The sequence below is a fragment of the Lithobates pipiens genome, unplaced genomic scaffold (assembly GCF_037356315.1).
Source record: "Lithobates pipiens isolate NorthernLeopardFrog02 unplaced genomic scaffold, aLitPip1_a1.2 Scaffold_13, whole genome shotgun sequence".
Taxonomy (NCBI): domain Eukaryota; kingdom Metazoa; phylum Chordata; class Amphibia; order Anura; family Ranidae; genus Lithobates; species Lithobates pipiens.
In genome coordinates, this window is record NW_027507718.1 from 284,795,311 (window position 1) to 284,867,399 (window position 72,089).

Genomic DNA, 72,089 nt, shown 5'->3' on the forward strand with positions numbered 1-72,089 from the left:
CTTTGGGCTATTTTTGGCAGCTCCATTGTGGTTCGTACTGCGCCTGTGCAGTGCAGGGGGGGGTCTTTATCCCCCAAGGGGACCTTTCTCGGCAGAACACTGGCACTGCACCCACCCCAACTACTCTCATCACCATAGAATGACAATCCACGAACCCCTATCCACCCAAACCACCAACTACCAGCTGCCATGATGGTAGACACGGTTATACAGTATGGGAAGTGCGGGCTGCTAGAGGAGGGACTCGGAATACACGTCCCTGACCCTTCCCCTCCCATTTAGATGAAGCTCCGTCGGTTATATAGTGACGATGTAGATCACGTGTGCGCCGTACTCCTGTGTGTGTGTGAAAGCCTACTCGGCGGTTGTGGGTTTTTTTTTTTTTATCCTTGCTCGTTCGGCTCCTCCTCCACCCTACATCACAATCTTTTTGATTGGAAGTGCCTGTATCCGGACATGCGCATTATGCACAGGGGAGGAGAATGTACTAGTGCACCGGTCAGTGGATGTGGTTGGCGCGGTGTTCGGTTGTGGTGTGAGGTGAGGTAGTGCTGGGCTCAGTCGTGATGTGTGCGGCGGTTCTCTGTAGTCTCCATACTATGTCTTCCAGCCAGAGCTCTCCATGTCCGGGTTGTGTGTGAGGAGGGCCCGCTCTGCTCAGTCCTCTCCCCTCCGGTCCCTGTATCAGTCCGGCTCTGCTTTGTGTACATTTATAAACGCCTAACGAATTGCTGCTGTCTGAGGTAATGCTGACATTTTCTTATACGTCATATAAGAAGTATAATTAATATTCTGAAAGCAGAGGCCTGGGAAGTGGTGTTTGGCTTTATGTTGCACAGCTGTTTAATAAAACCAAACTATCATACTTAAAGAGGAAGTAAACCCTCCTACACATGTTTAGCTTGTTAGATAATACTTTTCTCAGGCAGCTGATCGCTGCCTGAGAAAGTGAACTTACTTGTCACATTTTCGTAAAAACCGCCGTTTACATTTCCGTGACGTCAGCCGCGCTTGCGCTGTGTGGTCGTGCGAATGCGGTGTATACTGTATTGCCGACTTTCATCTTCCTGCCTCTCTGCCTTTTTTTAATACGAGGCATTCTCCTCATTGCGGCAGAGGAGAAGTCTCGCGTTGTAATCCTATCCCTGCTCTTCCTGACACTCCCCCTTGTGACTGAAGACGTCACGCAGGGGAATGAATGCTTTGTTGCCTTAGTAACGGCAACCGAGATCGAGGCTTGGTTAGGATTTCTATTGACGCTACAGCGCATGCGCGAGATTTCCGGAGTGAAATCTAACTAAGGGCGGAAATGACGTCCGGAAAGGACGTCAAAGCCCCAATTTGAAATGGCGCGGGCGATACCCGGAAGGAAGATAATTTGGAAAAGAGAAAAAAAGGTATTTACAGCGCTCGTTTTGAGATATAACATATACAGAATGAAGGCTGATGTACAGTATTAGAGTAACATTAGTAAAATGGAATTTTTTTTGGGCGGGTTTACTTCCTCTTTAACTGCTTGCTGACCAGGCATCGTCTGGAAGTATTTTTTTGCTAGAAATTAAATTGGAACATTTTTTTTTTTTTTTTTTTTTAAAGTTCTCTATCATCTCTATCATCTCTATCATCTCTATCTCTATCATCTCTATCTCTAATTTTTTGCAGAGATCCTACAAAATAAAATGGCAACTTTTTTGGGGGAAAAACTACACTTTAATAAACAAAACACAACATTACCCCAATTTAATTGTATAATGGGAAAGATTATGTTATGCAGAGTAAATAGCTACCTAACGCGTCACTCTTTAAAATTGCGCACGCTCATGGAATGGCGACAAAATATGTGATACTTAAATCTCCATCGCTGAGGCTTTTAACTAGTTCCTGACCGGCGCACAACGATGTACGTTGGCAGAATGGCACGGGCAGGCAAACTGGCGTACAGGTACGTCCGGTTGAAATTGCCACCCTGCCATCGCATGCGCACCGCCGGCCGGGACCCCGTGGGTCCTGCAGACTCGATCGCCGCAGGGATGCCCACGATCGTCCCACGGGAAGGCTGAACGGGGAAATGCCGATGTAAACAGCATCTCCCCGTTCTGCCTAGCAACAAGTGACACTGATCTCTGCTCCCTGTGATTGGCGCAGAGATCAGTGTTCACTAACACGCAGCCCAGCCCCCCACAGTTAGTAACATGCCCCTAGGACACACTTAACCCCAACACTGCCACCCCCTGGTTAACCTCTTCACTGCCAGTGTCATTTACACAGGAAGTGGTAAATTAGTATAGCACTGATTGTATAAATGGCAATGGTCCCAAAAATGTCCGATGTGTCCGCCATAATGTCAGTCACAATAAAAATTGCTGATCGCCGCCTAGTAGTTACTAGTAAAAAAAAAAATTATTAATAAAAATGCCATAAAACTATCCCCTATTTTGTAAACGCTATAAATTTTGTGCAAACCAATCAATAATCGCTTATTGCGATATTAAAAAAAAAAAAAAGTAGAATACGTATATTTTTGGGGGATATTTATTATAGTAAAAAATGCGTATTTTATTTATTTTTTCTCAAAATTGTCGCTTTTTTGGTTATAACGCAAAAAATAAAAACTGCAGGGGTGATCAAATACCACCAAAAGAAAGCTCTATTTGTGGGGAAAAAAGGACGTCAAGTTTGTTTGGGAGCCACGTCGCATGACCGCGCAATTGTCAGTTAAAGCGACGCAGTGCTGAATCGCCAAAAATGGTCCGATCTGAAAGTGATTAAAAACGTTTATAGGCTACCAGTAAGGATGAGCTTCACAAACCGCACGTGTAGAGCCCGCCAGGAAGTTGGCACTGGGGAGTGCTAATCACAAGCGGTGAGACATTTCCCAATCTCTGCAGGATAATGTCTCGCTGCTTGTGATTAGCGATCCGCAGTGCCAACTTCCTGGCGGGCTCTGCACGTGCTGTTTGCTCATCCTTAGTTACCAGTTTAGCGTTTTAGAGCAATCATTTTACTGCAAGACTTCCTCTAACGATCATGGCAATACCTCACGTGTGGTTTGAACCTCCTTTACATATGTTTGTGCGACTAAAACCCCTTCCACACTGACTTGCAGCCGTAATACAGCTAAAGCCTCGTTTGTTTTAACAGGACTTTAGCGCTTTTTGCCCACTAGTGGGGTGCTTTTAACCCCAAAGAAGGGGTTTAAAAACACCCGTGTTGCGGCGCTTTGGAAGAGCTGCTTATTCATTTCAATGGGCAGGGCATTTTGGAAGTGCTGTATACATCACTTTTTTTTTTTATCACTTTTATTCCTATTACAAGGGATGTAAGCATCCCTTGTAATAGAAATAAGGATGACAGGTCCCCTTTATTGAGAGATCTGGGATAAAAGACCCCAGATATTTTGCCTTTTTAAAAGCTAACAGAATAAAAAAAAAATTTAACTTTAAAAAACAAAAATAATCATTTTGTTATGGCTCGGGAACCTGAAGGGATGTTGGGTATGTCTGTTGTCCTGCAAGAGCATAGAGACGAGTGCTGGCTTGGTCTTAGCCCTTGTACACACGGTCAGAGATTCCGACGGAATGTTTCCTATCGGACCGTTTTGTCGGATATTCTGACTGTGTGTGGTCTGCATCGGACTGTTTCTGTTGGAATATACGACGGACCAACTTTTCGGTAAAATTTTCCGTCAAAATGCTCCGATCGGACATACTCTGATCATGTGTAGCCTACTCCGACGGACAAAGGGCCACGCATGCTCAGATCAAATTCCTAGACCAAAGCTATTGGCTACTAGCCTGAACGTAGTCCCGTCGTAACGAAATAACGTCATCACGTTATGTACAATCGGATTTTCCGACAACTGAGTCAGACCGTGTGTATGCAACATCACTTCCGGACCTCTTCCGGAATTAATCCGACGGATTTGGTTGCCGGAATCTCCGACCGTGTGTACGGGGCTTGCTCATCTTCCTGCTCTGCAAACGACTGCATCGAACTGCTCCCAGGCTTTACCAATAAGTCAGCTGTGGGAGGAGCATCCTTCCCACAGCTTCTAAAAGTGATTCCATTGCAATTTTGTCAGTGGGATCATTTTTTTTTATTTATTTTTTTACGTGAAAGAGATTCATAGTAAAAAATGACACCGGGGTTAGGGCAGCTAGCTGCTAACAAAACGCTAGAATTTAACTTCCAAGTAATGTATTTTTACTAGGGGCCGGTCATCTAGTGGTTAAATGCATTTTAGTGCACACATATAATGCCCAATTTGTTTGGTAAAATGGTTTGTTGTGAACTGTTTTTTCTCATATCGTCTTCCAGGACAGCCTCTGAGATATAGGGCTCCTCCCTCCGGGACAGGAAACACGTCAACCCAATCAAATAAAAGGTGTGGTCCTCCAGGCCCTCCTCAGTTTTTGTGTTTCCTGCCGGACGGGAAGGAGCACGTCGGAACTAGTAAGGGCAGCTCCTTCTTCTCAGGGGTTTGTCCTGGGGGGAGCACCTGGTGGACCTGACCCTTAGCACCCCTCGGTCCGTTCGGAGGGAGGAGAGGGTAGCTATCAGTCATCGCTGCCATTTAAACGTTAGGAGAGAACGGGACCCCGATGAGCGGCAATCTTCCCCCCTCTGTGGCGCTAACCGCTCGTACCTGGTCGGTCGGAGGCGGGCGAGAGACGTTCGTTTCACCTGCTGGCGTTCGGGTACTGTGAGTGGTGCGTTCGTGAGGAACGCACGGCGGGGGGCGGTGTCTTTGCGTTCCGGCATCCGGAAATGGGAGAGACGCACTTCCGCCTGATTCGCGTCATCTGGGGGCGCCGCAGGACCTGTTCCAGTCCTTTGGGTGCGGCGGTGTGACTACATGGTTGCCTGGAGCGGTGTGAAGGCTCAGAGAGACTGAGTGAGACACAAGAACCATGGAGGGTGCAGTTGTGCAGGTGGACTCCGGTTCAACAGGCTCCAGTACCTCTCAGGTAAGCTTGGTGAGGGCAGACCAGGACTTACACTGGGGGGTGGAGGGGTCACTCTGACCTTAGTACCTTCCCGGGGTGGAGAACCTGCTGGTGAAGGGGGACACTTCCTAGGCAGACCCTAGAAGCACAGTGGTGTGGTCAGGGGTGGTATTGTAATGGGACCCTGTTTTTTCGTTGTTTTTTAGGTTAAACAGGACAGAGCCCAGATACCTTTGCCCAGAAGGAAATGTGCCGTGTGCGGGGCTAAGTTAGGCACCGGTTTGGAGAAGCCGCTTTGCCCGGATTGTGTCAGTAGCCTGGTGAAGGAGGACTCGGTGGCAGCTTGTCACAAGGTTTTGACGTCCGTAAAGGATGAGATAGCATCCACCTTCCAGTCATTTAAAAGCATGATGGATAGGGTGCAGGGTCCTTCTGTCTCTTTACCCAGGGCCGTGAGTATGCCCTCCTTATCTGAACCACGTCAGGAGGAGGAGGTGGATAGGGAGAGGTTACCTAGGTCATTAGCCTCCTCTAGGACAGAATCTACTTCTGAGTCAGAGGGGGAGGAAGAATCCATTAGATCAGCCAGATACAAGTTGTCTTTGGACGATGTGGGTGACCTCCTCAAGGCTATATATGGAGATCAGGGAAGAACAGGTCCAGCTTTCAAAACACGACATGATGTATCAGGGGTCGAGTGTGCTGAAAGACAGGGTATTCCCCGTCCATAAATCGCTGGTTGAGGCGATTCTGCTGGAGTGGGAACAACCGGAAAAAAGGCAATTTTTTTCAGGTAGCCTTAAAAGGAGGTTCCCTTTTGAGACGGATGCGGTGCATCCCTGGAACAAGGTTCCCAAATTGGATGCTCCCTTGTCTAAAGTCTCTAAGAAGACAGATTTGGCCTTTGATGATATGGGTTCACTCAGGGATCCTATGGATAAGAGGGGAGATGTGCTGCTTAAGAGAGCCTGGGATGCCTCTTCCATTGGGCTTAAACCAGCCTTAGCAGCTACCTGTGTGGCCAGAAACTTAGAGTGTTGGCTTACACAGTTACAATCGCATATTTCAGCTGGCACTTCTAGGCAACAGCTGTTGAAGTCCTTTCCGCTACTGTTCAAGGCAGTGGGGTTTTTGGCCGATGCCTCTGCAGAATCAGTCAAATTGGCTGCTAGATCTGCAGCACTAGTGAACGCTGCCAGAAGGGCCGTTTGGCTTAAAACCTGGTCAGGTGACGCAGCTTCAAAATTGAAGCTATGTGGTTTACCCTTTTCAGGGGACCATTTGTTCGGGCCCGGCCTGCAAGAGGCGTTAGAGCGCACGCAGGATAGGAAGAAAGCTTTCCCAGAAAGGAAAAAGAGACCTGAAGGGAAGCGCCTTTTTCGAGGCCCTAGGCAGCAGAACCTGCAGGAAAGGGAGGTTCGCCCCAAAAAGCATTGGACGGGTCAAAAGGGAAGGGGCAGAGGAGGAATCTTACTCAATCCTCCTCAACCCTCCCCTAAAACCCAGTGACTCCTGCGTCCCGGTGGGAGGAAGACTGGGGAAGTTCCTCCCACAATGGGATGCTTCAACCGAAAGTCCGTTCATTCGAGATGTAATAAGGAACGGCTACAGGTTGGAGTTTGGTTCAGTTCCCCTCCCCAATTTTCAAGTAACCAGGTTACCAAGGGACCAAGAGAAGGCAAAGGCTCTGGGTCTTCTCCTGGGGGATCTGGTGGACCAAGAAGTACTGGTGCAGGTGCCTCAGGAGGAGCGAGGCTTGGGGGTTTACTCCCACGTATTCGTGGTAAAGAAACCTTCGGGAAAGTTCAGGCTAATACTGAATCTCCGCCGCCTGAACAGATTCATAAAATACAAGCGGTTCCGGATGGAGTCAATCTTCTCGGTAACCAAGTTTCTGTTTCAGGGCTGTCACATGGCCACCGTGGATCTCAGGGATGCATATTTGCATATCCCGATTCATCTGGAGTTTTAGAGATTTCTCAGGTTGGCGGTGAGGTTGAACACGGTGTGTTACACCTCCAGTTTTGAGCTCTCCCTTTCAGGCTTTCAGCCTCACCAAGGATCTTTACAAAGGTTCTGGCAGAGGCACTGGCCCCGTTAAGGCTCAAGGCTATAACAGTGATTCCATATCTGGACGATCTACTGTTCATAGCCCAGTCGGCCCAACAGCAGCAGAAGGATGTACAGGAGGCCTTGGGTTTCCTGCGCTCACTGGGGTGGCTAATAAACCAGGAAAAATCCCAGTTGACCCCCTCACAGGAGGTCCTGTATTTAGGATACAGGATTTCTTCGGTGGAGATGAGGGTATTTCTTCCTGCGGAGAAGATCAGCAAGCTAGAACAGGCGGTAGCCCAGCTTCAATCAGGTCGGGAAGCCCAGATCAGGGAGGTTATGAGAGTCCTGGGGTTGATGACATCATGCTTTCCAGCGGTGGCCTGGGCAAGGCATCATCAGCGCCCTTTACAGAGACTCATGCTCCGTTATTGGGATGGCAGGCAGCAGAGCCTGGATCAGGTTATGCCCCTATCCTCGGCAGTCAGGAGGTCTCTGTGGTGGTGGCGGGCCCAGGTCAACCTAGACAGGGGTCTTCCCTGGTCCCCACAAGCTACGGTGGTGGTCACGACCGATGCCAGTGCGCTGGGTTGGAGTGCCCACCTAGAGGGAATCTTAGCCCAAGGTACCTGGCCGAATCTAGAGACAGGTCGTTCCTCAAACCAGAAGGAGCTTCTGGCAGTTTGGAAGGCTATAGAAACCTTCCAGTCCCAGTTACAGGGCAGGGACCTGCAAGTTCGTTCAGACAATGTAGCAGCAGTAGCCTACCTGAACAAGCAAGGGGGAACCAGAAGCCCCGCGCTGCAGGTGATTGCAGACAGAATCTTCTGCAGGGCAGAGAAGAACTTGTCCTCAATATCAGCCATTCATCTGAAGGGAACTCAGAATTTGCTGGCCGACTTTCTCAGTCGCCAGAAGATAGGTCAGGATGAGTGGTCCCTCAACAAGGAAGTGTTCGCGGAGATTGTGTCATGCTGGGGAAGGCCAGAAATAGACCTATTTGCAAGAGAAGGCAACAGGAAGGTGACGCAATTTTTTTCGGTTCACCCACAGGATCGGGTCGGGGGATAGATGCCCTTGCCAATCCATGGCTGTTTGGCCTGTGTTATGCCTTTCCTCCTGTAAGGATGGTGGCGGAGGTTCTGCAGAAGTTCCGATCGGAAGCTACGGACCTCATTTTTGTGGCTCCTTTTTGGCCAAGGAGACCCTGGTTTGCCAGCATAAAGAGATTGGCTGTTCATCCTCCACTGTTTCTACCAGTCAGGGAGGATTTACTTTCCCAGGGGCCGATCCTGTATCCTCAGATAGGCTCAAGCTTGCGGCCTGGTATCTGAGGAACAGATCTTAAGATCACAGGGTTTTTCAGAAAGAGTGGTTAAGACCTTGTTAGAATGCCGTAAACCAGTTACTAGAGCAATTTACGCCAAGATAGGAAAGAGGTTTAATTCCTGGTTGCGAGAACAGGGGATTGCAAGTCCTGGGGTCCCGGCAGTCCTAGATTTTCTACAAGCAGGGGTAGAGCTGTGCATATCTATCAGCACTCTAAAGGTACAGGTGGCGGCCTTAAGTGTTTTCCTTCAGTCCTCCCTTCAGCAGAATCCTTTTGTCAGGAACTTCTTCAAGGCTTTAACTAGATCCAGGCCTGTGAGAATGAAGACCTGTCCTACTTGGGATTTGGCCTTGGTTCTTAGGGCTTTGACCCAAGATCCATTTGAACCATTAGAGGGAGCATCACTTAAGTGGATGGTACTAAAGACTGTGTTTTTGATAGCGATCACGTCAGCTAGAAGGGTCAGTGATCTGCAAGCGCTCTCGGTCAGAGAGCTATTTTTGTTAATTTTAGAGGACAGGGTAGTACTTAAGACTGACCCTAGTTTTCTTCCTAAGGTGGTGTCCACTTTTCATAGGACACAGGATATTATTTTACCAACATTTTTCTCAACCTCAGGAGAGGATGAGGCGAGATCTTTAAGTTTGTTAGACGTCAGGAGAAGTCTAATTTTTTTAGAAGCCACTAAGGTCTTCAGGAAGTCAGACTCACTTTTTGTTAATTTTTCGGGCGCCCGCAAGGGCTGCAAGGCGTCCAAATCGTCTATCGCCAGGTGGATACGAATGGCGATAGTTAAAGCCTATGAATTAGAGGGGAAGCAGGCACCCTTAGTTAAGGCACACTCTACAAGGGTGGTTTCTGCATCATGGGCAGAGAGGGCTGGAGCCTCTCCGGAGGAGATCTGCAAGGCAGCAATGTGGTCCAGCTACTCAACGTTTGCAAGACATTACCGTCTGGATTTATGGTCTGATAAAGAGCAGACTTTTGGACGTAAGGTCCTCCAGGCAGTGGTCCCGCCCTGACAAGGTGAGCTCCTTGCTTATCATCTCAGAGGCTGTCCTGGAAGACGATATGAGAAAACCGGAGTTAGACTTACCGGTAACTCTTTTTCTAGGAGTCTTCCAGGACAGCCTGGTTTCCCACCCAAAGTTGTTTAAGTTGGACTAAGTGGTGAGGATGTTTACTAACGTCGGTTCTTGGAGTAAAACTGAGGAGGGCCTGGAGGACCACACCTTTTATTTGATTGGGTTGACGTGTTTCCTGTCCCGGAGGGAGGAGCCCTATATCTCAGAGGCTGTCCTGGAAGACTCCTAGAAAAAGAGTTACCGGTAAGTCTAACTCCGTTTTTATTTATTTTTATTTTTTATTTTTCTGTCAGCTTTCTTGTAAAAGCAATCCTAATGGCCAATTAGCTGCTGGATTGCTTTTTACAAGCAGCAGTAGAGGAGGGACCCCAGCACCCCCCCCCCTTTCCATCACTCTCCCATCCCACTGGGAGACATGAATGTTCAACCATCACTTACCGCAAAGCTCATGGAGGACTGGCAGGTCTCTGTGCTCTATAGTATAGGAAACTGGAAGCAACAAGCATTTTCATCACTTCCAGTTTCCTGGATGTAAACACACCATTTTTAAAGGGTGGTGCACACATTGGTACTGCATGCATACGTAAATGGCTATCGCACCACATATGTGAGGTATCCCCTCGAACATCAGAGCAAGACTATTTATTTTAGCACTAGACCTCCTGAGTAACACTAAACGGGTAACCCATGAAGGCTTTTAAAGCATTGCTTGTGAAAGTTTGTTGCCATTCCACGAGTGTGCGCAATTTTAAAGCATGACATGAATGGGTATCTTTTTTTAATTTTTTATTTTTTTTCCTCTGCCTAACACCATCTTTTACATGTTACAAAAAAGGGTTATAGATTGTTTTGTGTGCATTAAAATGTATTTTAACAACACGTTTGCGTTCGAAACACCGCTGCGTAAATACAGTGTGAGAAAAATTTGGAAAACGCAACATTTTGTTCTGTAGGATCTCTATTTAAAAAAAATATATATATATATTTTTTATTAGTCATGCTCAAAATTTTGCATACCCTGGCAGAAATTTTGGCATTAACCACTTTAGCCCCGGAAGAATTTACCTCCTTCCTGACCAGGCCATTTTTTGCGATACGGCACTGCATCACTTTAATTGCTGTACATAAACAAAATTTGTCTTTATTTTTCTCACAAATAGAGGTTTCTTTTGGTGTTGTTTGATCACTTCTGCATAAAGAGCTGCACGATTCTGGCCAAAATGAGAATCACAATTTTTTTTTTGCTTAGAATAAAAAGATCACGCTTCTCGTGACATAAAATCTTTCACATTATACAGAAAAAAATGGAATAACTTTACCTTTTCTTTTCTTTAAAGTAATTAAAAAAAAAAAAATTGCATTTGAAAGATTGCTACGCAAATACACTGCGACATAAAATATTGCAACAACCACCATTTTTATATTCTCTAGGGTGTCTACTAAAAAAAAAAAAAAAAATGTATATGTTTCAGGGTTCTAAGTAACTTTCTAGCAGAAGAAGAAAATTACTGACTTGAAACCAACAAATGTCAGAAAAAAGTTTAGTGTTTAAGTGGTTAAACTTTTTTCACTTACACACAGTCTATTCCATTGACAAATTGTTACAATATTTATACTTAAGTTCAACTGATAAAGAATGTTTTGATTCTTGGCAGACTGCCCAGTTTTTCTCCTTCCTTTCTTTTGAGGGCTGTGGCTTTAGAAGAGCAGAGAGAATTCTTTGCATAGAAAGAATTGTGAAACACTTTAGTCAAGATTGCGATAACGATTCTTGACGATTAATTGTGCAGCTTTACTTCTGCGTTTTTTATTTTTCTCAAGTCGTCTTCCAGGGTTTTCCCTATTTTCTCAGTGGGAGAAGATCAACTCCCGCCCCCCACCCCGAGAACTGAAGGACCCTGGGCACAGTGGAGGTTCCCAGAGCTTCAGGGACCATACTTCCTGCTCCCCTTCCTTACCTGACTGGAGTCAGTTTGCAGGATGTTGCCAGAGGTCTCCCTGGTGAGTCCCCCGTCTTTATCCCTCAGCACAATGGCCCTGTGCCCCTTCCTACAGGAGGGAGCAGGAGGCGATAGCATTCTCAGGCCAGAGGCTGTTGCCGGCTTGGGTGGTATTCTGGTGTGTTTCGGTGCCATTTTGCAGAGGATTTCCGGAAGTGAATTATGCTGCACGTGCTGCTAGAGTGCTGCACTTCCAATTCCGGGACTACTAGAAAAATGGCAGCGCAGCATTCAGGACGGCGCTGTGGGGGGGATCTCACAATTTGGATCCAGAGGAGACTGCGTGGCAGGGAGCAGGCATCCACAGCTCTCATCAGTATGGAATGAGAGGAGGCAGTATCGGCAGCCGTTCAGGAGACCACAGGGGGTGAGTCTATCCAGGTTGCGGGGGTAATGAAGGGGTGAGTCCCCTAGCCCTTACCCTCGCAGGGGGTCACAGTGAAGGTCCATTTTTGGCCAAATTGAATTCTTTCTTGCAGAAGCTATTGCCCTGAGTGTTGCCAGTAGACCTAGGTCTAAAACGCCTTCCCGTTATAAGAGGTGTGGCTATTGCAATGAAAAATTGGCGCCAGAGCACACCAAACCTTTTTGCTACAAATGTATACACAAATTGTCCAGGAAGGAGACCCCACAGGTCATGAGAGATTTTCATCCAGTACAGACAGAAATGCTGTCTACCCTCAAGGCCTTTTAGGCAAGTCTTAATACTAGGAAGGAAAAGTCTCATCCTAGTAGAGGGCTTATCCTTTCAGGAGAGTGCTTCTTCACATAGGAGTGATAGATATACACGCACCGAGCCCCAAAAGACCCCAGCTTTTCAAGATTCTGAGAAAGAGGAGGTTGAGGATTCCACTCTGAGCCCTCCTGAGGAGGGGGGAGGGTGTAGACAATAGCCAGGAAGAGGAACACTACAGACCAGGCAGGCATATATTTTCAGCAGATGAGATGGAGGGTCTCCTGGGGGCATGCTTCGGAAGAGATTCAGGAGCCAGAAGCACAGATGTCTGCCCAGGTTAGGATGTATCGAGGTCTGATTGGATCTCAATCCAAAATCATGCCGATCCACCAGTCCCTTAAGAATATTATTCTGAGGGAGTGGAAAGCGCCAGAGAGAAAACTTCTAAAATTTTAAAACCTGGAAACACAGGTGCCCTTTCAATGAAGAGAGGGCACCTATGTTGCTGCTGCGGCAGTTAAACTGTATGTACGTCTGCAAAATCGCAGCCCTCCTTAATTCCGCTAGAAGGGCTGTATGGGTTAAGACCTGGGATTGGGACCACGCATCAAAAACAGGGTTGTGTGGTCTATCATTTGAAGGATCCCTCCTTTTTGCAGGTTTTGTACCAGACCCTTTCCAGGTCCACTGAAAAGTTTCCTGTAAAACCTAAAAAAAAAATGAAATGAAAAAAAAAATGAAAAGGAAAGCTGTTTTTCGTGGCTCCCAGGTCAACGTCCGTTTTAAAAATCGTAAAGAAGGCAAGAAATGGGGCAGTGGCAAGCAGAAAGGAGGTCTCCTTTTCTCAAGCCCAAAGCCTGCAGACCAGGATTCCAAGTGACGCCAGCACCAGGCTGGGGGGGAGGCTCTCGCACCTTTGTCATGCAGTGGGAACAGGTCTCTGAGTCCTCTTGTCCTTCAGTGCATAAGGGAGGGCTACAGACTGGAATTTGTTTCCAGACTTCCCAATCTTTTCTTCTGACCTGTCTACACAGGGAAAGACCAAAAGCTTTAGGACTCTTGGAGAGTATGACACAGTTGGCAGTCCAGGGGGTCATCCTCCCAGTATTAACTAATCGGTGCAAGGATTTTATTCCCATGTCTTTGTGGTTCCAAAGCCCTCTGGGAAATACCGCTTGATTATAAATCGAAGAAAATGAAACGCCTTCCTACAATACAAGAAGTTTCATAAGGAGTCGGTGTACATGGTCAGGAAGCATCTGTTAAAGGCGGTCTTTATGGTCACCATAGACCTAAAGGATGCATATCTGCATGTTCCCATTCTTCCGGAGCATCAGGTATTTCTTCGTTTTGCAATAAACACAGATCAGGGTACCCAGCACTAGCAATTCCGGGCCTTGCCCTACGGACTGGCAGCCAGCCTGAGAGTCTTTACGAAGATTCTAGCAGCCTTACCTGCCCCTCCAGTGACACTGATCCCCTATCTAGATGACCTATTGGTCTACAACCCTTCCAGGGATTCTCTGCTCTTAGATCTAGACAAGGTAATAAGCACCTTGGAATCCCTGGGATGGTTGATCAATAGGGAGAAGTCCTCACTGACCTCAAACCAAGATCTACCTAGGCATTCTGGTAGACTCAGTAGCACAGAAGCTGGTGAAGGAAAAAGAAGGGGTAGAAGTGGCGCTATCCCCTAATTCATCCAAATGAGGGATGTGCTGTCTAAATGCTTTTGCCAAAATATATCTTCCTTTTTAATTACAAAGAAAAAATGCAAAAAAAAAGATTGAATTGAGAGATTTTTTTGTTGATAGTGTTAGACCCCCTGGTGGGTTTTGAATTACCCCAAAGTTTGGAAAAAAATCCTTACTCCTTTAAAAGATCCTTTCCAGACCAACTCCCCAGGTTTTTTTTGTATAAAAAGAGCCTGTGCAATAATTGTAAATGACCAAAAATTGTTGCTACCAAAGGGAATCCACAAATAAGTAAAAAAAAAAAAAAAAAACTGAGCAGAAAGTGGGTTAATTTTCAGTATTTAAATGTAGGGTCCTAAACTCAAATGGTAAAAATAGTGAATTTATAAATAATGAAAATGATTGAATTCTAAAATGCAAAACCAAGTCCTGTGTTTGGGAATTTGTGGCTACTACCAATATAAATATGATTATTACAAGTCTACGTTATTTTTTGCGCTATAAACAAAAACAGAGTGACAATTTTTTGGGGGGGTTTTTTTTGGATAAAAAAAAATTGCAATTAGCGATTGCTTTGCACAAAAGTTCTAGGGTATAGTTTTATAGCATTTTTATTATTTTTTTTTTTTACTAGTAAGGGCAGCGATTTTTATTGTGACTGCGACATTATGGTGGACACATCGGACATTTTTGACACATTTTTGGGACCATTGTATTTTTTATACAGCAATCAGTGCTATTTAAATGCACTAATTCCTGTGTAAATGACACTGGCAGTTAAGGAGTTAACCACTAGGGTGCAGTGAAGTATTATGTATGACGTTGTGTTTGTTTTTTTTTTTTTTTTTTTTGTAAGGGCCGTGGCCTGGCATGTGACGTCACTGATCATCTTTCCCTATAAAAGGGAAGAGACGATCGGTGACGGCCACAGTAGGAAGCACAGGGAGAGGTTTGTTTACACAGACCTCTCCTCGTTCTTCAGCTCTGGCGGCGTGCTCCCGACCCACGGCTGGGCACTTAAAAGGCAACGTACAGGTACGTGCTTGTGCCCAGCCATGCCATTCTGCCGACGCATATGTGCAGGAGGCGGTCCTTAAGTGGTTAAAACTGTTTTTTTTGCTAGAAAATTACTTAGAACCGCCAAACATTATATATATTTTTTTTTCTAACACCCTACAGAATGAAATGGCGGTCATTGCAAAAAAAAAAATTCTGCATGTTTTGCGTTACAGAGGAGGTCTAGGGTTAGAATTATTGCTCTCACTCTACCGATCGCGGCGATACCTCACATGTGTGGTTTGACCGCTGTTTTCATATGCGGGAGCTACTCACGTATGCGTTCGCTTCTGTGCACAAGCTCGTCGGGACGGGGTGTTTTAAAAAAAAAAATATTTTTTTTACTTGATTTTATTTTTACACTTTTTAAAAAGATAAAAAGTAAATGGATCCCTTTTATTCCTATTACAAGGAATGTAACCAAAAAAAAGGGGGGGAAAAAAGCATGACAGGTCCTCCTTAAATATGAGATCTAGGGGGCAAAAAGTCCTCGGATCTCATATTTAGATGCAATAAAAAAAAAAAAAAAAAAGTCATTTGAAAAAAATTTACCTTTTTTTTTAAGAGGTATGGGCGGAAGTGACGTTTTGACGTCGCTTCCGCCCTCCTATGGTATAGAGACGAGTGGGGCCCATCTTAGCCTCACTTGTCTCCATACCCAGCCGAGCAAAGGACCCGATTGGCCCCGGTAAGCGGCGGAGGGAGGGGGTGGCACCACTACCGCCGCGGAGACCACCATTATTGCACACAGGTCCGCCTCCTGTAAAGGATATCTCATTTGAGGCAGCAGCAGCTGCTGCTGTTACCGAGATATCCCTCTTCAAAGTACCGACGTAGATGTACATGAGGCGGTCCTTAAGTAGTTAAAAAGCTGTGTGAGGTGTTGGACAAAAAAAAAAAAACTTGCAAATTACAATTGAACAAGTAAATACATATATAAATGTGTAAATAAATTTATAGTCCAAAGACATGAAAAAAAGTGACTCGTGCACAATGTGGCAGATGCCGTGACTGCTTCTTAATATTCTGAAAAACCCCCGGTGCGTTTATTTTTTGTGCATGTAGTGGTTTTTCACTCACCAGATGCCCTGCCCCTGCAGTGGTAAATGCGCCTTCACAGTGTGAGCCCCTGTGTCGCTATGTGGAGCCTTTCTGGGAGCTTTGTTTTTTTTTTTTTTCAGCATAAGCCAGTCATCTCATTCAAATAATCCATAAAAAAGAGGAATATCCATAGTGCAGTATTGTTTAACCACTTGCTTACTGGGCACTTAAACCCCCCTCCTGCCCAGACCAATTTTCAGCTTTCAGCGCTGATGCACTTTGACAATTGCGCGGTCATACAACACCGTACCCAAATGACATTTTTATCATTTTTTTTTTCCCCACAAATAGAGCTTTCTTTTGGTGGTATTTAATTACAGCTGGGAGTTTTATTTTTGCTAAACAAACAAAAAAAGGTGCAAAATAAATGAAATAAAAAATCATGTTTAATAGTTTGTTATAAAATTTTGCAAACAGGTCATTTTTCTCCTTCATTGAAATGCGCTGATGAGGCGGCACTGGTGGGCCTCGATGGGCTGCACTTGTGGGCACCGATGGGCTCGGTTAAGGCGGCACTGATGGGCAAAGATGGGCACAGATGAGATGGGCACGGATAGGTACCACTGATAGATGGGACTGATGGGCACTGATAGGTGGCTCTGATGGGTGGCACTGCTGGGCACTGGTAGATGACACTGATGGGCACGGATATGTGGCATATGAGGTGCAGCACTGATGGGTGGCACTGTGGGCACTGATGGGTGGCACTTTTACTATATGTATGTTGCAGGGGGCAGGTGGGCACTGATGACTTGGCCGTGATCGGGACTGAAGTCCCTCTCACGGCCGCCAGTGATCGGCTTTTTTTTTTTTTTTCTCCTCGCGCTGTCAGTGCGAGGAGGAAAATGGCAGATTTACCGGCTCTGTTGTGATCACATGATCAGCTGTCATTGGCTGACAGCTGATCATGTGGTAAGGGGTTGGAATCGACCTCTTGCTTCGATCCGTGATCAGGTGAGTCTCATAGACTCGCTGATTACAGTGCGCGCCGGGCACGCAGGCCGCTCGTGCACGGGACGACGTCAATAGACGTCATCCCGGCAAAGCAGGTCCGCGCTGTAGCTGTCATTCGGCTATAGCGCGGATCTCTAGTGGTTAAAACTCAAATTTTATTAAATTTAAAAAGCTACTGACATTCGCCAGTGTTAAAAGCAATACTATTGCGGCTGCCGCCGGTTCCCACAGCTCTAATGGAGAGAGAGTGCACCCTATGGCCAAGCCCTATGCATTTTGTCATCTGGAGCGGCCATATTGTTACACCTCTCGTCTTATATAGGGTGCAGTGTCTTTGCCACTCCTGCGCAGACCCGTAGCCGCCATTTTAGTTAAGGGCAAGTGGATTTCTCATGCTTGCGACAAGTTCCTAATAAAAATAATGTCCCTGTTTATGAAGTTAGGTTGGCGGTGTGCAAAGTGGTACTGTCCGAAGACTATTTGTTGGCCATGCAAGGGGATAAGGCACTGCATCCTATATATGGTATACTATTACATTAGAGCAGCATTACTTCCGGTCCTGTATTTTCTCAACATTGTACTACACCCAAATCCTTTGGCTAACAAAATGACAGAATATGCATAAAAATTACACGACTAAAAATTGATGAATATAAGCTGGTGCTTCCGCAGGACAAGGTGTAGAAGTGGATTTCCTCAGCCGGCAGACTGTTCACCAGAGGGAATGAGAGTTCAATCCTGAGGTGTTCTCTCTTGTGTGTCAGCAGCGGGGCACCCCAGAGATAGACCTCTTCACCAGCAGGGTGAACAGGAGGGTCAAATGTTTCTTCTCCCTGACCAGCGAGGGGTACGAGGGGGTGGACACGTTGGCAAAAGAGTGGGATTTCAGCCTAGCTTATGCTTTTGCCCCCTTAGCACTGATCTCAAGAATTATACAGAAATTGAGTTGGCCCAGGAGCAGTTTAATTCTGATCACCCCCTGGTGGCCCAAGAGGACCTAGTTTTCCACTCTGCGAAGCTGATCGGCGACCTCTCCGATGCGCCTTCCAGAGCGTCAGGATCTTCTGTTTCAGGGTCCACTCTACCACCCGAACCCAGGATTTTTCAAATTGACGGCTTGGCTCTCGAGACGGAGAGCCTGTGCAGGAAAGGGTACTCTGAGAAGGTAATAGAGACCCTTTTACTGAGCAGAAAGCCGATTACTAGATGCATTTATGCCAGGGTTTGAGGGGCCTTCTCTAATTTGGTGTGAAACGAGGGGGGCCTTTTCAACAGGACATTCCTACAATCCTAGACTTCCTACAGGAGGGAGTGGATTGAGGCCTGGCAACAAATACCGTTAGGGTCCACGTGGCAGCACTGTCTAGCTTTTTGGACAGAAGGCTGGGTCTGGATCTATTAGTCAAAAGACTTTTGACGGCTAGTGAGAGGTTGTCCCTGTTTCAAGTGAGTAAATTTCCGCCGTGGGACTTTGTCTCTAGTCTTAGAGGCCCTAACCAGGGCACCTTTTGAGCCGTTGGCTCAGAATTCGGTTAAATTACTTTTTTAAGACCGCCTTCCTTCTGGCCATTATAACGGCCAGAAAGGTAGGCTATTTACAGGCTCTATGAAGGAGCGTTTTTTGTTTGTTGGAGGACAGAGTCATCCTTAGGCAGGATCCCCTGTACCTTCCTAAAGTGGCCTCACGGTTCCATATTTCACAGAACGAGAAGAAAAGAGCCTTTCGTTCACTAGACGTTAGGAGGTCTGCTGCTTTACTTAGAGTAAAGGAGTTCAGAAGATTGCATCATCTGTTGGTCAGTTTTTGTGGCACAAAGAGGGGTGTGCAGGCATCAAAAACGATTGCTAGTTGGATTAGACAAGCTATTTCCATAGCTTATGAACAAGCAGGTAGTGCAGTCCCAGCTAATCTCAAAGCACATTCTACACGGTCTCTGGCAACCACTTGGGCAGAAAGGGCTGGAGCATCGGTAGGTCAGATCTGCAGAGCAGCAACGGGGTCAAGTCAGAACACGTTCCTGAGACATTAGAATGGAACTTCTGTTGCCTCTTTCATCAGAAATCAAAAAAAAAAAAAACCCTAAATGGGACTTTGACAGACCACCAACACATGCAAGGACAGTATAAAATATAATATTTATTAATACAAAAAATCATAAACAAGGACAGACTAGCATCTGAACAGTAACAATATGTAATACAATGCCAGACAAAAAAACAATACAGCCATGTAACAACACTTCTACTCTCATAGGGATTGGATATCCCAAGACCCAACACGTTTCCAGTTTTGCTTGAAAACTTTCATCGGGGTGGAGAGTGAGAGGAAATACAATGTAATAATAGCTTGTGATTGAGCCACTTCTCAATGGGAGATACAAATATTATTCCGCATGGATGCAGCCAGACCACAATACCAAGTCCCCTATGATGACCCTGGATATTAGCACATCCCTAGAAGTACAAGTTGGTGTAATTACATCTCCACTGTCTCCCTAAGGTAGTGCAGGATAAAATAGACCCCCCCCCCCCCCACCAAGATAGATCCAAGCCCAAAATATGGCCCCCATATTTTTGATCTATACATAGGGATGGGACCACCACACTGCCAACGCTGACAGTGGCAGCTCCTTTTCTTGTCTTTCGGCAGAAAGGTCCTGCAGGTGGTTGTCCCACCCTAAGGTAGGCCTGAGCTACTTGCTGTTCTCTCATTGTGTTCTAACTGTAGGGGGATGGGACTGCCTGGGGGAGGAGACCAATCGTTGTTCCTTTATACTAGGAACACAACGTGGGTTTGTGTGTGTCAAATTATATAAATAAATTTATTCACACCCCGTTCTGGCTGTCAGGAGTGATCGCGGGTGTCCGGCGGCCACCAGGCATGCGCATTGGCTCCTCGGTGATGCCGCACTCACACCCCCTTAGGGCTGTAACAACTAATCGATTAATCGACAACTAATCGATTAATCGACAACTAAACGATTATGAAATTAACCGATTATTATTTTCCTAATCGATTAATCGGCCAGTAACATAATGGGGTTAAAAAAAAACTAAAATCCCTCTCTACACCGATGCCTTTTGAGCTGCTCTGCTCCCAGGGCCCCTACCAAGCAAAGCTTATCTCTAGTATTTACCATATACTCCAGCAGAGGTCCTCTCTCACTGCCCTATCCCACTCCTACATGGGCAAGTGGACGCAGCTCCTTAATCAACAAATCACTCTCCCACAATGGTCCAGAATTTGGTCCTCCACCTCTAAAATTTCCAGATGTGTGGCACAGAGAGAGACAGCATATAAAGTCCTACTGTTCTGGTATAGGACCCCCGAGGTTATTCATCGGTATGACGCCTCTCTTTCTCCCATGTGCTGGAGGTGTGGGAGGACCAAGGGCACGCATTATCATATCTTTTGGCAATGCGCTTTAATTACTCCTTTCTGGTCCATGGTATCTCACATGCTCCAGCAAATTTTTGACACCCCCATTCCATTGGATCCTGTCCACCTTCTCCTAGGCCTTCCCTTCCCGGAGTTGGGGAAGGCAGCTAATAAATTAGCCTCCTATGTGCTGCTTGCTGCTAAAAGAGCTATCCCCTCTAATTGGTTGTCTACTCAGCCCCCAACCCAGACTCAGCTGATACAAACCGTCGGGGACATACGCAGGATGGAGCATTTGACGGCTATGGTGGAGGACGGGATTGACCGGTTTGGCGTGATCTGGGCCCCATGGGATGCCTCGATTTTTGGGCTCCCACGGGAGCCCTTGGTACCCCTAGCCACCCGATTGGTGCCCGTCCCCTAGTGTTCCCTGACCTTCTGGCTCCCTGATGTTTTGTATTGTGTCGGTACTTCAAGTCTGTTTCTGCTGGCCCAAAGGCCATTTGAAGCTTACCTTACCTCCTGAGGAAATTTATAGTGGTATGTAGCCCTCTTATGTCAGATATTAGTTACGTTATTGAAGCACCTGCTCAAGACCCCAACCTCTGCTTTACGATATGTGTTGTCTCTCAGCCTTTTTATTTTCATAAGGTTTTACGTAAAACTTTTCTGTTTATTTCCTTTCTGCATTTTATTTTGCTTTGTTTTCTTTTAGTTATCTATTTTTATCCTTCCATTGCTACTGTATATCTGTAGTCACCATGAGGTTATATCAGTCTCTCCAATAAGGTATGCACCAGATTTTCTTAGAATATTGTCAGTTCTGTATCTTTTCATTTTCTGTAAAAAAATTCTCTCAATAAAAATTACAATTTAAAAAAAAAAAAAAAACTAAAATGAGCCCTTTATAGTACAAAAATATAATCACTACTACAAATATTACTTTCACTGTTCTACAATAAAAAAATTAACCCCTTCCAGTAGTGATTACCTGCGCCTTTTTTTTTTTTTTTGTACTATAAAGGGCTAATTTTTGTCTTTTTTAACCCCATTGTTACTAAACGTCTTAGACCTGGTTCACATCTATGTTTATTGGTGCTTATTGTAGAAACGCACTACATTTAATTTACATGGTTTCCTATGGGACACGTTCATATAAGTGCTTTTTTCAGCTGCTGCATATTTGGAAAGGGTCAGGGACTTAACGCAAAGCGGTGCTTTTTTTGGTTCAATATACTTCAATAGAGAAGCTGCAGAAAAGGATGTAGTGTGTTTTTGCAGCAATTTGTCTTTTTTAATCTGCCCAAAAAAAAACAACAAAAAAAAAAAAAAAACTAAATTGAAGTAAAATCACGTGCACAAAAATCGAAACGCACTGCAGAAACAGATCAAAAGCAAAAACTGCATAGGTGTGTATCGAGCCTTATGCTGGTCTCACGGATCAATTTTCTGGTGAGAATATTCAGATGAAAAATCTTTGTACATTCACTGAATGAAAGAATTCTATTTCCAAATTTTCCCATCACTGTGGTTGAAAATGAACGTCAATTTGACCGACCTTTTTTTTTTTTTTTTTTTTTAAGGGTATTAACCAATTAATCGATTTATGAAAATAATCGTGAGTTGCAGCCCTACACCCCCTATACCCCTTGAAGCAGCCGCCCTACAGCAATGCGATTCACACAGGGGAGCCATGGTGCATGGTTGGCAAGTGATTAATATTTAAAATAACTGATGATCATGCCAAAAAACTTTTATTTAACCGCCTGCTGACCGACTCACGCTGATATGTTGGCAGAATGGCTCTGCTGGGTGAACCTCGCCCCCCCCCCCGTATGGGTATGTTGTGCCCTTTAAGAGCCGCCAGAGGGCGCGTGCGGAGGGGGTCCTGATGCGAGATCGTGGGCACGAGAGCCAGCGCACGTGTACACACAAATCCCTGTTCTGTCAGGGGAGAGGAGACATCTAGTTTGTTCTTGATCGCCCCCTGGTGTTAACCTCTTCCCTAACGGTGACATTTACACAGTAATCAGTGCGTTTTTATAGCTTAAATCTCTAGCTGTGGCTGAATTCTTTGTTGATCTACCTGACCTTGGCTTGGTATGAAGAGACCCCCAAATTTCCCACTTAAGTGATTGAATAGTACCGACTGTCATATTCAAGGCTTTGGATATCTTTTTATATCCTTTTCCATCTTTGTAAAGTTTCATTACCTTGTTACACAGGTCTTTTTGACTTTTTTCTTTTATACCTCCTCGTGGCTCAGTGTGTAGCCTGCTTGGTGCAAACTCATTGACTATTTATACACAAACACTAACTGTGATTTAAAAAGCCACAAATGTGGGCAGTTAACCTTTTTAATTGATTTTTTTTTTATTTTTTAACCATAGATTTTTATTGTTTCATGGTATACGGTACAAGGTAGGTAACGGCGCAACATGTCAATTGTACATAATGAGAACAACAGCAGAACAAATAAAAAGGAGAGAGAAGGGAAAAAAAAGAGGAGCTCAGGGTTTACACAATATCACAAATATGCAGGCTTCTTATGGTATAGTAGGAAATGTCCTCAGTGGGAGGTAAAACCCGTCACCCCATCTGGATACTTGAATAAGCTATAGTAAGCAGCCCGACATTGGCCCCAAATGGGGGTCCCTAGATCTCCATCTCACAAATGTATATGCTCAATAGTTTTGGCTAGAGAATGAAGGAGGGGAGAACTTCTACGGGTGTAGCACAAAACATATAGCATAGCTCAGAGTTGTAGTAGTTATCTGTAACAAGAAACAACGTGTTAACTGGGGGAGCAACACCGGTAAACGGGGTTATAGCTTCAGGTACTGACGGGGTAGGGGGTGTCAGTTTAGTAGGTCTGTCATAGGAGGTTTGCATTTAGGGCCTTTAGGCCAAAGGTCTCAGTTGTTTCGGAAGCCAGGGATTAGGAGGTGGGCTTTGGCGTGCATGAATTCCATCAGGCGGTGGTTATTTAAAAGTGTGATTATTTCCATGCTGGAGGGGGTTGAGGGGATTTCCAGTTTTTGGCGATGGATAAGCGTGTAGCTATAAGAACATTGGAGAGAATGTGTCGAGTGGGTTGAGGCCAAGATTCCAAGTCGAGGCCTAATAGTGCTAGTTGCAGAGTCGGGGGTACAGGAATCTTTAAAATGGATAGGAGGAGTTTGGATAGCATAGACCCGGTGGGGTTAGGATGGGGCAGTCCCACCATATGTGGAGTGGGGTACCCAGGGATCCACAGTTTCTCCAGCACAGATTGCTTGCAGTTGGGTATATGTGGGCCAGTTTGAGTGGTGTGAGGTACCAATTATGGTATATTCTTTTGGACTGTTTCTCAATGAAGTAGGCATTTGGAGAATTTCAGGAGTGCTTGGAGCGAGCGGAGCCATTGCTGGGGAGTGTAGGTGTGTTGTAGTGAGTGTTCCCATTTTAACATCGTGGGGGATTTGAGAGGTGGGCAAATTTCGGTGAGGAGTTTGTAGCAAAATGAGATCCCTCGTTGGTGGGGTGAGGTGAGATTGAAGAAAGTCAGTATGTGCCAAGTAGTTAGGTTGTTAGACCATTGTACTTTAGAAAGAATCGATCATGTTCTCAGGTACTTGAAGTCCTTATGGCTTATGTGAAAGGTAGAGTGTGGAATGATTTGAGGGTGGATCTCTGGTACAGGCTTCCGAGATTGAGGATGCCCAAGGTTGTCCATGCGGAGAGATCGATGTCAGGAGTGAGGCTGTGCAGAGCTGTCGGCGGTATATGCTGGAGCAGGCCTAATGGGATACCCGTAGAGGTTTGTATGGTAGATTTCCACACCCGGATGGTGGCGTTAATTGTGTCTAGGAATGAATGGGGCTCATGGTGTTGCAGTAAGAGGGCGCACAGGATCAGTTTGGGTTGGGAGGTGAGTGCCGCTGCTTCTATTTGTACCCATGTGGTTTGCAGAGTAGTGTTCCACCAGGCTTTGGTCTGGGCTAGTATAATTGTTTTGTAGTAGGCCATTAAGTTTGGTGCTCCCATTCCTCCAGCGGCAACCAGTGTGCAGAAAGTGGTGTTTTTAAGTCGTGAACGTTTGCCATTCCATATAAATATATTTAATAATGTTTTGCAGTTGGGTTAACTTTGAGGAAGGGTACGGGAAGGGTTCGGAATAGATACAGAACGTGGGGTAGCGGGAACATTTTAGCGAGGGCGATTCTGCCTGCCCAAGAGGCAGTTGTGTGTTGAAGGTCTTGACTGTTCTTCTGTAGTTTGGCTATGAGATTGCTAAGATTGAGAGAACGTAAGTGTGATGAGTTGGATGCCCAGGTACGTAAGAGTGGCGTTAGGTGCCCACGAGAAGGAGGTGCAGTTGGTAATGGCATGTTTGACCTGTTGGGTCAAGCCAATGCCTAGCATGCTGGATTTGGATTTGGAAAAATGTATTTTATAGTGGGAAATTTTGCTGAATAGTTCCAGGGTGTCGTGGGGTACTGGAAGTGAGGTGGTAGGGTTAGTTAGGGAGATAACCTCATCTGCGTACAATCCAATTTTGTGTATGGTTTGTGCTGTCGTTATTCCGGAGATGCACAGATTATCTCTAATTGACTGGGCTAGGGGTTCCATGACAAGGGCAAATATCAGGGGCGAGAGTGGGCACCCCTGACGTGTCCCATTTGGAGATATGAAAAGGGTCTGACAGTAGCCCTGAGGTTAACACTCTGGCACTGGGGGAGGAGTAGAGGGCCAGTATGGCTTGCAAGACGGTCTCCGTAAAGCCAAATTTTCGGAGGACTGCAGTTGGGTAGGACCCATCTACCCTGTCAAACGCCTTCTTTGCATCAAGGGAGATGAGCATAGAAGGCGTCCGATGGTGTTCCACCCATTTTATCAGGTCAATGAACCTGCAAGTGCCGTCTAAGGCTTGCCTGCCAGCCACAAAACCCACCTGATCTATGTGAATTAGGTGTGGTATGATATCAGATAGTCGCATAACCAGGAGTTTGGCAAATCGCTTAGTATCAGTGTTTAGTAGGGAGATGGGTCTGTAGCTGGCAGGCTGGTCGTCGGTTTACTTGGTTTTGGGATAGTGACAATAGTAGCTTGGAGGGATTCTGGTGGAATGGAGCCCGTGGTTGCGATAGAATTGAAGGAGTGGCATAAGTAGGGGAAAAGGAGTTCAGAGAACGTTTTGTAATATTCGTTATTAAATCCATCAGGGCCCAGGGCCTTATGCAGTGGTAGGGAGTTGGCTGCTGCAAGTTCCATTGGAGAGAACGGGGAGGAAAGTTGAAGAACTTGTTCCGGTGAGAGTGAGGGAAGGTGAACGCTGGCGAGGAAGTTATCAGTTTCAGAGGAGGAGGGTGGTAAGGCCGAGCCAGTTTGTGAGATTGTATAATTTGACATAATAAGAGCTAAACTGATCCACAATGAATTTAGGATTGGTATGTTTTGTGCCATGGTGGTCTGTAAGGAATGGGATTTTAGATTGAGTTGTTTTGCATATGAGTTGTTTGGCTAGGTATGCCCCAGGTTTGTTGTGATGTGAATAGGTTTGTAGGCGGAGACGTTTAAGATGGTAGTCAAAGTTGGACTGGAGGTGATCACTTAGAGCTTGCCTAGCTGTTTGCAGTTTAGAGGTGCGCAGAGGGGAGGGTGGAGGATTGGACGGATGATCTGTCTATCAAAGTGCCCTGACAAGGGGGGGGGGGGGCTGTACGTGACGGCGCGCGGCCGGGAACACAGCTATTGAACTGAAAGCTGTGATGTTCCCCTGCTGTGATCAAACAGGCGACGGAGGCGACTCTCCTCTTCTCTCGTCTCAGGTTAGCTGCTATGAGGGGACACGCTGGCGGCTATGAGGGGACGCACTGGCTGCAACGGGGGACACTGGCTGGCTGCATTGTATCAATTGTATCATGTGTGCAATTTCTGACCATCTCCTGTACCACGTCCGCAGTCTCTGACCATCTCCTGTACCACGTCCGCAGTCTCTGACCATCTCCTGTACCACGTCCGCAGTCTCTGACCATCTCCTGTACCACGTCCGCAGTCTCTGACCATCTCCTGTACCACGTCCCCAGTCTCTGACCACTTCCTGTATAACAATATTTTTTAAAAACACAGTCATTTTCGGTTTCGGTTTTCGGCCTAGTGTATTTTTCATTTTCGGTATCGGTTTCGGCACCAAAAAACCCATTCGGTGCATCCCTACTTTTTTTTTTGCATCCTGTGGTTTCCTATTATACTCTGTTACAGATAACATGTGTCCCTACTCTCTCCAGTGAATGCTGGGTCTCCCATTGATATGAACTTTGCATGACTTTACACGTCAGACTATGCCTTTCCAGTGACCCCATTATGTAAACAAAAATGGGCAGCCGGTAACCAAAACATCCAAGTGCATGAAACTTTGTTACAGGGTGATAACAGGATAAAACAGGTTACACATTTCACTGGGTGGCCTTAGTCCTAGCATAATATTAACTGACCTTAACATCAATGTATATATTCAGGTGGAGCTTATACTAATACAGTCCATGTGCATATAAAGTGAACAGCATTACATACAGTATCTCACAAAAGTGAGTACACCCCTCAAATTTTTGTAAATATATCTTTTCATGTGACAACACTGAAGAAATTACACTTTGTTACAATGTGAAGTAATGAGTATACAGCTTGTATAACAGTTTCAATTTGCTGTCCCCTCAAAATAACAACACACAGCCATTAATGTCTAAACTGCTGGCAACAAATGCGAGTACACATCTAAATGAAATGTCCAAATTGGGCCCAATTAGCCATTTTCCCTCCGCGGTGTCATGTGACTCGTTAGTGTTACAAGCTGTACACTCACTACTATTTTAGCAGTGTAATTTCTTCATTGTTGCATGAAAAGATAAAATAAAATATTTACAAAAATATGTATATGTGTGTGTATGTGTGTGTGTGTGTGTATGTATGTGTATATATATATATATGTGTGTGTGTGTGTGTATATATATATATATATATATATATATATATATATATATATATATATATATATATATATATATATATATATATATATATATATATATATATATATATATATATATATAATGTAGATATATCACACACACTCTCATACATGTATAATTTTTTTTTTTTTGTGTGTGTGTCCGGACCAGACCACTTTTTGCGATTCGGCACTGCGTCGCTTTAACTGACAATTGCACGGTCGTGCGACGTGGCTCCCAAACAAAATTGACGTCCTTTTTTTTTCCCCCACAAATAGAGCTTTCTTTTGGTGGTATTTGATCACCCCTGCGGTTTTTATTTTTTGCGCTATAAACAAAAATAGAGCGACAATTTTGAAAAAAACTCATTATTTTTAACTTTTTGTTATAATAAATATCCCCCAAAAATATATAAAAAAATTTTTTTTTCCCTCAGTTTAGGCCGATACATATTCTTCTACATATTTAAGCGATTATTGATTGGTTTGCGCAAAAGTTATAGCGTTTACAAAATAGGGATAGTTTTATGGCATTTTTTTTACTAGTAATGGCGGCAATCAGCGATTTTGTGACTGCGACATTGCGGCGGACACATTTTTGGGACCATTGTCATTTATACAGTAATCACTGCTATAAAAGGGGTTAACCAGTGGGTGGCAGTGTAGGGGTTAAGTGTTCCTAGGGGTGTGTTACTAACTGTGGGGGGTTGGGCTTTCATTTAGTGAACACTGATCTCTGCTCCAATCACATGGAGCAGAGATCAGCGTCACTAGTTGCTAGGCAGAATGGGGAAATGCTGTTTACATTCAGCCGTATCCGATCGAGTGCGCGGTACCCGCGACCGGACTCACGGGGGTCCCGACCGGCACGCTAGCGTGGCGCGATGGCAGGGCAGCATTGAAGATTGGACGTACCTGTACGCCAATATGCCTGCCCGTGCCATTCTGCCGACGTACATCGGCGTGCGCTGGTCGGGAACCGGTTAAAGTGGTTGTAAAGGCAGAAGGTTGTTTATCTTAATGCATTAAGATAAAAATCATCATGTGTGCATCAGAAAGGGCCCCCCCCCATACTTCTGAGCCCCATCTCTATCCAGCGATGTCCACGAGTGCCTTGGCAGTCCGGGACTCTCCCTCCTGATTGGCTCCCGCTACTGTCAATCAAGTTCGTCCTATCAGGAGAGAGCGGGTGGAGCCGAACCATAACTCTGTCTGAATGGCAGCTGCAGCTTGGGTACCCCCATAGCAAGCTGCTTGCTGTGGGAGCACTCAACAGAAGGAAAGGGTCCAGGAGCTCTGGCCAGGGACCCGAAAAGAGGAGGATCCAGGCTGCCCTGTGCAAAACCACTGTACAGGGCAGGTAAGTATAACATGTTTTCAATTTTAATAGGAGAAAAACCCCCAAAACTTTACAATCACTTTAAGGTCCAGTTAGTAGTATGCTAAGACCTAAGGCCACCCAGCCAAAACGTTTAAGCTCTATAATCCTGTTATCAGCCTGTAGCAAATAAAGATTAATGCACTTGGATATTTTGGGTTGCCCGCTGCCTATGTTCGTTTACATTTTGTATGAATGATTAGAAGACACTCCGAGCCGGAGTACCGATTCCTCAACTCTCTATGAGGACTTACCAGGACTCGGGTTTGAGCGTTGTGTTGCTTCTCTGGATTCCCTTGCCAGCAGTGTCCACTTCACTTCTCCCTACTGTGGGTGCCCCCTTCAGTAAGTGGTGTGCTAAGGGGGGCACCGGTTTGAATGCATTTCCAAGCCGGGCTGTGTGCATGCATAGACTCACAGTACCAGTAAGCCATGGCCCAGCTCCCTCATCACAGGAGTTTGGCTGACAGTATCAAGTGTCTATGGCTCACTATGTTGCCTGTGTCTCCTGTGAGACCAGGAAACCAAACAAAATTGACGTCCTTTTTTTTTCCCCCACAAATAGAGCTTTCTTTTGGTGGTATTTGATCACCCCTGCGGTTTTTATTTTTTGCGCTATAAACAAAAATAGAGCGACAATTTTGAAAAAAAACGCATTTTTAACTTTTTGTTATAATAAATATCCCCCAAAAATATATATATTTTTTTTCCCTCAGTTTAGGCCGATACGTATTCTTCTACATATTTTTGGTAAAAAAAAACGACATTGCTGGATTTAGTGAGGGGAACCTGGTAAGTGTTTAGGTCTGGGGGTAGGGGGGCAGGTAATAGGGTGCCTTTTTACATTTTAACATTATAATTTCTGATTAGAAGCGATGGTCTAATCTAGACAATCACAATTCTCCTGAGCTTTACTCACAATGGTGAGGCACTTTGTGGAACCATAGTCTGTTGTGTAAGCATTACAGCACAGGTGCCCCCGCCCAGCACCATCTGTGATACTGTATCATCCTTCATGAGCACTTCAATAGGAATGTGCCTCAGCTCTGCCTAGCCTCGCTTTAGCTAGCGAGAGCGACTGTAAGTGCACCTCCAAAGAAACATCTTTTACACATATCAAAGTACTAATATGGTGTAACTGATTGCATGGAGTTAATTGAAAGCAAGCTTTTTTTTTTTTGTGTAATGACTTGATTTGTGTCTCCAAAGTGATATCTCTTGAGGAAGACCCTATTCCAAACCTGGCCATTGGTGTCTGCTAAACTTAACAAATGTATGCATATCTCTGGTCAGTTTTAGACAGTTTTAATTAACCTATGCTGTTGAGATTATAAATAAAAAGTACTTTTTTTCTATAGCCTAGATCAGTGATGGCGAACCTTGGCACCCCAGATGTTTTAGAACTACATTTCCCATGATGCTCATGCACTCTGCAGTGTAGTGGAGCATCATGGGAAATGTAGTTCCAAAACATCTGGGGTGCCAAGGTTCGCCATCACTGGCCTAGATATATACTAGCAGTTAAAACTACTTTATTTTTTTCTTGTTCATAACGGAGTTCACCTTTTGTAGTCACTTGGCTATTAATGCACCCTTTCCAATAGTGATTCAAAAAGTGACTATCCTGTTTACTTCATAATGTAAAAGTGCAATTGTTCCTTTTTTAAAATGTATATTTTTAACTAAATACAATTATTTTTTTTCACAATAACTTTTTTTTTTTTAATTTTTCAGAATGCCAAGTTGTTTTGTTAAATCATGTTCCATTTCATGGAGATCAGACAAAGAAATTTTACATGTCTTTCCCCGAAATCGTGATCGTATAGGAATATGGCTTGAGAAACTTCACATTCATGGACAAGAATTTGAATATCTTTTAGAAAGGATTGCAACGTCACAAAAAGGCAGATTCAGAATTTGCTCTCGCCATTTCAAAGAAACTGATTATAATAACAGGGGTCCACAAAAGTTTCTGAAGAATACAGCTTACCCTTCCTTAAATTTGGAAAATATTAGTGAATCCTCAACTACAAGCTTACGATTTAGCGGAGCTGAAGTTGAGCACAATTATCATAAACGTCTCAGAACCGATGGTTACAAAACTTCAGAATCTACAACTAATACCACAGAAAGTAGCTCTGGTAGAAATGTAACCGTTATGGAAACAGGTTCTGAAAGTGATTATTTACAGGGATGTGCATCACAAGTCACTAACTGTAATCTTGAAGAGAGCCAGTTTGTAGACTGCATCTTGGATTCAACAAGTGAAAGCATCTATTTTAATACTGAACACAGTTTAGATATTCCTCTATCGCATACACAGACCCAAACAAGAAAGCACTGTAAAATTTGTCCACATGGTCTAACAATCCCTCGAAATTCCAAAATAAAGAAAATAAATAGAGGCATACAGTGTGCAGAGCCAACATTTTCCATTGGTACACAGTGTTCTCTTGTTGAATTGCCCCCACTAACTTTACTTCCAGTAAAGGAAACACATTTTTTGAAGATCAAAAATTTGGCACCATCTAGTGAGGATATTTTACAATCCTCTTTTAATAAAAATGTGTTACCAGAACACACAAGTGATCCACCAGCCATGCAAGGAAACAAGTACAGAGTGCATCATGATCCAAACATCTACATTGTTGGATTACCAGCAAATCACAGACTAAAACAAGAGCATGTATCTGCAAATGATGAAGAATTGCATCATTTGACTAGTTCTATTGCACCTCAAAATAAAATAATTAACAAAGACACCTCTTATCATCCCTCCCAAGAAGTACAAGTAAAATCTGAAGAAATTGAGGATGAACTGTATGTTGATTCTGTGGATCCAGACCTTTCTTTTGTATATTTGCCACCAGATAAAGGACGTGTAAGCATGGCAAAACAGAAAAAGTTTTTAGTCTTTGAAGAATGTTTAGACAAGCTGCTTATGAGTTCTCATTGTTTGTTTGATCCATGTTGCACTGGGATCATAATAGAGCTGAGAAAATACATGGTTGGGTCAGCATTAGTAGTGTATGCGGAGTGTAGCAACAAACACAAATTTAAATTGTGGAATAGCCAACCTTTTATAGGGCGCATGCCTGTGGGCAACTTGTTAATTTCATCAGCAATCTTATGTAGCGGATGTAATTTTTTCAAGATGGCAAATTTTTTTTCCGTATTGGATATGTTGGCAATTTCAGCAGCCACACACTACAATAATCAAAGGCAATATCTGTTTCCAACCATTCAACATCACTGGACCTCTCAGCGCAATAAGGTCATTGAAAAAATAGGACACAAAGCTGTTGCATTAATTGGTGATGGACAATGTGAGTCATCAAGGTTTGATGCAAAATATTGTACTTATACCCTAATTGATGCAGAAACGAATTGCATAATAGATTTTCAGGTAAATCAGCTTCAGCCTGGACATTCTTCTGTTTCACTAGAAACACTGACTTTCATTGAGGCCCTAGATCGAATTATAGGGGATCACATAAAGGTAAAAGTAATTGCCACTGACAGACCTGTTTCCATTGGAAAAATTATGAGGCAGAAATATCCATGCATAAAGCATGAATTTGATGTATGGCATATGGCCAAATCTATTGAAGCAAAACTTGATGCAGCTAGTAAAAAAAGCACTTGCAGAGAATTATCTGGCTGGGTATCTTTGATCAAAAACCATTTGTGGTGGGCATTAAGCACTTGTCAGAATAATCCTACACTCCTTAAAGAGAAATGGCTTTCTGTAAGTTATCACTCTGCAAATATACATGAATGGACGGGTAATACTTTGTACCATCGATGTTCACATCCGCTTATAACAGGTGAAGAAGAGAGAGTCTATGAGTGGTTAACACCTGGTTCTGCAGCTCTACATCATCTCAATTCTATAGTTCAAGATCCAAGACTCCTAAAGTACCTTGAGCACCTTTCTGGATTTTATCACACAGGAGAAGTTAAAGTATTTCATAGCATGGTTCTCAAATATCGTTCAAAACGTTTTTTTTATTTGGATGCCATGGTGGCAAGAACCCAACTGGCTGCCATGGATCACAACACAAATATCAGTAGACTTCAAGCAGAGATTAGTAAACCCAAAGCAGAATCAGAGGAAACATTACATTTCCATTGTGGCTTCAGCAAAGCAAAAAAGGACTGGGTTGTGAGAAAAATATATCAGGCAACCTCTCAGGATTTTGTGAAGGATATAATCTCTGATGTAGTGGACTATGCTGCTGGAATTAAAAGTTTTCAATGGAATTCAAGACAGTCAACATGTGTGAAAACATAGCTGTTTCCAAGACCAGAAAAAGTGAGCTTCTCTTAAAGCATCTCTTCCCTCAAAAGCAGTAGTGTTATGTTTTTTTTTTTTTTTTTTTTCTTTTCAATTTGCACATTAAAAAAGTGTGTGTGTATGTGAATTTTTTTTTTACCCACTGTGTGTGTGTGTGTGTGTGTGTGTGTGTGTGTGTGTAATTTATATTGGAAATGTATATTTGTAATTGATACGCAAAAGAATCATAAAAACTATTTTTTGACATCTAAAAATTGCTTTTTTTCCTTTTATGCGTCTCATTCTGCCTAACTTTTATATGATCTTGTATTTGCTCTATAATGTTTTCTTAGATGCAAATTTAAAGTGGTGTTCCACCCAAAAATTTTACCTCCGGTTTAAAGCACTGGTGACTCCCTGATATGCCACATTTGACATGTAATTTTCGGGAGGAGGAGCAGGTACCTTGGTTTTTACAGGCACCTAGCTCCCACTTCCTTCCCTGGCTCTGTGGCACGGAAGGAAGATCAACTCTCCCCCCTCCCTGCAATCTTCTGGGACATGTTACAGGTCCCAGAAGATTGCCCAGCCATTCACAGCATGTAGTGCACGCCTGGCTGTGAAGCCACAGCTGGGCACCCAGATTTAGAATGCCAGTGCCTTGCAGAGGAGCGAGGCTTCCTGCACCCGCATCGCTGGACTGTGGGACAGGTGAGTGTCTGATTATTAAGTCAGCAGCTAAATTTTTGTAGCTGCTGACTTTTAAATGGGTAGAACTCCACTTTAATTTAGTGATGTACAGTGACATGTCCTCCCTTTTTTGTTAACCACTTCGAGCCAGTTCACACAGGGGTAACTCAGGGTCAGACTTCAGGTCGCCCCAAGTCGCACTGTTGAGAAAATCAATGTTAGTTAATGGAGCCGTCTTAATGCATCAGTCGCTCCGACTTCAAAAAAGGTTCCTGTACTACTTCAATCTGACTTCTAGGCGACTTGTACCCATTGATTTCAATGTAAGTCGACTCCAAGTTGGATCTCCATCTATATTGAAGCGACAGTGTCGCCGCTCTTACAGAATGAGCTCTCGGGGGGACTCCATGCCAAATTTCCTCCAGGGGCATACCAGGCTCTTAAGTCTGGTATGGATTTTAAGGGGAACCCCCTATGCCGAAAAAACTGCTTGGGGGTGCCCCAAAATCCATACCAGACCCTTATCCAAGCATATGTAGCCCGGCCGGTCAGGAAAGGGGGTGGATATGAGCGAGTGACCCCCCCCCCCCCCGAACCGTCCCAGGCTGCATGCCCTCAACATGGGGGAGTGGGTGCTTTGGGGAAGGGAGTGCCCTGTGGCCCCCCCACCCCAAAGCACTTTGTCCCCATGTTGATGACATGTTGATGACAAGGGCCTCTTCCCGACAACCCTGGCCATTGGTTGTCAGGGTCTGCAGGTGGGGGGCTTATTGGAATCTGGGAGCCCCCTTTAATAAGGGGGCCCCCAGATCCTGGCCCCCACCCTATGTGAATAAGTATGGGGTACATCATACCCCTACCCATTCACCTGGGGGGAAAATTGGCTATACAAAAACACACTAGACAGGTTTTTAAAGTAATTTTATTAGGCAGCTCCGGGGATTTTCTTTTCCGACTTCTCTGCACTTTCTGGTTCTTCTCCCGCTCTCTGACCTTCTACTGCTCTCCGATTCTTCTCCCGGGCTCCTCCGCTATCTTTTGCTAGCGGTGGCTCTGTTTTCTCCTCCTCCTTCGTCGTCATCTTCTTCCTTCTGTTCTTCCGATATTGACACGACGTGCTCTCCCGCTGTAATGCTGTGGCCACGGTGCACGACTTATATAGGCATTATGATTGTGACTATAAGGTTTCTCTTATATTCACCGACTGACACAGCTTCTCTTTAGACCATTTGATTGTTATGCCACCTTCAGGAGCGGACTAGGCATTACATGTGATAATAAAACTACAACTGTCTAGTTCCATCCAAGGGGCAGTCCCTTAGGTAACAACCCTGCAGCATGCTACTGCAGCCTCAGTTTTATTTTGCCTAGTGAAGGAGAAGGACCTAGGAACCCTTCGGGCCCATCGGTCTGTCTTTTTTTCTGCAGAAGCTTGGCTTTTTGCTCAAGAGGATGGATCCTGTGATCTGCTATCAACAGTCGGCTGGGCGTCGGGCTGGATACCCTTATTCTTGTAGTCTCTCCAGCCTGGCCATCGAGCGTGTGCAGACCAGAGCTCCGCGCTGGGTCGGCCACGACGAAACCTCCGCTCCAGAGGTGGTTATTCTCTGGGCGCACATATGACCGGGCTACTGATGTCTGTGTCAGTGTGCCGAGGCCAGCAGCCACCCCGTACTGATCAGAGTTGGTCTGTTATATATTTTTTTTTTCTCCTCCTTTATGACGTCAAGTCCCGGGGCATGCTGGGACTGAGGCACCCCGGGCTGATTAATAAATTACTTTAAAAACACGTGTTGTGTTTGTTTGTTACACTTTTTTTTTTTTCCTCATGTGAATGGATAGGGGTATAATGTACCCCATACTCATTCACATAGGGTGGGGTGCCGGGATCTGGGGGCCCCCTAATTAAAGGGAGCTCCCAGATTCCGATAAGCCCCCCCGCCCGCAGACCCCAACAACCAACGGCCAGGGTTGTCGGGAAGAGGCCCTTGTCCATATCAACATGGGGACAAGGTGCTGTGGGGTGGGGGGCTGCAGGGCACCCCCTTCCCTAAAGCACCAACCCCCCCCCCACACGTTGAGGGCATGCAGCCTGGTCAGGTTCAGGAGGGGGGTGCTCGCTCGTCCCCACCCCCCTTCCAGGGCCTTCACACTGGCGTATGAGGAGCGGCTCTTTCAGGGCGCTTTGCAGGCTCTATTTTTAGTGCTGTAGCGCCCGCAAAGTGCCCCAGTGTGAAATGGGTCTAAGAAAAGTTGCACTGATCCTGTGTTTTTCTCTGGACTGTTATTTATTTCTAATTTATTATTAATCTCACACTATATATAGTCTGTTCTATGAATGTAGGCAGAGCAGTTGCAGGACAGGATTCTCATATTTTAACTAGTTCCAGTCTGGGCCAATTCTGCCATTCCTCTCCTACGTATAAAAATCAGCATTTTTTTATTTTTTTTTTGCTAGAAAACTACTTGGAGCTGGCAAGGTCCGTATGCTGTATGGACCTACATTCATCCTCTGGTATATGCTCATAGTCACTTCAGTGACCATAAACTTATATCAGAAATGTTCAGTAGACTCTGCTGAACAAAACAATAGCTCTGATTAGCGAATAACAAGCCGCTGATAAGAGTTATACAGCTAAAATAACACCCTCCCCCAGCTGCTGTGGCCTCTCTACCTCGCACCCATTGCTTCCTCTCCCCGTGCACTACCTCAAATGCCTGCGAAACTACAAGTCCCATCATGCCTCGGGAGTCATGCTTGTAACTGTCAGCCTTGCAATGCCTCATGGGACTTGTTTTGCAATAGTTGGAGAGCTGCAGTTTGAGACCCCCAGCATCAGCACATTCTGGTCGTGCTTCAGAAGCTACTGATAAGCAATTGGATGCCTCTTCACCGCCTTTTTAACCCCATTTTTGAAGACATACACTAATCAATAAATCCAATGCTAGTATATGGTACCTCTATCCAATGACACCTTAAAGATCAAGTGATTAAGTACCAACCAACTATGAAAAAAATCCAATATATGGCTCCATGCACACTGAAGCTCATAAACTGCAGTTTATTGGAGTTTGGGCTTTTTTTTTTTTTTTTTTTTTTTTTTTTTAAAAAGCCCATCAACTCCACTCTGTTAGCCCATGTGTCCATGCACACATTGAGGTTTTTTAGATTTTAATGAGCAGTGGAGTTTATTCTGAACACCAGAAATTCGTGTTCAAAGTGCTGTTTTTCACCTCCAAAAAAAGACAAACGCCGATAAACGCTCGTTAATCAGTGTTCTGCATTCTATTTTTTTTTTCAATGCTTTGTGGGAGATTGGAAAGCACTGTGGGATTTTTGGAGTGTCCTCTGTGTATTTTTATTGAAAACGCCCATAAACCTTAGTACAAAACACTGTTAAAAGCACATTTTTCAACCAGCATTTACTGCCAGCAATCTGGCGTCCAGAAAAAGCTTTTTTGAGCTTCAGTGTGCATGGAGCCTATGTGTTAACCATATACTGTGAGTTATTTGTGAATAATTAAATCAACCTCAATGCATATTAACACAATATAAAGTTCATCAATGGTGAATGTCAAGATGTGCTTTTCCACATGAGTATCAAATAAATCCCAAAAGCATAGATGGTGACATTCTCGTACTCTTAAAACACCCAGGTCATGATCTCCAATGATGGAAAGGTATGGACACTCTCTCAGCAATGGGATGCCTATCAGTGTCCATAGTCAATGCCCATCACTGCCATCTCATCGGTGCTGCCTTATCAGTGCCCATCAGTGAAGGAGAAAACGTACTTCTTTACAAAATTTTATAACAAAAACAAAGAAACCCTTTTTTTCCAAAACGACTTTCAGGACAACCACCCGAGAGATCATGGCTCCACCTCCCACAGGAAACACCTCCTCCCATCAGAGCTTTTTAAGGGAAGTCTCCACGCAGCCTCCTCAGTTTCTTGTGTTTCCTCCAACCTGGAGGAACACCTCTGGTGGGAGCCATGATCTCTGGGGTGGTCCTGGAGGTCGTGGGTCTCTCATCTGAATTTTTCTTTTTCAGGAGCTGGTCCTCCCATTTGCCTCCCAGTGTGGTCGGTTACATGGGCTCTCTCTCCCCCTTCCATGCTCGGGGAGAGCCAGCACGTCGGGGGTTTTCTGTCCCCTGGTCAGAGTGGCGGTCGCATCTATTTGAATATCCCGCGTGCAGCATGCGCTGCATCGCGAGAGAGCGGTTGTTCGGCTCTGGCGGCCGAGAGGGCTCGGCAGCATCCTTTGGGGGCGGGACTTCCGGCAGCATTCCGCGGCATTTCCTAGCGTTGGAACGCAGGAGGAGAGAGGAGGACCAACTGGTGCCTTATTTCCGGTTCCAGTCGGGCGCAGCAGCGTTTTTGAATCCGGGACCGGTGGCGGTGGTTTCTGTGCGATGGAAAGCGAAAACAGACAAGGGGGCAAGCCAAAGTGCCGGCAAGGTGAAGGTGCTCTGATGCTCTGGATCCTATGCTCCTGTATGGGGGGGGTGTTCACCCTTTCTCCCCCCCTCACTTCCCCACACCTCCCTCCCTTGCTAGGTGCTGCAATGGTGGAAGTTCTAGGGGTGTTGGCTTGCTAGGGCACTGGGGAATGGTTGTTTCTCCCTTAGCTGCACCTGGGTGATTTTTTTGCATTTTTTGTTTGCAAAAAAAAAAACAGCTTGGGGTTTGTTTTCTTGTCTCTTTCTGTTTTTTAGGCGAAGAGCACTGCCCAACCTGTTAAGAGAAGATGCCTGTCTGCAAGGAAAAGCTTAGCGAAACATGGGCCAAAACGCTTTGTGCGACTTGTATCGCAAGCCTAGTCAGGGAGGAGTCCCCGTCTTTGTGTGGTGACTTAGTATCGTCCATTAAGGATGAGCTAGAGCCCAGCAGTCTTCCCCTGGAACCGGGAGGTTCTCAGTTGCTGACGGAGGTGGGGGGGGGGTTGGCCCAGGACACCTCACAGGATTCCTTTTCACTAGCCCTAGAGGAGTCGGACTCTGAGGAGGACTTCCAAATACAAGTTGTCATTGGAAGAAGTGGGGGGTCTCCTTAGAGTGATATACACCACTTTGGGGATTGAAGAGGAAAAGAAGGAGCTCTCCTTGCACGATCAAATGTATGCGGGCTTGGGAGATTAGAGATCTCGCACCTTCCCGGTGCATTCCCTGGTGTCCGACATGATTAAAAGAGAATGTTTGGAGCCGGAGAAAAAACCCTTTTTTTCCAGGTCACACATGAGGAGGTTTCCTTTTGAAGACCGCCCAGACCTAGTTTGGAACAAGGTTCCAAAGCTGGATTCAGCCTTTTCGCAGGTATCAAAATCAACGGATCTAGCTTTTTAGGATATGGGCACATTAAAGGAACCTATGGATAAGAAGATGGATTTGCTTCTGAAAAGGTCCTGGCAGTTGGTGATGATGAATTTGAAGCCGGCCATGGCAACAACCTGTGTGGCAAGAAATCTGGACCATTGGGTTAACCAATTAAAATCTCATATTTTGGCTGATTCCCCTAAACAGGAGATCCTGGATTCCTTTGCTACTCTGTCCGCAGCTGTTGCATACATTGCTGATGCCTCGGCGAAATCTGTCCGCATTTCGGCCAGGTCAGCTGCCCTGACCAATTCGGTTAGAAGGGCTTTGTGGCTGAAGACCTGGCCAGGGGATGCAGCCTCGAAAAATAGGTTACCTTTTCAGGGGATTTATTGTTTGGTCCGGAGTTGGAGTCTAATTTAGACCGAACGGCAGATAGGAAGAAATCCTTTCCCATAAAGAAAAAGCCGGCGCAGGCACGTAAACGGTTTTCGGGGGGCTTAGGGGACAAGCCAAGGATAGGACACAAAACAGGAGGAAGTTTTGGGTGCAGAAGCCCAAGGGTAAAGGGGGAGTCCTCCTGCGTCTACCACCAAGCCGCAATGACTCTTTGGTCAGAGTAAGGGGGAGAATTCAGGAGTTTCTCCCTCAGTGGGAGGCCGTTACTCAATTTGTTTTGAGGTTGGTTTGCCAGGGTTACAGGATTGAGTTTACAGAGTTTCCCCCTCAAAGATTCCTTGTCACCAATGTTCCCAGGGACCCAGTCAAGGCCCTTGCTATGAAGTCCTTAATTCAGGATCTGATGTCTCAAGGGGTCATTTGGCCTGTCACAGCAGGGGATATTAGGCCAAGGTTTTTACTCCCAATGTTCCTGGTCAGGAAACCTTTCGGGAAAGTTCCGTCTAATTTTGAACCTCAAGGGTCTAAACACGTCGGTGTGGTACGAGAGGTTTCGGATGGATTCTATCTTTTCAGTAAGAAACCTCCTGAGCCCGGGATGCTTATTGGCATCCGTAGATCTACAGAATGCATATCTCCATGTCCCGATTTGGAGCGGGTCTCAGAGATATTTGAGGTTGGCACTAAAGGAAGGGAGCAAGGTCATTCATCTTCAGTTCAAGGCCCTCCCTTTTGGTCTGTCTTAATCCCCGATGGTATTCACCAAAATTATGGCAGAAGCATTAGCTCCCCTTCGCCTGGAGGGAATCGCGGTGATCCCCTATCTGGACGATTTGTTATTTTTCGCCCAGACCAGGGAGGGGTTGCAGAGGGATCTCGACAGAGCTTGCGTTCACCTAAGGAGAAGGGAAAACTGGTTCAGGGGTAGCTCATTTACAATGCAATCAGCCCTGGCCCATCAGGAAGGTTATGTCGGTACTGGGGACATTGACTTCCTCTATTCTGGTGGGCCAATGGGCAAGGCATCACGTCAGGCCTCTTCAGGCCTTCCTTCTAGAGGTCTGGGACCATCAACAGAGCTCCCTAGATGATCTGGTGAGGATCCCCACCTCGGTAAGAAGTCTGTGGTGGTGGAGAAACCTAGAATGGCTTTCGGATGGCCTGTTGTGGTCCTTCCTGGTCCAGGTGCGGCTGACAACCGACGCCAGTGCCTGGGGTTGGGGGGCCCATGTGGACACCCAGTGGGTCCAGGGCGCATGGTCCATGGAAGAGGCGCAGAGATCCTCAAATTGGAGGGAACTGAAGGCAGTAGAGAAGGCAATGTTGGCCTTTGCAGACGTGGTTCAGAAGCAGCACGTCCAGATCCTGTCAGACAATGTCACGGTCGTGGCATACGTGAACAGACAGGGAGGAACCAGAAGCAGGGCACTTCAGGTTCTAGCAAAAGTTATCCTGGACTGGGCAGAGCGTTTTACTGGATCCTTGTCAGCGATCCACCTAAAAGTATCCCTGAACGAAAAAGCAGACTTCCTCAGCAGGAACCAGGTCCTGGAGGCAGAGTGGCAGTTGAATCCGGAAGTCTTCAGACTGATCGGGGAGAGATGGGGTCAGCCAGAGGTAGATCTCTTTGCCACTCAGGAAAATGACCAGTTCCCTCTATTTTTCTCCCTGAACAGGCACAAGAGGTCATTGGGAGTGGCCTTAACACACAGCTGGAATCTTTCGTCTATCCTATGCCTTTCCCCCGTTTCAGTTGATTCCCTGGGTGTTAGGAAAAATCAGAGAAGAGGAAGTAGGGGTAATTCTGATCACCCCCTTTTGGCCCAAACGACCATGGTTCTCGGCCCTTCTACAGATGCAGCGAAGACCACTCTGGCATCTCCCTCTGAGACAGGATCTCCTCTGGCAGGGCCCTCTCTATCAAGGCCTAGCAAAGTTGAGGCTTACAGCTTGGTTTCTGAGGAGCAGCTCTTGAAGAAGGGTTTCTCAGGTTGGTTGCTACCTTGTCCAGTAGTCACCAGGGCAATATATTTCAAATACTGGAAAGTGTTTAATTCCTGGTGCAGGACTTCAGCTAGATCACCAAGACAAATTGCTTCGGTTCTGGAATTCCTACAGGAAGGAGCAGATAACAAGTTAGCAATCAGCACCTTAAAGGTACAGGTAGCCGCTCTAAGGGTCTTTTTGGAAAAACCTTTGGCATCAGACCCTATAGTAGTCAGGTTCTTTAGAGCTCTTTCTCGCTCTAGGACTGTCGTATCTAAAAACTGCCCAGGCTGGGTCCTTTTGAACTTATCGTTTAAGCTTCCCTGAGATGGATTACATTGAAAAATGTTTTTTTAGTAGCCATTACTTCAGCTAGCAGGGGCAGTGAGTTGCAGGCATTATCAATCAGGGAGCCGTTCTATTTTGTTTTTCCGGACAGGTTAGTCCTTAAAACAGACCCTAATTTTTTGCCCAAAGTGGCATCATTTCAAAATCGTTCTCCGGAGATAATTCTCCCTACATTCTGCTCTGATCCTTCGGGTAAGAAAGAAGAGGATTTCCATGCCTTGGATGTTAAGAGGGCAGTTCTAAGTTATTTAGAAGTCACTAAAGACCTTAGACAATCGGATGCTCTTTTTATTTCTTTTTCCGGTACTAAGAAAGGAAAGCAGGCGTCCAAAGGGACCATAGCCAGATGGCTGAGAATGGCAATTTCGGAAGCATATTCCTGTGCTGGTCAGAGGTGTCTAGTGAACGTCCAGGCTCATTCCACAAGGGCTACAGCGGTGAGTTGGGCAGAGAAGGCTGGCGCCACCCCCGAACAGATATGTAAGGCTTCTACCTGGTCAAGTCTAATGACATTTGCCTGCCATTATAGACTAGATCTTTTATCGGCTGGGGATCAGGCTTTTGGAAGGAAAGTCACACGTATCAAACTATCCGGCAGACTTAGTCTGGCGGACAAACCGCAGGACTGTCCACCGGACTTTCCGAACGAGCTACCTGCCCACACACGGCACTTTTTCGGCGGACTAAGTCTGCCGGACTATCCGCCATACTTTTGAAATGAACGCACTCGCACACACACACGGAGGAAATTCCGTTCATTTTGAGCGCGGCTCCAGGTAGCCGGAACCAGCGCAGGAGGCGTTGCTGGCCCTGTCACCTGGTATAGACTTAAAGGGGAATTCCCTACGCCAAATAAACGGCGTGGGGGTTCCCCCTAGGTCCATACCAGACCCTTATCCGAGCACGCTACCCAGCCGGCCAGGAAAGGGGGTGGGGACGAGCGAGCGCCCCCCCTCCTGAGCCGTACCAGGCCGCGTGCCCCCAACATGGGGGTGCCTTGGGAAAGGGGGGCTGCGCAGCCCCCCCCACTCCAAAGCACATTGTCCCCATGTTAATGAGGACAAGGGCCTCTTCCCGACAACCCTGGCCATTGGTTGTCGGGGTCTGCGGGCAGGGGGCTTATCGGAATCTGTGACCCCCAGACCCCCCCCCCACCCTATGTGAGCCCCCCACCCTATGTGAATGAGTATGGGGTACAATGTACCCCTACCCATTCACCTGCGAAAAAATAAAAACAACACACAAGGGTTAAAATAGTTTATTGCACAGCTCCGGGGTCTTCTTCCGTCTTCGGGGGTCTTCTCGCCGGACTCCTCCGCTATCTTCTGCTCTTTTACTAGCGGAGGAGCCTGGCTTTCTTCTTCGCAGCCGCCCTCTTCTTCTGACTTCGGGGGTCCTGTCCCCCTCTTCGGTTCTTCTTGCTGGGCCACCGCGCCAGTCTTCTGTCGCCGCTGTCTTCTGGCCTTCTGTTCTCTTCTTGAGCTGTTGCCTCGTCGTTGTCTCTGGTCACAATGACAGAGATGCGGCGTGTGGGGACTTATATAGGGACATCGCTGGATGATGTCCTCGCCCATTATGATGTCACAGTCCCAGAGGATACCCCATACTCATTCACATAGGGTGGGGAGCTGGGATCCGGGGGGGGGGGACTTTTCTCCGGACTGGCACACACACGGCCGTATTGTCCGCTGAAATGCGAGTCCGGCGGACAGTTTAATGTGCAAAACTCCAATCTTAGGCCGACTGACTTTTGGGTAAAAAAAAGTCAGCCGGAGCCTACACACGGACGGATTGTCCGGCGGACTTGAGTCCACCGGACTTTTCCACCAGATTGTTTGATCCTGTGTACGCGGCATTACAGGCTATTGTCCCGCCCTGAATGGAGTAAGTCTCAGTAATCCTCTCGGGTGGCTGTCCTGAAAGTCGTTTTGGAAAATTCAAGTTAGACTTACCGGTAACTTGTTTTCCAGTAGACTTTCAGGACAGCAATAACCCACCCTGTGGTGTATGTGATTGGCTGTAATACTATGATATAACTGTCGCTTATGTGTTGCAGCAGGGGTTGGAGAGTCTCTACAAACTGAGGAGGCTGCGTGGAGACTTCCCTTAAAAAGCTCTGATGGAGGAGGTGTTTCCTGTGGGAGGTGGAGCCATGATCTCTCGGGTGGCTGTCCTGAAAGTCTACTGGAAAACAAGTTACCGGTAAGTCTAACTTGAATTTTTCCCCAAATCTTCAGTCTTTATTCATTTAGGGAAAAATAAAAACCGCAGAGGTGATCAAATACCACCAAAAGAAATCTCTATTTGTGGGAACAAAATTATAAAAATGTAGTTTGGGTACAGTGTAGCATGATTGCGCAATTGTCATTAAAATGGTGACAGCACTGATAATTGGCCTAGGTAGTCAGGTGCGAAAGTGCCCTGTATTGAAGTGGTTAAAATGTGATCACAAAAGAATTCATAAAATTGGGGCAATGTGCATAGCTTTAGCAGACAAAGACCTGATGCGTTTCATCCTATGGGACTTCTACTGGGGCATGAATCAGCTCGCTCACACTGTGCTTTATATAATAAAACAATAGTTAGATAATTAGACCATAATTAGAAGCTGAATGCAAAACCACCATGGAGGACGGCGTGCATGTATCCCCTCGGATCCTCAGAGTTTGGATCAACTTAATTGCTATCACAAGACATGATAGGGATCATGGTTGTAGCCATGTTTTCTGTATAACTACTTAAACTTTAAGCCGTTTTTACATGCGAAGTGGCTAAAGAAGGGGATGCATTGTGGGATAATGGTAATATGAGCAGGGTACCCATCAGAGATTGTGGGGCCCCTTACACAGCTTTAGGTCTGAGCCCCCTGGACCTGACCACAAACATTCCCCAGGGCCTGCCCACGTCCTTCAGTGCCTCAGCCCCCCCCTCTCACCTGTATGCTCTTAGCTCCCTCTCACACACCTGTAAGCTCTCAGCCCCCTCCTCACACCTGTACGCTCTCTCAGCCCCCTCCTCACACCTGATCGCTCTCTCAGCCCCCTCCTCACACCTGATCGCTCTCTCAGCCCCCTCCTCACACCTGCGCGCTCTCTCAGCCCCCTCCTCACACCTGCGCGCTCTCTCAGCCCCCTCCTCACACCTGCGCTCTCTCTCAGCCCCCTCCTCACCCCTGTGCGCTCTCTCAGCCCCCTCCTCACCCCTGTGCGCTCTCTCAGCCCCCTCCTCACCCCTGTGCGCTCTCTCGGCCCCCTCCTCACCCCTGTGCGCTCTCTCGGCCCCCTCCTCACCCCTGTGCGCTCTCTCGGCCCCCTCCTCACCCCTGTGCGCTCTCTCGGCCCCCTCCTCACCCCTGTGCGCTCTCTCGGCCCCCTCCTCACCCCTGTGCGCTCTCTCGGCCCCCTCCTCACCCCTGTGCGCTCTCTCGGCCCCCTCCTCACCCCTGTGCGCTCTCTCGGCCCCCTCCTCACCCCTGTGCGCTCTCTCGGCCCCCTCCTCACCCCTGTGCGCTCTCTCGGCCCCCTCCTCACCCCTGTGCGCTCTCTCGGCCCCCTCCTCACCCCTGTGCGCTCTCTCGGCCCCCTCCTCACCCCTGTGCGCTCTCTCAGCCCCCTCCTCACCCCTGTGCGCTCTCTCAGCCCCCTCCTCACCCCTGTACGCTCTCAGCCCCCTCCTCACCCCTGTACGCTCTCAGCCCCTTTCTCACACCTGTACGCTCTCTCAGCCCCTTTCTCACACCTGTACGCTCTCTCAGCCCCTTTCTCACACCTGTACGCTCTCTCAGCCCCTTTCTCACACCTGTACGCTCTCTGTCCCCTCCTCACACCTGTACGCTCTCTGTCCCCTCCTCACACCTGTACGCTCTCTGTCCCCTCCTCACACCTGTACGCTCTCTGTCCCCTCCTCACACCTGTACGCGCTCTCTGCACATGCTCTCTCTTTGCCCCCTCACACCTGTACGTGCTCTCAGCTCCCCTCACACCTGCACGTTCTCAGCACCCCCCCCTCACACCTGCACGTTCTCAGCACCCCCCCCTCACACCTGTACGTTCTCAGCACCCCCTCACATTGACAGTTGCCGCTCTGTCAACTACCAGAGCATGGGGTTTCAGTGCCTGATATGAATATGCTTGTTCTGGTTACACATTAAAGTGATATGAAACCCAAAAGTAATAATTTTATATATTGAAGCTTACAAATTCTTAGATGTGGTGGCTGCATTTGTTTTCTTTTTTAGGCTTGCCTTCCTTTATTTTCACCTGGTGATTCTGACAGTCTGTTCTTCAACAGAACAAGCAAATTAGGGACGCACCAGTACCTTTTTTTTTTTTTTTTAAGTACGAGTACCGATACTTTTTTAAAGTTCTCGACGATACCAATTACGGACACCTAATGCCAAGGAAGAGTAGGTAGAGGGGTGGTTTAAAGGGAGGGAGAGGAGTAGGGTGTGAGATCCCCCACTGAGCAAGTGGATTCTGCTTAGCGGAGGTGCCTGTGTGAAAGGGGCCTTAAGCACACGATCAGAAATTCCGCCAGGAAAAGTCAGATGTGAGCTTTTGGTCAGAAATTCCAACTGTATGCTCCATCTGACTTTTGCTGGCAGAACGCCAGCCAGCAAAAGATTGGGAGCAGGTTCTCTATTTTTTGATCGGAAATATGAATCATCTGCAAATTCCGCCATGCAAAATTCCTGTGCAAGCTCGGAAATAATTCGACACATGCTCAGAAGCTTTGAACTTCATTTTCTCGGCTCGTCGTAGTGTTGTACGTCACCGCGTTCTTGCCGGTCGAAAATTCAGAGAACTTTTGTGTGACCGTGTGTATGGAAGCCAAGCTTGAGCGGAATTCTGTCGGAAAAACCATCCAAGTTTTTTACGACGGAAAATCCGCTCGTATGTACAGGGCATAATGATTACTAAGCTGCAAGATGTTACATTTTTGGTTTAGGGTTTAATACAATTTTTAAGACCTCTGTCCTCAGCTATGGGATCAGTTCATCTGAGATCGTTCAGAATTCATTGAGAGGTGTACTCGACCTGCTTCAAGTGGGTCTTGCATTCCTCTACACTTGTATAGAAATGAAAAACACTTTTAATGACAGTTGCATCTTATAAAACAAGTAAATATGACTATACACTGAGCAAAAAATAGCTGGTTCCTGATGATGCATTGATGGCTGAATAGAAGCTGCATCTGCTATCCAATTACAGTATACAGACAAGCGCCAGCACTGCAGATTCCTCCATCTACCCTGTATAGTGGGAATGAGAGTATCTGTTTTTTGTGGCTCCCTATTTCTGCTCCTGTTTTTTTCCTGAGAGAAATACGATGATGTCTGCCATTGCTTGCCATCTTTTGCTGTCTCTAATAATTTGAGGCACAAGCTTGCAGTAAATAACGTCTTAGTCCCTGTACACACGGTCGGAGATTTCCACAACCAAATCCGTCGGATTTTGCCCGTCGGATTTTGTTCGTCGGATCTTGTCCGAAACTGTTGCATACACACGGTGGGACAAAGTTGGAGATAAATCCGATCTTTCAGAACGTGATGACGTAATTTCGTTACGATGGGACTATATTCAGGCTAGTAGCCAATAGCTTTGATGTAGGAATTTGATCTGAGCATGCGTGGCACTTGGTCCGATCAAAATTCTCTACACATGATCGGAGTATGTCCGATCGGCCCAGTTGGTCGGGAAATATTTCTAACATGTTGGAAAATTGGGTCCGATGGATATTCCGACGGAATCAGTCCGATGCATACCACACACAGTTGGATTATACGACGACACATTCCGACGGATTCTCCGACCGTGTGTACAAGGGCTTAGAGAAGCCAAAATGCAAGTTCTGCATGTTTCTGATTTACAACTGGCTAACAACTCAAAATTTATTGAATGGTATCTACACACCAGCCAGGCAGCTAGCATCTTGCTTAGGAGAAGACAATAGCAAGTAGGTAGAGGGATACCACTGTTCACAAGAATACCATCAAATGTAAAACCACATGTATACCTTAAAGTATCTTGAGATGATTAGAAAAATCAAACATAAAATAGTAAGAAAGAAAAGTATAGAGCGAGAGAGAGAAAGGGAGAGAAAGAAGGCCAGCCAATGACTCACTAAAGGTACTGATCGATCTTGTATCCATGGAACCCATGTCGCATAAAACTCCTTAGTAGAGTTTAGGTTTATTCTTACAAAAGAGATAAATTGACTATACCTAAATGTTTCACTAGAGGGCATCTGTAGTTTGTCTTTTAAAGTGTTGTATGGAGTATGGCCGATCTCCTTTGAGATAATCTCCTATTCTGAAAAGCCCCTTGTTAAAGTGGTTGTAAACACTGTTACATCACTTTTACCTACAGGTAAGCCTATAATAAGGCTTACCTGTAAGTACCTTGAATACTGGGGGTCCAAATGGACCTCATGGATTGTACACGGAACTCGTTTACTAATCAATATAGAAACCCCCCCGAGAGTACGAGGAATAGATCGCATGAAGCGCCCTTTGAACCCAGGGTTTTTTCAAAGCCAGAATCTTACTGCCAGTTAAGTGCATTTCCTGTAGCAGTACTATGTGGGGGTTATGTAGCTTTAAATACTGGAATAACAGCGACCGTTTATATTTAGAATTAAGCCCCCTGACATTCCAAAATATAACGGTCAGCGACTCAGCATCTGAGGGGGCCATCATGGAACACCAGGGGGAAACCGAAACAGGATGATCCTTACCAACCAATAAATATAGACTGACCCAAATTGAGCACATACAATCAGCAGCCTATGAGCAGCGCAGTACTTATTCATTACTTTAAGGTAGAAAAACCCCTCCCCCCAAAACATAAAACACCCTACCCAGACATCATGAGAACCAAGCTCAACGACCCAAAAGATAGGCCACGGAGTCATATAAACCGATGCAGGGTTTTGTCCCTTAACTAGAAAAAACATTAAAGTCTTTAGGTCACTGGGACCCCTGGATGTTGGGCCACTGGGCCGAAGGTGGATACAGACCTTCCCGAGAGAGTCCTCCTCTAGTGCGGGAGGGAAATCCAAGTGTGGAGGGGAAAACAGAGGGGTAAACGGGGTGTTTCTGAACAAAGGTGAGGTGAATCAGTGGTAGTCATTGGAGCTCCTTAGGCAGGAGTGAACAGCATTTCAGCCAGCAACAGAAGACAAAAAAAAACTCAGTATGGGTATAAGTGGGATGTAATAGGGAGGAGAGGACTGGGGGCAGAGAGCAGTCAATGCAGGGAAGCATCAAAAGACAGTCCTGTTGAAAAGAAGAGGGATACTTCGCAACTGATTGTGGTCAGTCATTCTTCCCCGTGATCGCGTATGTTTAGCGGGCGTCCAGCCAAGCTGCCGCAGCCTCTGGGGTATCGAAGAAGCGAGTGCTGTCACCATCAGTAATCCGTAATCTGCTGGGATACAAAAGACCGAAACGGATTCCTTGTTCTCGAAGCCGGCGTCTCACATCAGTAAAGGATTTGTGTCTTTGCTGTACCCCCTGAGAGAAGTCTGGGAAAAAGAGCAGTCTGGTGTTCTCATACTTGATTTCAGGCATGGTACGAGCCGCTGCCAGGATGCGGCCCCGATCACGATAGTTTAGCAGCCGCAACAGGAAAGGGCGCGGAGGTGCCCTGGGCCTCAGAGGGAGCGGTGGGACCCGGTGGGCTCTTTCCACTACAAAGGTGGGCGGCAGATTGAACAAGTTGGATAGCAGTTGCTCAGTGAATTCAGCGGGTCTGGAGCCCTCAGCTCTCTCGGGAGCCCAAGTATACGGATATTGTTTCGCCTGAGGCGGTTTTCGGTATCTATTGCCCGTTCCTGGAGTGCCTTCACCTGGAGCTGCAAGGCCTTCACCTCCCTGGAATCTGATCGGACCGTGCTCTCCACCGCGGAAACCCTGTCCTCCACTTCGCCAACGCGTGACCGGAACTTATCCATATCCTGGCGGATGAGCCTGACATCCACAGTCAAGAAGTCGATCTTTGCTGTGAGGGTTTCTTTGCAGGATGTTATGGCTGCTAGGATCTCTGCCCCCGTGGGAGCCCCCACCTCCCCCGAATCCGCGACCACCCGCATACTGGACGCCATCTCAGCCACCGACCGCCCTGCAGACGAGGCTGCCATCGGCGGGGAGGCACGGGGAGTTTTGGAGCCGGATTTGAAGTAGCGGGTCTTAGGATGGCCCATCCGAGGTTCCCCTTGGGATGCGGAAAATTCTGGAAGGAGTTTATGAGCTGAGATTAGCTCCTGTGTCAGGGTATAATTCTCCCTGCTGTGGTGGCAACGGGCAAGTTCTGGGGTTCGGCTAGCAGAGTGGAAGAGGTATTGGTGAGCCTCTGCACAGGGACAGGGCCCCCGGCAAAGGGCAGCCCCCGTGAGGATGAAGGCACAGGGAGGATGAAGCAGTAGTTCTGGGATCCAGCTGGTGGCACAAGGAGAGGGGTGTATTGCTTCCGGGGAGCAGATTGGGACACAAGGAGGGTAGTATAGTAAGCTGACACACACTGTACCTTGAGGTGGGGGAGAAGCCTGATGCAGTAGGCTACAAGATGGCGCCTGTAAACAGCCTGGATGGATCTCCTGGTGTCCCTCCAGGCCCCCGCTCAACTCAGCCTCCTCCAAAAGACCGCCTATGAACGTGTGGGGGGTCCACCGCCTCACCCCCCCCCCCCCCCCCCCCGTGGATTACTGTAAATTGAGCCTGGGGATGTCGGAGGCCAGGTAGGCCTCAAGATGGCGGCAGTGTGGGGCCAGCCGTGGGCCGATAGGTTGCAATCGGCTGGCTACGATCCACGATATAGGCTGGGCCAGATGCAACAGGTTCCCGAGAGTCTGTAGGGGGAACCCGGGGGGCCCCCAGGCGGCGGCAGTGGAAGGATGGCTGTGGATTGCTAGGCCGCAAGATGGCAGCGACCGCAAGCTCCCGGGAGCGGCCCCGCGAATCTCCCTCGATGGCGTGGGCTCCCTCTCCGTCCTATAACCCGCCGATGCCGAGGTGTATGGAAGCGTCACCTCTCCTCCCTCGGGCAAGTAGGCCCCAAGATGGCGGCCAGAGTATAGCGCTGGCCGTGACCCTGCCGAGGCTCAATCGATCAGGCGAGCACTGCAATTCCCACCGGGGCTGGTGCAGCTGGTGTCCGGTGTCCTGTGGGGAAAGTTTGAGGCCTCCCCGCGCTGTGTAGGTACAGGATGGTTGCTGATTGTATCAGGATCAGCGGAGCTCCTCTGGAACACGTCTGGTTCCTGTTACATCCGGACACGCCCCCCAGCGATGTCGCACTTTGAATGACAGTTGTGTGGTCATGCAACACTGTACCCACATGAATTTTTTTATAGATTTCTTCACACAAATAGAGGTGTGATTTAACCACTTTCCAACCGGCGCACGCCGATGTACGTCGGCAAAATGGCACGGGCAAGCATATTGGCATACAGGTACGTCCAGTTTTTAATTCCGCCCTGCCATCGCAAGCGTGCTGCCGGCGGTGCACTCGCATGCTGGTCAGGACCCCCATGAGTCTGGTCGCGGGTCCCGCGGACTCGATCGCTGCGGGCATACCTGCGATCGTCTCACGGGGCGGCTGAACGAGGAGATGCCATTGTAAACTGCATCTCTCCGTTCTGCGTAGCAACAAGTGACGCTGATCTCTGCTCCATGTGATTGGAGCAGAGATTAGTGTTCACTAAAACAAAGCCCAGCCCCCCACAGTTAGTAACACACCCCTAGGAACACTTAACCCCTACACTGCCACCCATTGGTTAACCCCTTCACTGCCAGTGTCATTTACACAGGAATCACTGCATTTGTATAGCAGTGATTGCTGTATAAATGACAATGGTCCCAAAAATGTGTCAAAAATGTCCGATGTGTCCGCCACAATGTCACAGTCACAATAAAAACCGCTGATCACCGTCATTATTACTAGTAAAAAAAAATAATAAAAATGCCATAAAACTATCCCCTATTTTGTAAATGCTATAACTTTTGCGCAAACCAATCAATAATCGCTTATTGCGATATATTTTTTTTTTTTTTACCAAAAATATGTAGAAGAATACGTATCGGCCTAAACTGAGGGAAAAAAATTTTTTTTTTTTTTATATATTTTTGGGGGATATTTATAACAAAAAGTAAAAAATAATGCGTTTTTTTCAAAATTGTCGCTCTATTTTTGTAAAACAATGAAAAATAAAGATAAAAAAAGATGTGTGGCAACCCCAAGCTGGAAGTAAGTAGAGTATCAGTGGAGCAGGTACAGTTGTGCTCATAACTTTACGTACCCTGGCAGAATTTATGATTTCTTGACCGTTTTTTCAGAGAATATGAATGAGAACACAAAAACTTTTCTTTCACTCGTGGTTAGTGTTTGGCTGAAGTCATTTATTATCAACCAACTGTGTTTATTCTACTCAAATTACCCTAATCAAAAGTTTACATACCCTGCTGATAACATGGACACAAAGTTGACACAAAGGGGTTTGAATGGCTATTAAAGGCATGCTCACCTGTGATCTGTTTGCTTGTAATTAGAGTGTGTGTGTGTATAAAAGGTAAATGAGTTTCTGGACTCCTGACAGACCCTTGCATCTTTCATCCAGTGCTGCACTGACGTTTCCGGATTCTGAGTCATTGCCAAAGGATCTGCAGGAAAAGGTAGTTGAACTGTAAAAACAGAAAGGGGTATAAAAAGATATCCAAGGAATTGAGAATGCCAATCAGCAGTGTTCAAACTCTAATCAAGAAGTGGAAAATTAGGGGTTCTGTTGAAACCAAACCACAGTCAGGTAGACCAACTAAAATTTCTGCCACAACTGCCAGGAAAATTGTTTGGGATGCAAAGAAAAACCCACAAATAACTTCAGGTGAAATACAGGACTCTCTGAAAACATGTAGTGTGGCTGTTTCAAGATGCACTATAAGGAGGCACTTGAAGAAAGAGGGGCTGCATGGTCGAGTCGCCAGAAGAAAGGCATTACTATGCAAATACCACAAAGTATCCCGCTTCCAATACGCCAAACAGCACAGAGACGAGCCTCAAATCTTCTGCCACAAAGTCATACGGAGTGATGAGACCAAAATTAAGCTTTTTGGCCACAACTATAAACGCTTCATTTGGAGAGGAATCAACAAGGCCTATGAAGAAAGGTACATCATTCCTACTGTGAAACATGGTGGTGGATCGCTAATGTCGTGGGGATGTGTGAGCTACAAAGGCACAGGAAATTTGGTCAGAATTGATGGCAAGATGAATGCAGTATTTTATCAAAAAATACTGGAGGAACATTTGCATTCATCAACCAGTAAGCTGCGCATGGGACGTACTTCGACATTCCAATGCAACAATGATCCAAAACACAAGGCCAAGTCGACTTGTCATTGGCTACAGAAGAATAAAGTGAAGGTTCTGAAGTGGCCATCTCAGTCTCCTGACCTAAATATCATTGAGCCACTCTGGGGAGATCTCAAACGTGCAGTTTGTGCAAGACAGCCCAAGAATTTACAGGAACTGGAGGCTTTTTGCCAAGAGGAATGGGCAGCTTTACCATCTGAGAAGATAAAGAACCTCATCCACAAATACCACAAAAGACTTCAAGCTGCCATTGACGTTAAAGAGGGCAATACACAGTATTAAGAACTGGGGTATGTACGTTTTTGATCAGGGTCATTTGGGTAATTTCTGTTGTGATTATGATTTTAAAAACCGTAAACACAGTTGATTGATAGGGATGAGCTTCAAGTTCGAGTCACTCATGTTCGATTTAAACATGCTCGACCGTTTGCCGAACAGCGAACAATTTGGGGTGTTCGCTGCAAATTCGAAAAGCTGCGGAACACCCTGTAAAAGTTTATGGGAGAAATATAAAGTGATCATTTTAAAGGCTTATATGCAAGTTATTGTCATACAAAGTGTTTGGGGACCTGGGTCCTGCCCCAGGGGACATGTATCAATGCAAAAAAAGTTTTAAAAATGGCAGTTTTTTTTGGGAGCAGTGATTTGAATAATGCTTAAAGTGAAACAATAAAAGTATATTATTTCTTTAAATTTCGTACCTAGGGGGTGTGTATAGTTTGCCTGTAAAGGGGCGCATGTTTCCCGTGCTTAGAACTGTCCCTGCACAAAGTGTAATTTCTGGAGGAAAAAAAGTCATTTAAAAGCACTCGTGGCTATAATGAATTGTCGGCTCACCGTAATACACAGTCATTGAAAGTCATTGATAAACAAAAAAAACAAAAAAAAAGCATGGGGTTCCCCCCATATTCAATTACCAGGCCCTTCAGGTCTGGTATGGATATTAAGGGGAACCCCATGTCAAATAAAGAAAAATGATGTGGGGTTCCCCCAAATTTCAGGGGGGCGGGATCTGGGGGTCCCCTTGTTAAAGGGGGCTTCCAGATTCTGATAAGCCCCCCGCCCACAGACCCCCACAACCACCGGCCAGGGTTGTGGGGATCAGTCCTTTGTCCCCATCAACATGGGGACATGGTGCTTTGAGGGTTCACAGAAACCCAAAGCATCCTCCCAATGTTGAGGGCATGTGGACTGGTACGGTTCAGGAGGGGGGATGCTCTCTCGTCCCCCCTATTTTCCTGCAGCCTGCCAGGTTGCATGCTTGGATAAAGGGCCTGTTATGGATTTTTGGGGGGAACTCCACGCCATTTTTTTTTATTTGGTGTGGAGTTCCCCTTTAAATATATACCAGACCCTTCAGGTCTGGTATGGATATTTGGGGGGAACCCCACGTCATTTAAAAAAAAAAAATTGACGTGGGGTTCCCCTCAATATCCATACCAAGCCTGAAGGGCCTGGTAATTGAATTTGGAGGGAACCCCATGCATTTTATTTCTTATCAATGACTTTCAATGACTGTTCTCTGTATTACGGGGAGCCGACAATTCGTTATAGCCACGAGTGCTTTTAAATGACACTTTATGCCCCTTTACAGGCATACTATACACACCCCCCAGGTATGAAATTTAAAGGAATGTTACACTTTTATTGTTTCACTTTAAGCATTATTAAAATCACTGCTCCTGAAAAAACGCCCGCTTTTAAAAGTTTTTTTTTGCATTGATACATGTCCCATGGGGCAAGACCCAGGTCCCCAAACACTTTTTAGGACAATAACTTGCATATTAGCCTTTAAAATTAGCACTTTTGATTTTGAATGTTCGAGACCCATAAACTTTAATAGGGTTCTAAAGTTCACACAAATTTTAGGTCTGTTCGCAGGTTCTGGTGCGAACCAAACCGGGGGGTGTTCAGCTCATCCCTATTGATTGATAATAAATGGCTTCGCCCAAACACTAACCACGAGTGAAAGAAAAGTTTTTGTGTTATTCATATTCTCTGAAAAATGGATAAGAAAGCATAAATTCTGCCAGGGTATGTAAATGTAAGAGCACAAATGTTTATACAAGCCACCAGGACAAATAAGACATTACATCCCAGCCAGTTGCATAGGTAAGATGTATGTGAGCAGGGCTTAAGGCACCCTAGCTGGGACACTTTGTACTGCACTCACTAATGCCTAAATGCTAGGGTAGGAGTGTGCGGTCATGTGGAATCAATATTAAGGCACAACTCCAGCTTAGAACGTTTGTAGCCCCACCCAACGCGTTTCTCATCAGTGTGTTGTCATGCTACTGTTCCCCTGACGATGCAATGTGATGCGAAACACGTTTGGTAGGGCTGCGATTGGCATCTCCTGTGTCCAATCAGCATGTGATTGCGCTGCCCACGTGCCTGCCAGTGGCTATTGCAAGAAATCACATACAGGTACGTGATTTTGTGCAATAGAGCTGACCTGCTGCAGTAAATATGCGGTAGGCAGTCTTTAAGTGGTTACGTTACGCTTAAAGCTGGATATAAGTAAGGAATTCACAGTCCTGTGGGGCCAGGTTGTGATTTTTATGGTCCTAACTGGAGCTGTGTCTGTCTTCTACTATTCACATATATCTATATTTTCAGCAGTTATCCAAGGTTAGGGACAGATGATCATTCCTGGATACAGACAGATTGCATTCAGGGCAAATCATCCGTCCCTAAGGCCTGATTCACACCTATGCATTCTTAGTCCTTTTTGCATTTTGCAGATTTGCACTGCAGTCCATGTAACATGGTTTCCTATGAAACACGTTCTGTAGTGAAAATCTGCAAAATGCAAAAAGCAATAAAAATGCATAGGTGTGAATCCAGCCTACTGTAAGTAACTGCTTGTTCTTTACCACAGGAATCCCCCCATCCAGTCCTATTGTTAGTTTGGCAAGTACGACAAGCAAGTCAAATACAGATAATTTAGAACTGGTGGCTAATATGCGAAAGCAGTGAATAATAGTGATAGTGAAAAAGTGATAGCAGTGGAAAATAGTGATAGTGAAAAAGTGATAGCAGTGGAAAATGTACATGTCCTAGAAACATTAGCCATAGTCTTTAGATAACAACTCCATGGCTTGGCTTGCTCTTTACCAGAGAGGACATTGCCTTTATAAAAGTATATTTTATTGTTTGGTCTTATGATAATATCTACTGCAGCTCATTCCAAAGTAAAATATATTGCATCATCAGAAACTACTACTAAACCTACTGATTTTTTAAAGCTGATTTCCAGGCAGAGGAAATACGGTATATATGTGGAAGCAGTTTTTCCTGCTAAAGGTTTTGTATTTCTGTCTATCCAGTCCTGAGATTTACACAGATGTACCCCATAGCACAACCCTATCTGGCAGGGCAGGAGGCCTGATTTTTCTCTGCTGCAGTTTACTGGACATATACAAGTCTACTTTCTGTCCCCAGGCCGTGACTCGATAGTGAAAGGAGAAGTATAATACTTTCTTACTTTCTCACTCTGCTCACTCCTCCTATCAGCATGCTTTTTGATAGCATAAAAGCAAGGGCGGACTGACCATTTGGCCACTTGGGCACTGCCGGAGGGCCCCGGGCCACTAGGGGGCCCCATCAGGGTTGCCAACCTCAGTAAAACCAGGGACAGTATGTAAAAATCTGTGTTTTTTTTACATCTATCTCTGAAATGTCCCTTACCGACATCCTTTTGGTCTAAAAATCCTGAGATTATAGTTGCCCGACCTCTCCAGTACCTTCTCAGCTAATAGAAACATGTCTGTGTATACTGTGTGCACATGTATGTGTCTACTGTGTGATGGTATACTCTGTGGCACCATAATCTGATTGCCTGGGGGCCCTATAATCTCCTATTGCCTGGGGGCCCCATGAGTTGTTAGTCCGCCCCTGCATAAAGGCACTGCAGCAAAGCAGTATGTGAACAGGGTGCTGGTGACATTCACTTACCTTTGTTTTTAAACAACTATTTGAATGGGACTTACTGATACATCGAACATTAGTGCAGCGCTCAATGGGACCAGCATACAAAGAACTTCATTATTGATGTGTTGGATCAAGTTCATTTATTAAATGCACACTTAAATCAAATGGGGATGAGATAATCAAAATAAACATAGTAAAAAGAACCTCATTGCCTTTGTTGAAATACTCTGAGAAATTATATGTACGATACCACCATTAATCCGGATGACGGGGGGTTAACATCAGCAAGTTTACTCCAAGTCTTGATCCTGAAAAGTATAACTCAATATCCAAAAGAAATATGAAGGGTGGAAAAACATGGGTCACCGCAATGCGACCGGTGGCTTGTCACAAATATCCGACCCGCTGTGCTGCGGGAGGTGTATTGTAGTGTGCGTCACTAGTTATTGCACTCAGGCAAGCTGATCAGGCTGGCTGGGTGAGAGCCGGTGTCCAGTCAAATAGTGTCCCCCGTTGGATAGTGTCCGCTGTGTACTGTGCATGTGCAGTACACATGACAAGCAGATTCCGAAAATATCCGAAGATGAATGGCTCCTGTGCTGGGAGTCCAGGTTCAATCCCCACCATCCAAGTGGACATAGAGTTAGAATAAAAAAAGACCCAAGCGAAGCGAGGCCGTCCCCGAACGTAGCGAGCCCGCCCTATGTCCACTTAGATGGTGGGGCTTGCACCTGTACTCACGGTGCAAGCGCCGTTCATCTTCAGAGATTTTCCGAATCTCCTTATGCTCCATACTGCGCCATAGGTGCGATAGGTGGACATTTTTGGACAGAACACCGGCGTCCTGGTAGGTGCCCTGGATGACGCTGATGTCGGGGCCAGAAGCAAGGAGGACTGTGTGGTGGAATGTGAGCTCCATGTTGCCGGAACGACCGTGGCTTACATGTTTCGCGCGCATGCGCCATGTCAAAGTCCTTGGAGTAAACTTGCTGATGTTAACCCCCTGTCATCCGGATTAATGGTGGTATCGTATATATAATTTCTCAGAGTATTTCAACAATGGCAATGAGTTTCTTTTTACTACGTTTATTTTGATTACCTCATCCTCATTTGACTTTTGTTTTTAAACATTTAAGCATGCATTTAATAAATGAACTTCATTCAACACATCAATAGTGAAGTTCTTTGTATGCTGGTCCCATTGTTGAGTGCTGCACTTGTTGTCCATTTATAGGGCTCACAAATGTGACCATGTTAGACACATTTTGAAGACTGCAGCAGCCATAATCACATTTATCTCTGTTTTGTTTTTCCTGTGGCGCAGAGTTTTATTTTAACTTTATAATAACATTTTAAAAAAATATAGCTGAATAAAATAAATATAACTATGGTGGCCCAGTTAGGCTTTATCAATAAAGAATACAATAATCCTGCTGGAGATATACTGTATATACAGTGCCTTGCGAAAGTATTAGGCCCCCTTGAACTTTTCAACCTTTTGCCACATTTCAGGCTTCAAACATAAAGATATAACATTTTAATTTTTTGTGAAGAATCACCAACAAGTGGGACACAATTGTGAAGAGGAACGAAATATATTGGATAATTTAAACTTTTTTAGCAAATAAAAAACTGAAAAGTGGTGCGTGCAAAATTATTCGGCCCCTTTACTTTCAGTGCAGCAAACCCACTCCAGAAGTTCAGCGAGAATCTCTGAATGATCCAATGTTGTCCTAAATGACTGATGGTGATAAATAGAATCCACCTGTGTGTAATCAAGTCTCTGTACAAATGCACCTGCTTTGTGATAGTCTCAGAGTTCTGTTGAAAGGGCAGAGAGCATCATGAAGACCAAGGAACACACCAGGCAGGTCCGTAATACTGTTGTGGAGAAGTTTAAAGCTGGATTTGGATACAAAAAGATTTCCCAAGCTTTAAACATCCCAAGGAGCACTGTGCAAGCGATCATTTTGAAATGGAAGGAGTATCAGACCACTGAAAATCTACCAAGACCTGGCCGTCCCTCTAAACTTTCAGCTTAGACAAGGAGAACACTGATCAGAGATGCAGCCAAGAGGCCCATGATCACTCTGGATGAACTGCAGAGAACTACAGCTGAGGTGGGAGAGTCTGTCCATAGCACAACAATCAATCGTACACTGCACAAATCTGGCCTTTATGGAAGAGTGGCAAGAAGAAAGCCATTTCTCAAAGATATCCATAAAAAGTCTGGTCTAAAGTTTGCCACAAGCCACCTGGGAGGCACACCAACCATGTGGAAGAAGGTGCTCTGGTCAGATGAAACCAAAATCGAACTTTTTGCCCACAATGCAAAACGATATGTTTGGCGTAAAAGCAACACAGCTCATCACCCTCAACACACCATCCCCACTGTCAAACATGGTGGTGGCAGCATCATGGTTTGGGCCTGCCTTTCTTCAGCAGGAACAGGAAAGATGGTTAAAATTGAGGGGAAGATGGATGCAGCCAAATACAGGACCATTCTGGATGAAAACCTGTTGGAGTCTGCAAAAGACCTGAAACTGGGACAGAGATCTTCCAACAAGACAATGATCCCAAACATACAGCAAAAATCTACAAAAGAATGGTTCACAAATAAACGTATCCAGGTGTTAGAATGGCCAAGTCAAAGTCCAGACCTGAATCCAATTGAGAATCTGTGGAAAGAGCTGAAAACTGTTGTTCACAAACGCTCTCCATCCAACCTCACCGAGCTCGAGCTGTTTTGCAAGGAAGAATGGGCAAGAATTTCAGTCTCTCGATGTGCAAAACTGATAGAGACATACCCCAAGCGACTTGCAGCTGTAATCGCAGCAAAAGGTGGCTCTACAAAGTATTAACGCAAGGGGGCCGAATAATTTTGCACGCCCCACTTTTCATTTTTTTTATCAGTTAAAAAAGTTTCAAAAATCCAATAGATTTCGTTCCACTTCACAATTGTGTCCCACTTGTTGGTGATTGTTCACAAAAAATAAAAATGTTATATCTTTATGTTTTGAAGCCTGAAATGTGGCAAAAGGTTGAAAAGTTCAAGGGGGCCGAATACTTTCGCAAGGCACTGTATATATATACACACACACACACACACACACACACACACACACACACACACACACACACACACACACACGTAGTATTTCACAAAAGTGAGTACACACCTCACATTTATGTAAATATTTTATTATATCTTTTCATGTGACAACACTGAAAAAATTACACTTTGCTACAATGTAAAGTAGTGAGTGTACATCTTATATAACAGTGTAAATTTGCTGCCCCCTCAAAATAACTCAACACACAACCATTAATGTCTAAACCGCTGGCAACAAAAGTGAGTACACCTGTCAGGTCACCTGAGACCAAGTGACAGATGCACCCCGTGGGGGTCAGGAGTGCACCACTAAGGTAGTGGACCCTAAGGCTGACTGCTGCGGATTGAACTCGGGGTGGTTCAGGAAGGCAGGTCCCCTGGAGCACCAACATAGCATAGATTTCCCAGGACGCAGAGTCTAAAAGCCAGCGGGCATTCACCAGAGCCTCTAGTGGGGAGGATGGACTGGGCTACAACTGGCTCCAGGTTGTGGCCCCCAGGGTCTCCCAGCTCACACTCACGGTAGGCTACAGGAGAATGGAAAGGAAACAGCAGCCCAGGAGAGCAAGGGATAGTAAGGACAAGTAGCAGACAAGGATAAGTGAGAACACGCCAAAGGTCAGGGTCACAGGCAAACGGGGATAGTCAAGAATACGCCAAAGGTCAGGGTCACAAGCAGACAGGGATAGTTGGGAACACGCCAAGATCGGTAACAGAGACAAACATAGAGCACACGGCAAGCAGGAAACAGGAAGCCAAACATACAATATTACACGGCAAGGCAGGCTAGGAGAATATGGTGTTAAATAGTGGTTCCTGTTGAGGTTGGGGTGGAGCCACACCCATGGAAGGTTACTGTCTGGAGACATGCTTGGCCAGTCCATCATCTTTACCCTCACCTTATTTAGCAAGGCAGTGGCCGTCTTGGAAGTGTGTTTGGGGTCGTTACGTTGGAATACTGCCCTACGGCCCAGTCTCTGAAGGATAGGGGATCATGCTCTGCTTCAGTATGTCACAATACATGTTGGCATTCATGGTTCCTTCAATGAAATGTAGCTCCCCAGTGCCAGTAGTACTCATACAGCCCCAGACCATGACACTTCCACCACCATGCTTGACTGCAGGCAACATACACTTGTCTTTTTGTACTCCTCACCTGGTTGCCACCCACACCATCTGAACCAAATAAGTTTATCTTGGTCTCATCATACCACAGGAGATGGTTCCAGTATTCCATATCCTTAGTCTGCTTGTCTTCAGCAAACTGTTTGCAGGCTTTCTTGTGCATCATCTTTAGAAGAGGCTTCCTTCTGGGATGACATCCATGAAGACTTGATGCAGTGTGCGGCGTATGGTCTGAGCACTGACAGGCTGACCTCCCACCCCATCAACCTCTGCAGCATTGCTGGCAGCACTCATATGTCTATTTCCCAAAGACAAACTCTGGATATGACTCTGTGCACTCGACTTCTTTGGTCAACCATGGCGAGGCCTGTTCTGAGTGGAACCTGTCCTGTTAAACCGAAGTATGGTCTTGGCCACCGTGCTGCAGCTCAGTTTCAGGGTCTTGACAATCTTCTTATAGTCTAGGCCATCTTTATGTAAAGCAACAATTCTATTTTCAGATTCTCAGAGAGTTCTTTGCCATGAGGTGCCATGTTGAACTTCCCGTGGCCAGTATGAGAGAGTGAGAGCGATAACACCAAACTTAACACCCCTGAGACCTTGTGACACTAACGAGTCACATGACACTGGGGAGGAAAAATGGCTAATTGGGCCCAATTTGGACATTTTCACTTAGGGGTGTGCTCACTTTTGTTGCCAGTGGTTTAGACATTAAAGTGGTTGTAAAGGTTTGTTTAAAAAAAACAAAAAGTCATACTTACCTCTGCTGTACAGTTGGTTTTGCACAGAGTGGCCCTGATCCTCCTTTTCTGGGGTCCCTCCATGGCGTTCCTGGCTCCTCCTCTTCTTGAGTGCCTGTTGGAGAAGCGATCTCCTTCGTGGACACCCATTTGGGCACGCTCCCGTTTCCTGCGTCTGTAGACATAGACAGCAGGACTCGGCTCCGCCCCCGGCCCCCGCATCATTGGATTTGATTGACAGCAGCGGGAGCCAATGGCTGCACTGCTATTAATCTATCCAAAGAGGACACGAGACACCGTCTGGAGCTGGTGTGCTCGTTCCCGTCGTGGGAATTACGGGGTTCATGTAAGTATAAGGGGGCCTCTGGGGCGCTGCTGCAGAAAAGGAGGTTTTTCACCTTCATGCATAGAATTCATTAAGGTGAAAAATGGCAAGGGTTTACAACCCCTTTAATGGCTGTGTGTTGAGTAATTTTGAGGGGACGGCAAATTTACACTGTTATACAAGTTGTACACTCACTACTTTACATTGTAGCAAAGTGTCATTTCTTCATTGTTGTCACATAAAAAGAAATAATAATACATTTACAAAAATGTGAGGCGTGTACTAACTTTTGTGAGATACTGTATATTTTATTCTCTGATACAATACTCCTTATTTGATTAACCAGTAACAATATTTTTTTGTTATTCTGTATCCCAAAGTTTTTATTCTTATTTTGAACATGTGACCAGCAGCAGAGGACTAGAAGCTCTGGGTCATGTGACAGCTGTATATCGATAAGGAAATAATGAAAATAATTACAGTGCCATCATCCATCTACAGAAATAGAAGGGACCATGTAAATTAAACAGTGTGTTTAGTATCAATTTAAGGCTAGTGTAGATGGGCCGAATATTGGCCGATTCAACAGAAACCGGCTGACATTCACTCAGTGTGTACAGCAGCCTTGCCTGACAGAAGCTGGCCTAATGTCATGGTGATGCTCATGCAAATGTGAAACACAAGTCAAAGAAATTCAGTATGTTATTCATTCTGTTCATTCTATTCATTTATAGCACACCTAGATCTTCGGCAGTGAAGCAGAGAACAATGCACCATTCACATCAGTCCCTGTCCCTGTGGAGCTCACTAATATCCCTACACAGTAATTATACAAACTCACCAGGGATAGTCATGAACAATGCTATACCAACCAAAGTAACCTCTGTTACTCATTGGACCCTCTCTGTAAATCATTTAGCAAGGGTTTTTTTTTTTTCAGTTGTATCAATGGAAGCATCATTACGTGTGTTTAGTAAATAGATGCTGAATTGTCAGACATTTGAGAAAAGGACATGTGTAATGGAGTTAAAGTGATATTAACCACCTCAATACCGGCCACTTAAACACCTTCCTGCCCAGACCAATTTTGAGCTTTCAGCGCTGTCGCACTTTGAATGACAATTGCACGGTCATGCTGCACTGTACCCAAATTACATTTTTATCATTTTTTTTTTTTAAATAGAGCTTTATTTTGGTGGTATTTGATCACCTCTATGGTTTTTATTTTTTGCTAAACAAATAAAAAAAAGACCGAAAATTTTGAAAAAAATGTTTTTTTTTGTTTCAGTTTCAAAACTTTGTAAATAAGTTTTCTCCTTCACTGATGGGCACTGATAAGGCGGCACTGATGAGGTGGCACCAATGAAGTGGCGCTGATGAGGTGGAATTGATGGGCACTGATATGTGGCACTGATAGGCGGCACTGATGGGCGACACGGATGGACACTGATAGGTGGCACAAATTGGCACTGATAGCTGGCACGGATTGGCATGGATAGGTGGCACAAATTGGCACTGATAGCTGGCAAGGATTGGCATGGATAGGCGGCATGAATGGCCATGGATAGGCGGCACAGATGGGCATGGATGGGCACTGATAGTTGGCATGGATGGGCACTGATAGGTGGCACGGATGGGCACTGATAGGCAACATTGTATTGTATTTTGTGCTGATGGATGCCAATCAGTGCCAAACAATAATGCCCATTGTGGGCACTGATTGGCATCCTTTGTGGGCACTGATTGGCATCCATTATGGGCACTGACTGGCATCCCTGGTGGTCTAGGGTGGCATACCTGGTGCTGGGCATCCCTGGTGGTCCAGTGTGGGCATCCTCGGTGGGGCTGTGCTGATAATCGATCAGCACAGACCCCCCTGTCAGAGGAGCAGCCAATCGGCTCTCCTCTACTTGCGGCTCTTCCTATTTCCACTGTGATCAGCCGTGATTGGACACCACTTTGCAGCCGTCATTTGCCTATAGGGTGGGCGGCAAGTGGTTAAACTATGGTTTTTTTTTTTTTTTCGTTTAAAAATAACAAACAGGTTATACTTACCTGTGCTTTCTAGGTCCTTCTCTGCGCTGCTGGCCTAGGGTGGCTACCTTTTCATCAAACCAAACCCGAACACTTTAGCAGCAATTTCTTTTTAAACACTATAGGATTTTAAAAGACCTGGAGCACCTTTGGGTGCCCCGAGAATAGTATTGTAGCCCATGTAGCATCCTGTGAGGAACAGTGAGTGTGGCCAAATTGTGTTAATAAGAGACGTTTAAGAAATGTAGTTAAATTAAACAAGGTGAGTCTGTCCCCCAGTACAGTCCCTCCCCCCTCCAGGTCAGTCCGTACCCCAGTACATCCGCCCAGGTCAGTCTGTCTTCCAGTATAATCCCTCCTTGGTCAGTCTATCCTCCAGTACATTACCCCAGGTCCGTCTATCCCCCAGTATAATTCCCCTTAGGCAAGTCTGTAACCCAGTTAAAGCACCCCCCATCAACATAATTCAAAACACTGGAAGCCAATGGGAGGGGAGAGGGTGATGGGAGGACTGGTGCTGCAGGGCTGTCACTGATGTGTCCAAGTTTCAGATAGACTGAAACCCGGACACATGATCTAAATCCCAGACTATCCGGGTGAATCCCGGACAAGTGGCAACCCTATCCTGGCCCCTCCCTCCTGATGAGTGCCCCCATAGCAAACAGTTTGCAAATGGGGGCATCCGAGTTGAGCCGCTGCTCTGTGTGACAGACATTCAGATATGGAGGCTCGGCCCCACCCCCTCTCTTTCTCCTTATTGGATCACTATCTTTGACAGCATGGAAGCCAATGGTGCCCACTGCTGTCTCAGCCAATGAGGAAGGAGAGAGAGTCCCTGGACTTTGTGGCTCTCATGCAACATCACTGGGTTGAGATGGGGTTCAGGTAAGTATTAGGAGGCTACTGCACACAGAAAGTTTTTTATCTTATTGAATGCATTAAGATAAAAAACCTTCTGCCTTTACAACCACTTTAAACCCACCTGCGAGAATTGACCCCATTACTGCAAGAAAACAGTGCTTACTGAACTACTGGTAAAATTTACCTAAAGTCAAAACTATTTTATTTATTTATTTGTTTTGGATAGTGGAGAGGGATTAGAATACCTATCAGTTTTTTTTTATTGTTGTCTGTGTCCCTGTTAGAGAGATTCACCCTCTATATTTGTCATGTTTACTGTTCTCAATGAAAGTGAAAGTTAATGAAAATCAGAAAGTTTGGGTTATCACCAGAACTTGAATAGGAAATAGGAAATAGGAAATCTTACAATGGGGACACTAGTTTGGTGATCCTGATGACAACCGGGAATTGCCTCACTTCCTGTTTTGCCTATAGGATAGGAAGTGGAGGAAAACCTCCCCAATGAGACGCAGATAGCTAAATAAAACAACTGACCTATATAACCCTTGCTTAATAAAAAAAAAAAAAAAAGTGTTTTGCCTTTGGTGATGTACTTTTCATTTCGTTTTCGTCACTGTAGGTTTCGTCATAGTCCGTTGATGAAAATTTTGACGAAAACGTTTTTGTCAACAAAATTAACATTGCGGTTAAAACACCTGTGCTAGGCAGAGCAATGCCGGGCGCCAACCGTAGAAGTCATAGCCCAGAGCCACCAAGATTAAAGCCATCGTCATCTTCAATAACCATGGCAAGCCCCAGGTCTGCAAAATCTACCAGAACTATAGTGAAGGCTCACAACAGCAACATTCCATTTAGTTTCTAAACATGATGAGAATGTCTGCAACTTCTTGCAAGGAGGATTATTAACAGGAGGATCTGAAAATAAGCCTGTCTACTGTATCAAGACTATGCAACATTGTATTTACGGTAGTCTTTTGTGTGGATTTTTTTAGAAAGTGAATTTGTTATTCTAAATCTTATACAAGTATTTGTGGAAACCTTGGACAAATGTTGATAACATCTGTAGATAAGGTCCACATCCTGACAGAAATGGTGATGGGAGGTATGCTTCTAGAGACCATTATGAATTCAATTGTTTCTTAGATTGATGCACAGACAAAACTGGAAAAATTTGAGGGTGGATTAGCACTGCTCTGGCTCAGACTGCATCCTCTGTAAAGAACGTAAACCTTCCTGAAATTCCAAAAAACATTAACAATGGATACTTCAGTATAAAAGTGCCAAACTTGCTTTCTCTTAAATAGCATTCTACTGCCTTGCCTCACACACAATTGATGTTCAGATAAGTTTGCTAAATGATTATGATTTTTCTAAGTGAAGGAACTGAACTGCTTGGGTTGTTTTGTGCTAAGCTGCAGTGTTGGGTGCAAGTATTGCACTTTAATTACCAATACTAAAGCTCAGTTTTTTAAGGCATGTTACAGGTCTTGGCTGCTGTATTGTCAGAGAAAGTATTGAAAAGAAAAGAAGTCCAACTAAAGGGTGGGCAATAGAGAAAACAAACAACAAGCCCACTAACATGGAAGGGCTCATCAAGAATAGCTTGAATCAGTTTACACCCAAAATAGCATTATATGAGGCCGAACATCCATTTGGTAAAACTTTACAAATGTGTGAACAGAAGCCCAGCTGGCAGCCTGGCAAATCTGGGAAACAGATGTCTGATTCTGAAAAGCCCAAAAAGCACCAATAGATCTGGTAGAGTGCTCCTTTACAGGGAAGGAAGTAACCCTTAGGCAGGAACGATGACTCGTCTAATCCACCTAGCTATGGTAGAGCGTAAAGCAAGGAGCCCCCTATGGGAGCCTTCAAGAAGGACAAAGAGACAATCTGATAGTAAAAAAGGTGGCTGTAGTCAAAAGGTAGACTCTCAAAGTGTGGACCACATCAAGTCCGTGCAGACAAATTTCCTTGTATTGTTTTGATGTTTTTGCATCTATTGGGAAAATGTTCCACGTCTTTGGGGGGGGGGGGGGAGTTTTCCTGACTCCAGCACCATGATAAAAATGTATCATCCCCAAAAAAGTGTCTGGCTTTGCGGGTCAAACACATAAGGTTGTCTAGGAACCTAGACTGTTTGTCCCATGCAGCCATACTGGGTTGCAATGGTCTGGAGTCAAACTAGTTATTCGGGACTGCCGCAAAGGAGGCTACTATCAGGCTCAAGACCCTCATGAAGGGGGAAAAAAGAGTACTGACTCCTGAACCAAGGGGTCTTCGCATTTGAGTGGAGGGGCAGAAGTTTGTCCCGGGGTAGGAAAATCCTGGATAGGACCAAATCCAATATCAGGCTCAGGTACTCCAATTGGTGAGTTGGTTTCAACTTCTGAAGATTGAGGATTGATACAATTCTCTGCAAGGTCGGAACTCTATATTGAACATTGGCTGACAGGGTTTGCCTGGACTGGTCATTAAGGTATCCCAATACATGGATATGCTTTGAGAGTAGGAGAGCTAGGACCAATGCTAACACCTTGGTAAAGACCCAGGGTGCTGTTAGCAGGCCAAATGTACAGATAACAAATGGTAATGTTGTGTGCCCACAGTAAAACACACATAGCCTTCATGAGGGGGAAAGATGGGCTTGTCTGATTAAGCATCCCTGATATCTACTGAGGCCAGTAGGTCCTCTGGTAGAAGGGAGGCAATGACCAACCTGGCAGATTCCATGTGGAACTCTGGAACAAGTTGAGAAAATACCAGATCCAGAATGTGCTGAGTGGCTTCATTTGCCTTGGAAACAGTGAACAGGTTTAAGTGGAAAATCTGGAATCGTTCATGGACCAGAAAGAAGCTGTTGAATAGCAGCGTGGAGATATGCTCATTATTGTGGGAAAGTTGGCTAATTTAAGGGCATGAAGTGGAGAGGAGGCAAAGCCCAAAACTCTAGTTTTGGAAATGACACTGGATCCAAACGTCTATGATTTCTTGGGACCAGATGGCCAAGAAGGCCAATAGGCATCCTCCCATTCTGAAAAGTGGGGGCACTCTGGTTGCAGCAAATGTTTTCAATAATGGGTGCATGACTCTGCTCAACCAATGGTTTTCAGAGACAAGGCTCCACCTTGGACCACAGACCAAGACCATATATAGCACCCTGTGACTAACTCAATGTGATGCACTACCTGTCAAGGTGATCACCCATCCAGTGACCAAAGCAATATTACAGTCCAGCCCCACATCTTCTTTCAAGGCTTAGCTGAGGAGTCAACTGATCCAGAAAGCTACCACAAGGGAGCCACAGTGGCTAAAGGGCAGGTAGAAATCTTGATAGAAAAGTCCTGAGAAAAAAAAACTGAATACAAAAGAATGATGTAAGTTTCTCTTAATAGAGAGATATCCAACACCTAGAAACACTAGCAAAAAGTTTGCTGGGCGTGGAAGGGGTTAAATTAGATTTTTTTTTTTTTCAGTGTCAAATAACCTGAAGGTAGCTGCAAGTAGCCCATAGTTAAGACTAAAGACCCTGTGTCCTATACTGCAGTGGTCATCAACCCTGTCCTCAGGGCCCACTAACAGGCCAGGTTTTATGTATTACCTTGGGGAGATGCAGACTAGAATACTGCAATAACTGAGCAGCAAATGATATCACCTGTGATGTATTTCAGTTATCTTGCAAATCTGGCCTGTTAGTGGGCCCTGAGGACAGGGTTGATGACCACTGCTATACTGTACAATTAAGAAAGGGGTGGGGAGGCTTAAAATCATTTGGGGAAAAATGCTAGCCCGACTTCAAAGTCAGGTGACTTTCAGTGCAACTGGTCCATATCATTTGGTGGAGGGGGGATTATGGTGTCGGGTTGGCTTTGGTCCCTTAGTTCCAGTAAATGGAACTTTTAAGGCGACAGCATACTAAGACATTTTGGACAATTTCATACTGCCAACTTTGTGGCAACAGTTTTAGGTTGGCCCTTCCTGTTCCAACATGACTGCACACCAGTGCACAAATCAAGGTCCATAAAGACATTTGGGATGGAGGAACTTGACTGGCCTGCACCTCAACCCTGAGTCCTGACCTCAAACCAACACCTTTAAAAACCACCCGGCGGCTGCTGTGAACCAGCTCCATTGAAAGCCGGTCACACTCACATGTTATGCGAATTGGATGCGGTTAAAAACGCACCCAACCCACATATATGTGAACACAGCCTTAACCCTTGTACACACGGTCGGACATTCCGACGGAAAATGTCCGATCGGACTGTGTTGTCGGATAATCCGACTGTGTGTGGGCTCCATCGGACTGTTTCCATCACAATATCCGACGGACAAAGTTTTAGAGCTGGGCTGTAAAACTTTCCGACAACATGATCCGATCGGACTTTGTCCGATTGTGTGTAGAGAATTCCGATCGAACAAAGTGCCACGCATGCTCAGATCAAATTCCTAGACCAAAGCTATTGGCTACTAGCCTGAACGTAGTCCCGTCGTAACGAAATAACGTCATCACGTTCAAAACGATTGGATTTTCCTACAACTTTGTCCGACCGTGTGTATGCAACAGTTTCGGACAAAATCCGTCAGACAAAATCCAACGGATTTGGTTGTCGGAATGTCCGACCGTGTGTACAAGGGCTTAGACATATGTTATGTTAGGATAAATTACACTATTGACCCAAATGACATTGCCAGGTGTCACGGAGAGAGCTCAACATTTTGCTATGGGTCCCCGTGAGCTGTAGTTGTGCCCCTGACTTTGACACCAACTTTTGCAAGAGTTGTACAAACCATTTGAAATCTACGATATATGATTGATTTTATTTGCAGACTCACAGGCATCCACAACCTTCTTTTTAAGGGTTGTATAGAGTCGTTTTTGATCTTGGAATGATGGCACCACACAAGCAAATAGCAAAGAGAACACCAGACCATAGCTGTCTGAGGTTTAAATAAGATATGTTCCACCTATGTAACTCCCTAAGGCCCCTTTCTCGCAGGGCAAATCTGCTCGGCGGACTCCGCTAGCTCAGTGGAGGTTCACTCCGTTGAACCCCGCTGAGCCGGCGGATGACAGGTCCATCTCTGTTCACTGTGCAGGGACGGACCTGTCAGAGCTTCAGTGTCCTCTGGCGAGATCGGATGAAATGGACAGCCTGGACAGATGGCGAGGTTCTAATCATTGGCCTATAATTTAGAACACCTGATGCTAATTTCATGGATTAATAGTCGTGACAGATGTAAGAGGGTACTACCTTTTTTCCGTAGGACAAATCTGCATTTTTGTTTATGTAGGTTATGCAAATTAATATACATCTCTTCATCTGCAGGTACTATTTGAATGAAGATCTAATGTTTGCCAGTTCAAACTGTTGAAAAGGTGAGTAATTGCTATGTAGTATATTCACTTAAATTTCTACAATTGTTTCTATGAAAATGTTTTCAATATGTTTTTGTTGGAACAGGTATATTTTCAAATCATGTGTGCAGACTGTACTTCCCCTTTAGTAGTTTTCCACAATAATTATGCTAGTTTGGTTCAGGCAGTTAACCTCTAAATACAATACAAACATAAAAATATGAGAGAGCAAATGTTAAAATTCAGATAACGATCTCAGAGTGTATACTAACTGAGAGCATTCCCTAGTATTTATTTAACCACTAGCTGAGCAGTCACCAAAGATACACTGCGGCAAGGTGGCTCGGCTGTGCAAATCACCGTACTGGTATGGCAGTTTGTGCACTAGCTTCTGTGGGTACACGCCAATTAGCCAGAGGGGGAGCCAATCAGCAGGCCCGGCAGACTCGATGTCCACCGGCCGACCCATTATCGTTCCCAGCATAGACAGAACAGGCATCTGCTGAAGTAAACAAGGCAGATCTCCATTCTAACAGGGGATTACACTGAGATCCTGTCTTTCTGCTATGCAGGAAGATAGATCTCTGTGTTATCCCAGGCAGCCCATCCCCCATACAGTTATTAAACCCACACAGGGAACACAGTTATCCCCTTGATCGCCCTTGATGTTAACCCCTTCCCAGCGAGTGTCATTAGTACAATGTCAGTGCATATTTTTAGCACTGACCACTGTAATAATGTCACTGCTTCCCCAAAAAAGTGTCAAAAATGTCAATTAGGTTCGCAATCTATCCACCGCAATGTCGCAGTCCCGCTAAAAATCACTGATCACCGCCATTGCTCGTAAAAAAAAATATAATAATAAAAATGCCATAAATCTATGCCCTATTTTGTATTACGCTATAACTTTTACGCAAACCAATCAATATATACTTATTGGGGTTTTTTTTAACCAAAAATATGTAGCAGAATACATATTGGCCTAAATTGATGAAAAAGTTAGATTTTTTTTTATTGGGTATTTTATAGCAGTCTATATACGTCCTTACAGGATGTCTCCAATTTACAAGCCAACCTCAATGCTCTGTCTAATTGGGTGACTATGTGGCAGATGAGGTTTCATGTTGAGAAATGTAAAGTTATGCACTTGGGGGCTAAGAATATGCATGCATCATACATGCTAGGGGGAGTACAACTGGGGGAATCCATAGTGGAGAAGGATCTGGGGGTTTTGGTAGATCATAAGCTCAATAATAGCAAACAATGCCAAGCTGCGGTTTCCAAAGCAAGCAAAGTCCTTTCCTGTATTAAGAGAGGTATGTACTCCAGAGAGAGAGATATAATTTCTTATCAGTTCTTTGAGATTTCTGGGCTGTCTGTCAGGCACTGCTCTTTTAAGGTCTATCCATAGATTTTCAATAATGTTGAGGTCAGGAAATTGTGAAGGCCATGGTAAAACCTTCAGTTTACGCCTCTTGATGTAATCCCCCATGGATTTTGAGGTGTGTTTAGGATCATTATCCATTTGTAGAAGCCATCCTCTCTTTAACTTCAGCTTTTTCACAGGTGGCATCAAGTTACC

General features: G+C 45.5%; 1 protein-coding gene and 1 pseudogene across 1 annotated transcript; both read left to right on the top strand.

The window, feature by feature from the left end:
* The first annotated feature begins 393 nt into the window (after positions 1 to 393).
* LOC143974909 (uncharacterized) lies at positions 394 to 33,168 on the top strand. Its single transcript, XM_077476707.1, has 2 exons — positions 394 to 540; positions 30,374 to 33,168. The coding sequence occupies exon 2, from the start codon at positions 30,375 to 30,377 to the stop codon at positions 32,931 to 32,933; it is 2,559 nt and encodes an 852-aa protein (XP_077332833.1). The 5' UTR covers positions 394 to 540; position 30,374; the 3' UTR covers positions 32,934 to 33,168.
* Positions 33,169 to 63,108: 29,940 nt separating this feature from the next.
* LOC143975885 (AP-3 complex subunit sigma-1-like) lies at positions 63,109 to 66,455 on the top strand (annotated as a pseudogene).
* Positions 66,456 to 72,089: the final 5,634 nt, after the last annotated feature.

Bases quoted from the DNA above. Each gene is read 5' to 3' on its own strand.
- LOC143974909 (XM_077476707.1), top strand. From the start codon at position 30,375: ATGCCAAGTTGTTTTGTTAAATCATGTTCCATTTCATGGAGATCAGAC.